This window comes from Corylus avellana, chromosome 1 (assembly GCF_965113065.1).
Source record: "Corylus avellana chromosome 1, dhCorAvel1.hap1.2, whole genome shotgun sequence".
Classification (NCBI taxonomy): domain Eukaryota; kingdom Viridiplantae; phylum Streptophyta; class Magnoliopsida; order Fagales; family Betulaceae; genus Corylus; species Corylus avellana.
The window spans coordinates 11,398,110-11,456,584 of NC_142490.1; the positions used below are offsets into that span (position 1 = coordinate 11,398,110).

General features: G+C 35.3%; 7 protein-coding genes and 1 pseudogene across 9 annotated transcripts; 3 read left to right on the forward strand and 5 right to left on the reverse strand.

The window, feature by feature from the left end:
• Positions 1–5,578: 5,578 nt before the first annotated feature.
• On the forward strand, positions 5,579–6,889 carry IPT3 (isopentenyltransferase 3). Its single transcript, XM_059583401.2, has 2 exons — positions 5,579–5,699; positions 5,793–6,889. The coding sequence occupies exon 2, from the start codon at positions 5,805–5,807 to the stop codon at positions 6,789–6,791; it is 987 nt and encodes a 328-aa protein (XP_059439384.1). The 5' UTR covers positions 5,579–5,699; positions 5,793–5,804; the 3' UTR covers positions 6,792–6,889.
• A 3,797-nt stretch (positions 6,890–10,686) lies between these two features.
• LOC132172954 (uncharacterized) lies at positions 10,687–11,357 on the reverse strand. Its single transcript, XM_059584520.2, has one exon. It carries the CDS (start codon positions 11,347–11,349, stop codon positions 10,894–10,896), a length of 456 nt encoding a protein of 151 aa, XP_059440503.1. The 5' UTR covers positions 11,350–11,357; the 3' UTR covers positions 10,687–10,893.
• A 2,399-nt stretch (positions 11,358–13,756) lies between these two features.
• On the reverse strand, positions 13,757–15,209 carry LOC132172952 (Ubiquitin carboxyl-terminal hydrolase family protein). The gene has a single exon (XM_059584516.2). The coding sequence runs from the start codon at positions 14,991–14,993 to the stop codon at positions 13,767–13,769; it is 1,227 nt and encodes a 408-aa protein (XP_059440499.2). The 5' UTR covers positions 14,994–15,209; the 3' UTR covers positions 13,757–13,766.
• A 14,758-nt stretch (positions 15,210–29,967) lies between these two features.
• LOC132172955 (CBS domain protein with a domain protein (DUF21)) lies at positions 29,968–36,334 on the forward strand. Of its 2 annotated transcripts, none has more exons than XM_059584522.2 (13): positions 29,968–30,321; positions 30,434–30,510; positions 30,971–31,054; positions 31,148–31,261; positions 32,531–32,614; positions 32,868–32,939; positions 33,384–33,451; positions 34,075–34,165; positions 34,301–34,374; positions 34,458–34,830; positions 35,108–35,154; positions 35,240–35,327; positions 35,951–36,334. In XM_059584522.2, exons 1-13 carry the CDS (start codon positions 30,090–30,092, stop codon positions 35,990–35,992), a joined length of 1,446 nt encoding a protein of 481 aa, XP_059440505.1. In that variant the 5' UTR covers positions 29,968–30,089; the 3' UTR covers positions 35,993–36,334. The 2 variants fall into 2 exon arrangements, with proteins under 2 accessions (XP_059440505.1, XP_059440506.1); XM_059584523.2 differs by having other exon boundaries at positions 29,969–30,321; positions 34,078–34,165.
• Positions 36,335–37,693: 1,359 nt separating this feature from the next.
• LOC132171297 (ELKS/Rab6-interacting/CAST family protein) lies at positions 37,694–44,048 on the forward strand. 2 transcript variants are annotated; one of them, XM_059582582.2, is made up of 9 exons: positions 37,694–37,755; positions 38,337–38,401; positions 38,847–38,988; positions 39,233–40,011; positions 41,147–41,320; positions 41,430–41,546; positions 42,417–42,596; positions 42,687–42,733; positions 43,506–44,048. In XM_059582582.2, exons 2-9 carry the CDS (start codon positions 38,354–38,356, stop codon positions 43,876–43,878), a joined length of 1,860 nt encoding a protein of 619 aa, XP_059438565.2. In that variant the 5' UTR covers positions 37,694–37,755; positions 38,337–38,353; the 3' UTR covers positions 43,879–44,048. The 2 variants fall into 2 exon arrangements, with proteins under 2 accessions (XP_059438565.2, XP_059438564.2); XM_059582581.2 differs by lacking the exon at positions 37,694–37,755 and adding an exon at positions 37,808–37,893.
• A 1,407-nt stretch (positions 44,049–45,455) lies between these two features.
• Positions 45,456–45,788, reverse strand: RTFL14 (ROTUNDIFOLIA like 14). The gene has a single exon (XM_088512396.1). It carries the CDS (start codon positions 45,726–45,728, stop codon positions 45,591–45,593), a length of 138 nt encoding a protein of 45 aa, XP_088368522.1. The 5' UTR covers positions 45,729–45,788; the 3' UTR covers positions 45,456–45,590.
• A 3,093-nt stretch (positions 45,789–48,881) lies between these two features.
• Positions 48,882–52,982, reverse strand: GPX5 (glutathione peroxidase 5). Its single transcript, XM_059582379.2, has 6 exons — positions 52,762–52,982; positions 52,583–52,659; positions 52,410–52,471; positions 51,880–51,998; positions 49,233–49,400; positions 48,882–49,158 (listed from the first exon to the last, which is right to left on the reverse strand). The coding sequence occupies exons 1-6, from the start codon at positions 52,813–52,815 to the stop codon at positions 49,126–49,128; spliced, it is 513 nt and encodes a 170-aa protein (XP_059438362.1). The 5' UTR covers positions 52,816–52,982; the 3' UTR covers positions 48,882–49,125.
• Positions 52,983–54,958: 1,976 nt separating this feature from the next.
• Positions 54,959–56,456, reverse strand: LOC148587939 (disease resistance protein At4g27190 pseudogene; annotated as a pseudogene).
• Between the last annotated feature and the right edge of the window lie 2,019 nt (positions 56,457–58,475).

Here is a 58,475-nt window from a genome sequence, read left to right on the forward strand (position 1 = left end):
AGTATCAACTTCCATGGATCCCATAATAATTTATGGTCAGTTAACACTCTAAATATAATTAACCCCTCCAAAAAGCAATTCAAGTGCTCATACACTAAAAGCCTCAATTTAATTTAGGAATTTAGATTCATACTAAAAATACCATAAAAAATATGAAAATATTACCTTGGAGAGAGCAAGCCGCTCGCTTGTGAGCTTGGGCTCGGCTCGTACTCGACTCGAATATTAAATGAAGTGTTTCGTGAACATGAATCTTGGCTTGAATATTAAACGAAGCTAGCTCGGCTCGACTCGATTAAGCTTGTGAGCAGTTCGTATGAAGCTCGAATTGGTAGTTATTCACATAATTCCCCGTATTAATATTAAAAATTGATGATTTTTTTTTTTTTTTCTAATAGCATCCTTTTATTATAAAAGGATGCATATCATCTCTCTTCGAAACCAAATGCTTTGTTGTATTGACTCGGACTCTATACTCCGCTAGCCAGACTAAGCAAATGCTCATATGTAAGCTGGTTTCTTGAGCTATTTAAGAATACTTGAAGTTTAAATTTATAATAAAAAAATAAAGGGAAAACTTCACTTACCCCCCTATACTTTCGCGGTTTTTGCAGACACCCCTCCATTGTTAAAAAACTCTCACTTTGATGTATCTAACTTTCGTTTCCTTCCACTTTGCCCATTTGTTAGGATTTTGTAGTTAAATCAAACGGTCAAATGAGTAAAAGTCCTTTATACTCCTAAATTTTTTTAAAAATTCCAAATTTACCCTTATTTATAAATAAAAAATTATTATTATAATTATTATATTAAAAAAATAAAAAATAAAGAAGTGACCCACTGGCGGGTTTTGTGACGCGCCGGTGGGTCACACTACGGGTGGGTTAGATCCACAGGTCAAGATTTTTTTTAAAAAAATTATTTTTTAATAAAAAATAAGGGCAAGATTGGAATTTCACACCACTCAGTTAGGATTTAACAGAAAATCCTAACGGAAGGAGCAAAGTGGAAGGAAACGAAGTTTGATACATCAAAGTGAGAGTTTTTGAACAATGGGGGGGTGTCTGCAAAAACCGCGAAAGTATAGGGGGGGTAAGTAAAGTTTCCCCAAAAATAAATTAATAAAATAAAATATAAGAGCCAACTCGTAAATTGGCTCGGCTCGACTTGACTTATTATGAGCTCGAGCTCGAGCTCGATTTTTTGGCTCGTCTTTAAGCTCGGGTCAAGCTTAAGCTCGAGTAAAATTTAAACAAGCCGAGCCCAAACAAATGAAGCTAGCTCAAACTCAGCTCGTTTACACCCCTACTTGAGCTGTGAGCAAATGGGGGAAAATTGCTCCCCTTTATAAAATGTAAAAGCTGGCTGCATGTGGGACATTTGTCCCACATGCACTCTACCTACTTGCTGTCAAGTAAGCTTGACACCTTAGCTGCCCAGGTGTTCAATGAGAAGGCAATGGAAGCATGCTGGGTAACATGTGTAACCTTAGGTGTCATGTGTAATCTAGTGGTTGATCAACTTTTGATATTTTTGTTATGGATGATTCTTTTGATTTACTGTTGAGGAATATACGGGACCGAATGGTTGAATGTTAGGTTTTTGATTTTCTTGTATGGGAACATTGGTATAAGCATTGTAATTGCAAGGTATAAATGTTTGAGGCATCCTATTGAATTCAATTTTAGATTTATGAGGATGGGGAGTTGTTAACGATTGTACTTGGGTACAAGAGTAATAAGATTTGATAAGATTAAATAGGTTATTGATTCTTGTTAAGCCTTAGATGAAAGTATAGATACATGACGGCATCTTAAACATTAGGTAATATATGTGGCAAAACTTTGAGGTTAAAGTTATATATGTATGACAATACTACTGATTGAGACAGTTAAGAAAAGAGATTATTAATCAGCATATACAATGGAATTTTAACTTAAGTGTTTGATGAAATTGAGTATGAGTAAATACTTGAAATTTCACCAGCTCTTTTTAGATCAATTCAAGTTTAGATGGTCATTAGAGAATACTTATGCTTGGTCAAAAGATTGTAATTGGATGACTGATGATAGTAAATGGGCATTGAAGGTTTTGAAGTATGGTAATAGTACCTTGGAAATATGGTCGGAGTTATTATTGGTATCAAAAAATTTTCTGAATTCTTGTGATGAAGGATAAATTTTTAAACATCTAGATTTTTTGGATCAAGAGAAATTATGGGATTATGATTATTGATGTAAAAAGTGTTGAAGTTGTTTGACTAATGTCCTTAATTGAAGTATAGCAACATAGTTGATGGCTTTTGAGAATGTCAAGTTCCAAAATACTTAAATTTTGTGATCTAAACGGAATAAGAATATTAATGAGATGAAGAGTTCCAATTGAATACAAGGTTCATTTACCAATATTGAGGTATAAGTATTATAAGACCATTTATGTGCTGATGACACCCAAAGGATTAAGGACACTTAAAGGAACACTCTTGCGCTAAGTTTAAGGTTTGGAATAGTGATTGATATACTCTTGAGTTATTGATGAGATTATTGAATACTAGCACATTATGTGTTTGTGATTTTGTAATGAGAAATTATAGTACTTTGGTGACGTTATGTTTTTGTGGTGATCTTATATTAGGAGAATTATTTTTTATTTTTTTTAATAAGAATAAGTTACAATTGCTCACAATCGCTCTACCTTTAGAACTTGGGGCGTTACATCAGAGAGCATAAAGTTATGATAAATCATAGCCAAAGCTATGATGTTACAATGTCATAGAGACAAACATAAAAATCTTACAATCAAGTCATATGACTTCAACATTTACTAACCCATGTCCAAACTTCAGTTGTAGAATAGATCTGCTCCAGGCAGACTCAATCTAATATTTCTTGAAGACCATCAAAACATGTCCATAAAATTATTTTATAAAATTGGATAACGTAAGTTTAAGAACGAAAATGAAAAATGGAAAGTTATTGAATTTTTGGTTTCTATTAAAGTTTTTTTGTTTTTTTTTTTGACATGTCCACACAAGGGAAGGGGGAGAGAGGGATTCGAACTAATGACATCCACTTCATTAGGCGTTATCTGCTTCATTCCGTATTAAAGTTAATAGGGAATAGGGAATGAAATTTTATGTTGGGGAGATGCATGGTAAGTTTTTTTTCAAGAGTATGTTAATATATATAAGACATTAATTTTTTTTTGAAGGAAATTTCCTTCACCATACCCTAATAAGTGCCAAGTGTCATCTCTCACATATTTTTTTAAAAAAAAATATTTTAACAGTCATTTGTTATCATTCCACTAATCTAGAAACCCAAACATTAATCTTTTAGAAACCTAAAAATGTTGATTGACACTTGTCCATAAGTTCGTCACTTATTAGAATAAGTCCAAGGAAATTTGTTCCATATATATATATATTTAAACATCACTCTAGCCCAAAAGTCTATGCTAATGAGCTTGAGTTCACTTAGGTATACTAATTACATTTTTTTTTTTTTTTTTCTCAATATGAGACTCAACACTCACAAAGTGCACTCTCAACAATCTCCCAATCTTTTCCACATCAATTCAACTCTTCCTCATTTGTGAATCTTTTTATATTTCAAGAGTGTCCATCATCAAAAGTTGCCCGAGGTCCACAGAGCGCAACTCTCAAAAAAAAAAATTCTAAAATTATGGATTCAAAATATAGCAAATAGAATTAGGCGTACTAAAATGTTTGGAAATGAATCTTGGTACAAATTCTAACAATTAACAAGTACATAGTCCTATAATTTAGGCACCGCCAACACTTAGAATCAAGATAAATAATATGTCTGAGAGATATGCTGTACATCATTTTCGTATCCTTCTTTCATCTTTATAATTTTCAAAATTATCACACATGAACTCATAAATTCAATGGTAGTTTTAAAAATTAGAAGGACGCGGAGAAGAAATGAATAATTTATGTATGTCCCATCAATTTGATGCCAAAGCTATACTCAAAATTGATTTTGTCAATTCCACTTGGAGAGGGAATCGGACATTCGTTAGAAAAAGTTGCCATTTATCTCTCACTTCAACTAAACATTCGGCTTTCGTTATAAGAATATTGTGTAGTGTTTTGGGGGAATATTTTTTTTCTTCTTTTATTTTTAAGGTTGTAGTACGGGCTTAAAAGAAAGAAAAAAAAGAAAAAAAAAAAAAAAAAGGTTCTAGTACGGAATTTGCAATCATCAGGGTACGATTAATAATGGTTTGAAAAAATATACTTTTTTTTTTTAAAAAAAAAAATTTGATTTTAAAAAGTTTTTTGTGCCTTTAATTATTTGTTACAATAGTTTTGATATTTTATAAATAAATAATTAAAAATAATAGCTTTTTTTGCTTTTTTTTTTTTTTTTTTTGGCAGTTGATTATCACGGTGGGCAAATGAGTCTTACACATGAACCTTACATATCTAGTGATAATTTTAAAAAGGGAAAAAATTCACTTTATCCCCCTGAAGTTTTAAGTATTTTTTAATTTAAACTCCAAAGTTTAAAAATTGACAATATACCTCCTTAATGTTTTAAAAATTTTTAATTTTAACCTTTCGTTACTAATTTGCGTTAAATTGGATGAATTTTTTTTTTAAAAAAAAAATGTATGAGGGTAATTATGTAATTTCATAGATTTCTGTTCAATTTGATGAAAATTAGTAACGGAATGCTTAAATTGAAATTTTTTGAAATATTATGAGGGTACATTACCAATTTTTAAACTTTGAGATTCAAAATAAAAAACTCCTAAAACTTTAGAAGGTAAAGTAGATTTTTTCCTTTAAAAAGTGAGAAGATAGGAGAATGTCAATAAAGAAAGCGAATCATTTCTTTACAATTTGTATTTATATTTGAGTTCACATCATCTTTAATATACAAAAGAATGAATATATTTGTAAATACTTTTTTCTATCTTTTCTTTTCAGAATGAAAATATTAACAAATAATGTAAAACACAAATCATTAGCAAAATACTTGCAACTATTTTTTTTTTTTTTTTTTTAAAAAAAAAAACACATAAACAAACATAGTTGTTTTAAAAAATCTCCATACAAATGTTTATGTTATCTTGAGCAATAGGCTGCGTGTAAAGGCATCTCACCACTGAGGACGCCAAAAAATATTATTGATGAAGGACAAAAATTGAAGGCAAATATATATATATATATATATATATATATATATATATATATATATAATAAAATTAATTAAGAGAAAGAAACCAATATTATTCTCCTCCAACAATTTGCATCTCTCTCCCCACATGTACAAAAATCAAACCCACTCAAAAAAAAAAAAAAAGAAAAAAAAAAAAACTTTTTTGTGCCCATTGCTTTCTTGAAAACATTGGCCTCCTTGTTTATGAAGAGAGTTATGGCTCCCAAAAACTATTTAACTACACTAGAGAAAAAGATAAAGGAAAGGAATTTCTTATCAACACCAACTATTAATTTTCTTTTCTTTTATTTTTTATTTTTTTATTTTTTTTCCCCCTATAAATCTCAGCCTTCTTCCCCTGCCTTTGTCCTGGTACAAGTGTACAACCTCTGAGGACATCATTTGACATATATTCATCTTCACATTTTATACAAATAAAGAAATTCCCAGATCCTAGTTTTCATGGATAAGCATTAATTTAAGCTTTCCCGTCTCGTATACACCAAGAAGGTGAAGCTTCTGTGTCCAAAACTTTGTATTGTTCTTATTCATCTCCTCTGTTTCTGCTTATATTTATTAATTTCGATTTTTCTTGAAATATAGGTTGGTTTAATCATGGGATTTTCCATGCTGATGTGCATGAAGACACGAGTTCCATTACTGGATTTTTCACCTTGTAAGCTGAACATGAACGATCTCTTCAATTCTCGTAGACACAGAGAAAAGATTGTCATTTTAATGGGAGCAACCGGAACAGGGAAGTCGAGGCTCTCAATTGATCTCGCCACCCGTTTTGCGGCAGAAATCATAAACTCCGACAAAATGCAAGCCTACGAGGGCCTTCCGATAGCCACCAACAAAGTCACCGAGGAAGAGCAACGTGGGGTGCCGCACCATTTGCTCGGGATTCTAAATCCCGACGCAGATTTCACGGCAACAGACTTCTGCGACAGGGCATCACTCGCCGTCGAGTCAATCCTCGGACGCGACCGCCTCCCCCTCATCGTCGGCGGCTCCAATTCGTACATTGAGGCATTAATCGACGACGACGATTACATGTTCCGGTCAAAGTACGAATGCTGCTTCCTCTGGGTGGACGTCTCAATGCCTGTGCTCCACTCATTCGTATCAAACAGAGTCGATCAAATGGTCGAAAATGGCTTGGTAGATGAGGTGAGAAAACTCTTCGATCCCGCCGCCGATTACTCAAGGGGGATACGAAGAGCAATTGGGGTTCCAGAATTCGACCAGTATTTCCGAACCGAACCATTTCTAGACAAACATCGCCGTTTAAGGTTACTCCATGAAGCAATAACTCAGATGAAGGAAAACACATGCAAATTAGCATGCCGCCAACTTGGGAAAATTCTCCGACTGAGAAATAAAAATGGGTGGAATATGCACCGGATTGACGCCACAGAGGTGTTTCAAAAGCACGGCGGCAAAGAAGCCGATGAGGCATGGATGGAGCATGTCGCCGGACCGAGCAATCAAATCGTCGAACACTTTCTTTACAATTTTGCCGCCAACGTCCCTGCAAATGTACCAGCTGGGATGAAGGTGAGGAGTGTAGGAACTGCAATTGCAGCCGCAACTTACTAGGTGCATAATAATAATAATAATAATAATAATTATTATTATTATTATTAATCTTGCTAATAATCCAGTGAAAAATAATAATATAATCGTACTTGGGTCACTTTCTGATGAAAATTTTGTAAACAATATCATATTCTGATTGTAATTCCAATGATATTAGAAATATGAATCAATTTTTTTGTGTGGAAGTTTTATTATGGTTTTTGTGTAATTATTTCAATATTTGGTGATGAATATTTGGATATTAGGTGGAATATGAAATGATTGAATTTCAGAGTAAATATGCCCCAACTTGATCCTCCAAGTATAAGTGTCTCTTCATCCAGCTGGTGAAAATAATGTAAAAACACCTTTACATCCCATCATCCATACACATCAAATTGGACAAAATCCAATCAATACAAAAGAAAAGGAGCATGCCTAACTTTGACATGCAAAATTTGTTGATGAATGTGTATGAGTAATGTTACTTTCACTTAGATGTGATATATTTTAAGTTAAAAAAAAAAAAAAAAAAAAAAAACATGTTAATCACTTAAAATACGTTACATCAATCAGTATGATTGAAATGAGTGTGAAGAGTAGTATTAATTATATCTTAATTGGACAAAGTTTTCATCAAAATTGTTCGAAAAAAAAAATTCTTCAATTAAATTTATTAAACAGACATGTACTGTATCACATCAATTGATATGATTGTAACGAGTGTGAAAATGTAGTGTGGAGACTAGTATTTACTCGTATAGTTGTACCTTAATTGGACAAAGTTTTCATCAAAATTGTTCAGGAGAAAATTCTCTAATCTAATTGATTAAACATACATCTACTTTATCACATCAGTCGATATGATTGAAACGAGTGTGAAAATGCAATGTGAAGAGTAGTATTACTCATATCTTAATTGGACAAAGTTTTCATCAAAATCGTTCGAAAAAAAAATTCTCCAATCTAATTTATTGAACAGACATCTACTTTATCACATCAATTGATATGATTGAAACGAGTGTGAAAATGTAGTGCGGAGATTAGTATTGCTCGTATATTTATATCTTAATTGGACAAAATTTTCATTTAAATTGTCCAGGATAAAATTCTCCAATCTAATTTATTAAACATACATCTACTTTATCACATTAGTCGATATGATTGAAACGAGTGTGAAAATGTAGTGTGAGAATAGTATTACTTGTATCTTAATTGGACAAAGTTTTCATCAAAATTGTTCGAGGAAAAAAAAAAAATCTCCAATCTAATTTATTAAACAGACATCTATTCTTCATTTTTTTAACAGAATCAACAGAGCAAGTGAGATATGTCTTTTTACTATGATACTTGTGATTTTCTAGTATTTTAAGGATAGTTACAAAATTAATAGATTGGATATTTTGATTAATTTCTTGTAAAGCAGCTCATAGCTAGAAACCTCTTTATTCTTTAGCTTTTCACCTAAATAATTAAATAATTAAATTATTTAAAAATTTCAAATAACTTAATTAAAAGAATATATTTGTATCACTAAAAATGGAGAGAAGAATCTGCTTTTCTTTTTTCTTTTTTTTTTTTAAAAAAAAAAACAAAAAAAGGTAGCCAGGTTCCGTTGTGACAAAAGGGTGGCTTTTCAAAGAGTGGGAAAGCAACGGGCAAAAATGCATGGTGGCGGCGATAATGAACTGCGCGCATGCGCATCTTCCGTACGGTCACAGTGCATTTGACTTGCGTAGTTTAGCCAATAATATTGTTTTATTTTCTTTTGGGCAAAGATTATTAATCGTTATCTTAGAGCTCTCCATTCATTACCACTGCTTACTCATTGCTTTCTTTTCACCAAGGTTATCACGAGGGAGGATGATCAGGATGAATGAGGATGAGTTCAATCTTTAATAAACACAACATAATCAATAAAGGGTCGTACAACTTAATCATTCTTAAATTATCAGTTGTTTCAAAAGTTTAAGCTAATCGAAAGAGGTAAATTTAATCATTTAATCAATACTTTAATACTCACTCTCATGTATGAGCTCGAACTTTATTTTAATAGGGGAGGATCAACACGTAAAATATTTGATTGAAATAGGGTGAATTGACGGAGTCAATGTTCGATTCCAAAACGTTTGGCTCTGATACCATGTTAAACTATCAGTTATCCCAAAAGCTTAAGCTTATGGGAAGAGGTAAATTTAATCATTTAATCAATACTTTAACAATAATAAACAATTTAATTATTTAATCAATACTTTAACAATAATAAATTCCGATACGTTTTGAACTAGAGGCGGTACAAGGAGGGGACTCGAATCACTAAAAGTTTCTCAATCTTTCTTAAGTCAAGGATAACACTGCCAAGAGGCACGAGAAGAAAAGGTAGTTGCGGATGCACCACATGTGTGCCAAAGCGGCATGTGGCGAGCGCGCGTAGAGACGAAGATGACCGAGAGGAGCGAAACTGGCCAGAGAAAGATGTTGTGGGGCGTGTGCACCAGAAAGAGGGACTGGACGTCCCAAGAAAATATAAAGATTAGCAAGAGGAAACAAAAAAAAAATATATATTTTACACCATCAAAACTTACTTATTTGAATCGAGGGCAATCAACTGCGTGCATTACATGCAATAGGAGCAATTCATTGCACTCGATCTCCATTTAGAATATAATTATGAAACTCTTTTCCTATAATTAAGGTGGGGTACCTTATGCACTAATCAAAAAGATGTAACACAATATTGAAATTTCTAAATTGAGATATAACAACACTTATTTTGTTTATGCTTCCATTGAGAGGTCACTTATATAATATGGACATAGAATTTATTGAATGTTGTAGTCAATGTTTAGTGGGTCATAGATAAGAATGGTATTCTTCAGTTTAATTGGTTTCTTTTATTTTATAAGTAGTTTAATTAATTTCTTGATCATATGATAATGTGTTATGGCCACACCACTATGCTAACAAGACTTTGGGCAGTTCAAGAGGATTGTGCATCCAATTAGGTTCAACAAAATGGTGGAATTTATTCCAAACTATGGAAAAGAGATTAGGGATAGGAATATCAAATATATTGGCTTGCCCCACTAGGAAACCATTGTCGTTTTCAACCCTAGTTATTTTTTATTTTTTAATTACTATATATTATTATAATATATCCCCTTTGATAAAACTGCCTAATGGAAATTCATGTGGATCCACAGGATAAAAAGGCAAAAAGCAAATCTTCTATTCCTCCAAATGCCTTTTAGACAAATGATTGTCTTGCACGCGCACCCATTATTTTATTCAAAAGAATATGTTTGTTAATGATTTTTAAAAGTATTCTTTGATGTGATATAAAGATTTTTTTTTTATTATTATTTTTTTTTAAAAAAAAAGTATTCTATTTTTTGTGGGTTTATTTTTAGGAAATTCTTCTTCTTCTTATTATTATTATTATCTTAGAGTAGGAGACAAGAAAGTTATGGGGCGGTGAGATGGAATGAATTTGTAGCGACTTGACACCGAATAATGGTATAAGTTTTTATACCCAAGTTGTAATATTAATCTTTTTTATTTTTTATTTTTTTTCTAATCAAGTTGTAATATTAGTCAATTGTTCTTCTTGCATATAAAAAGCAGGCATCGAATAAACCATAAGCTGACAGAAGTTACTCCAATCTTTAATTTTCGAACATATTTTTTGTGGGTGCCACTTGCATTTGCATGGAGTCCCCATGAGGAATCTACTGCAACAGGATAGAGAGATTAGGCAACCAAGTTGGCCGACTGTTTCTTTGGCATGTAATTCCCATGGAAAATAACACCCATTTCTTTTTTCTGGATATATGGAGAAAAGTTTTTCAAAAAAAAAAAAAAAAAAAAAGAGCCTTAATGAAATGGATAGGAAGGTGAAGATTTGAGTACATTCCCATGGCAACAAGATATGAGTTTATTATGAATGCTCAAAACTATTACAAGTACAGACAGAAACAGCTAAATAATTAAAACTAGGTAGTAGAAGCAGACAACTAAATATATAATTTAAACCCACACAACAAACATAGTAGACCAAATATTAAGTTTGGATATTTGATCGTTGCAACAAGCATGGCCTTGCATCACAATGTAAGTGCAGTGCTCAAGCTCTTAGTATCGTCCCCCCGCACGTGTAGGTAACGTTGCAAGCGTCACTGATCTCAAGGTTAATCTGGTGTACAGGTCTCATGAGGAAGTTTGCGAAGCTGGGCAAGAGATACATCATTTCACAAACGCACTGGCTGTCGACCTGGGTTGCCCAACGGCAACAGTTGTCTTCCTCAGGCGTGTCGTGGCGCCTATGCCTGCGCTTGTGTCCACGTTGCCTGTGATGGTGCCCCTCTTCATCATCGTCAGGGGAAGTAGGAGAGGGTGGTGGAGGAGGAGATACGGGCCTCAAGGGGAGCCGTGCGCATGCATAGTTAGCGAGTGAAAATTGTGACGCACAAAGCGGGCGGGGTGTCAGCACTGGCGCTCCCCTTAACTGGCACTCCGACCTCGGCAATAGTACCACGAGTGCTGCAAAGAGTGTTAATGTAACAATCTTGACTTTCTCCATTCGAGCTATTTCAGCTTGTCTTGACTATTACATACGGAGAAAAAGAGGGAGGAGAGTTTCAGGTGCTTCAGACTGGCTCTTGCCTCTGTTATATACTTGCGCATTCATGGGGCTCCTTCTCTGGTGGGATAACAGTAAAATATAGGTTTACCAAGAGAATGACGCTTTGTTTGCTGGTTAGGTTCTGAATGGTTTGAGTATGCTTCATTCCTTTTGTGTGATGGGGTTTGTTAGGTGACGTACAAGCTGGCTGCTATAATAGGAATTTGCACCACCTAAGCTCTTCCTACCTCTAAGAATATTGCACTCTTTTCATCAACTATTCCTATGGATGAAGGCAACGATATAAATCATTTTCTCCCCTAAAATGATCCTAACCTCATCAACAAATACAACAGCAATTCACAATCACAACTTGCCAAGAGCTGAAACTCTAGACCTGCAAAGGCAAAATATCATTACTGAACTAGTTCAAAAAATAAGAGTGCACAGAAATAATCATCTTGAGATAGAATTGAAGAACACAGACCAAATTATCAGTGCTCTAAAGAAGAGACATTTTACTGCAACAATTTCAAGATCTACCCCAGGGTACCACCACACATGCAGCTCAATTACACAATACTTTCAGTTGCTACTCTGAGCAAAATGAAATTTCATTAAGAATACCATTTACCATCTATCTATGCAATCAAAACATTTTTCCTTTAACCTTAACATATGCTATGTTGCTAAAATGCATTTCATGTGCAGTGCGGCTTCACTTCTAAAGATTACAAAAAAAATCAAACCACTACAGAATTCAAAAAAGGCTTTCACATAAATCAAAAGGCATGAATAGAAAATGTCTCGTGGGATTCTTTATTATTAAGAATTTCATTAGACACCTATGATACAGGCATAGGACTAGAATACAGTGACATGCTTTGGACCTTCTCAAATTGTGCAAAGAGATGGCTGCATATGTGTTAAAAATTGATAATTATCACAAATTTTGCACTTCTGGCATTGGGGGATATCATAATTATTTGAAAACCGACAAACATACATATCAAAGTTTTACAAGGTAGTGTGCAGGTGATTTAAACAATACCTTTAATTAACATGCCTAACCAGACCAACCTTCGTTGAAAGTTGTCGTTGGAAATGAAAAGACCAAGAAAAACCTTGCCCAAAAAAAGAAGGAAAAGAAAGTCTTTGATCTCCATTCCAAAATGTTCTCACTTATTCAGCTCCTTTAACATTCCTTCCCAGAAAACAATCATAGTAAAATGTCAGAACTTATCTCAATCTGAGAGTATAAAAATGTCAATTTCATCTCTCATCACACCTTCCTAAGCATGGCAAACACAAGCAAGGCTTCCATATTTCTTTACAAATGTACAGTGGTGTACTTAATGCATCAAAACTTTCTAAGTTTCTTAATATTATGATATTGTTCTCTGCAGAATCCTGGCAAACTTAAGACATAGAAATCGGAAAGTTCTTATACCGAATGTCAGAACATGATAAGGAGATAAAGATAAAAGTTCAAAACTCACACCTAATTTGATTTGCAACAGCATTAATGATCATGAGACAGCAGTCTGTAAAAGTTCATGACCCATGTCGTGTTATTATTATTTTTATTTGCTTGTCTTTTTTTAACTATTAAATTCTTCGTGAGTGTACACTAACATGCCAGAAATGATTAAGACCCTATTTGCAAAGCAATTTCATAATTAATTATAATGTTGTAACTCACTACTCAGCCCAGCAAGTTAATCTAAAACAAGTTCCAATGCTGAAATATACAATCAGAAAGCTAGGTAAATACAGTAGTTACACTTTCATGTGAACTTTCCCCCATAACAACAAAAATGGATAAAAGTAGAAAAAGAACCTGCAATAGCCATTGCTTTTATGATGCTTGGTCGTGCAATCCATGATTGCACCAACACAACAAACATTTGTCCACTCTTGAAGTGCAATTCTATTTTGCATCAAAGCCGCAACACTACAACTAACAAACTCCAATAAATGTAAAATTACAACTCCACAGATATGTTGGGAGGTCAGTTGAAAGATATTTTGACTCCCGTGCCTCAGTGAAGAGTTCTGTAGACTTCCTTCGTTGCTGAGAAACTATAAAGCATTACTAAATGCTGTTAATAGGTATCTTGTTGAAAGCAGCTCTCTACCATCGATATTTGAGAGAAGAGCACAACTTCTCCCCCATCCATAAATTCAGTGACATTGACAATCTCCAATTATCTTGGATGAAAATTCAATTTGTACACATGCAGGATACAACAATTCCTCACAAATGTACAATTTCTCAACAGAATATGCAGTTTAATCTCAACAATCAACTTAATATTTCAAGTCCCCTTTACCGGCAATTGCTGATCTCATTGCCACCCATGCCTTTCACGTAGTCATTCATCACACGCAGGCCTATCATACTCCCCACTCTTCACCGCCATCATTTCCCTGTGCTTCTTAACTTCTTCCCTATGAAACCTCAACCGCTCTGCTCTCTCTCGCCATCCCTCCTCCAACAAAGCAACAAATTTATCTTTTATCTCGAGGAGAGGATCCCAATCAATCAGTGCATCATCTTTATATGCTTCTCTCAGCATTGCCGTCTCTATCCCTCCTTTCAATGACAAATAGAATATCCCCGAATGCCTTGTGAACGCACTCGAGAATGCATTCGAGAACCTATACTCATCACTAAACTTCCCCAATATTGGTACAGGAACCCTCTTATGTAATGAAAGTGAAAGCAACTCGTGGAAAACTCCCACGGTTCTCTTCTCCATTTCCCTTGACGCCTGATCCAAATGTGACACATCCTCATACGGGGACACATAATCGAGCTCCATCCAATCCCTAATCCACTCCCTCATCTCCTTCCTCAGGAAAAACCCCACCGGAAGCTTAACATTAAAATTAGGCCTAACCCGAATCCCCGTCAACCTCGACTCTTCCTCCGCCCTTCTCTCAATAACTGATTTCGCAAACTCGTTGTTCCATGAAACCAGTTCCAAAAACGATTTCCCTTCTCCCGGACACCCGGATAGCCTAAAGTACTGCGGATACTTGGGCACCAAGTTAACCAGAAAATCATTCGGAAACCCAAATTCCCTCTTCACGTGTACTAATTTATCCACACTAAGAACCTTATCCTTAGACATCATCAACAGTTTACACAATTTCGATACTATCCAAGGTTCATGTTCAGCATAAATCCTTCTCTCTTCTTCGAGAAACTCTTTGAGCCGGTCCGAAACTCGGAGGAACGGGACCAGATTGGTTCTGGGTTTGATTCGGTCATAGTAAGAATCGAATAAACCCGGGTTTCCGGTAAGGAAAGTTTGGATTCGTACCTTGAGCCGCATTCTCTCGCGGCGTTTCTCGAGGTAACGGAGTGGGATCACTTGGCCTGGCTCGTTAAGGACCTCTTTGACGACTCGGTAACAGAGCTTGTACCGCTTGTCGTTCTCTATGGCTCCATCCAGTTTTCGGTCTTTCCGCCACACTACTTTGAGGCTTGAAATGGGTTTGATTTGGAGGTCCATAAAAGGGTTTGTATGGGATGTGGGTGCAGATTTAATGGTGTGATTTAAGTAGAAAGAGACGGTCTGAGCTTTCGAGAGCATACCTGAGAATCGAAGGACCAATCAAAGCCACCACGCACAGAGTGAGCTACTGAGGAAGCTTCAGAGAAGAAAACGAAAGAGAGATTGAGAATCGGGCTCGATTAGCTCCTTCTCTCTCTGGGTGTGTGGGCAAGGGGGGTGGACGGCAGTGGCGCGGTGGGGCTCCGTTGGTGGGGTGGTTTTCAGAGAGAGAGAGAGAGGCGGACATGGAGACGGTTTTTGTGTGGAGGGCAACTAGCTAAAAGGCATCTGTGCCGTTGATCTTAAAATCATACTATTTAATTTAAGGGCAATTTTGTAAACGACACTAATTTCAATACTAGGAAACCATCTTATTATTATTATTTTTAATGGAGCAGATTCATTTTAAATTTGAGAAGTATTTTTGTTTTTCGAAATGGAAAAAGACAAAAATATATTTCTTTGAACCGGAGATAATTTTAATTATATTTTTATTTTTTTAAAACTTGCATAACTTTTAAAATTAAGAGAAATAATTGGTGTTAATAATTTGCTCATATTTTTTTTATATTTTCTTCTAAATTTAATAGATCAAACATTAGTCTACAATTAACTTATATAGAGTTCACGTAAGTATACAAATTTAATGATTAATATATATATATATATATATATATATTTTGATTTATATAGAGTTCACGTAATTTCATAAATCTAATGATTAATATAAAAAAAAATTAAAAAAAAAAAAAAAAATTAATGACTCATCCCAAGTCATGCAGCTGAGGGTTGGGTGATAGCAGATAGCCATAGCTTGTTAGGAAACTCAATATTTATTACGGGACAATCTCAGTATGAGCATAATATTTTTGATGTTATTTTCATTTATAACATAATAATTCATTCTCATAATAAATCGTAATCCTTTCTATTTAAGCTAATAAATGTCGTCTACCAATTCCTAAAGATCTATAAAAACTGCCTAATGCATTTAAAAAATTAAAAGTTTATCCTCTCCAAATGATCATTTGGACGCCGGATTCCTTCTAAACGATCAATTATTATCTTTATCTGTTACAAATGGATAGTTTTAGAGTTAGTACTAAAATAAGAAAGTAAATAGTGTGTAATTTGGTAATTAAAAACAAGGGAAAAATATGAAAAGGCCTCTCAAACCGACAGTCCTTTGTGAGTTGGCCCCTTAATATTCAAAAGATACTAAAATAACCCAACAAAGTACCAAAATGTGTCGAAGTGGTCATTCCGTTAGTCATCCTCATCAGTTTGGATGAAAAATGCATCATGTGCCGTCCACGTGATTTTTTTTTTTTTTATTTCTTGGACTTACTAAAATGTCATTTTGGAAAAACATTCTTAAAAAAAGGCCCATCAACTCACATCGTTCGGCATCCTAAAATAATAAGCATACAATTACCAAAATGATGTCATTATGGTAATTGTATAATATTTTAAGTCTTCACGCCTCATCCTATCCTCACGTCTCACTCGTCTCTCCACCCTTTAGTCCGTCCTCACGCGTCATCGGTAAATCTCAAATCATGGGTTTTATATAGTGGAAAGAGATAAACCAGATTTCAGCTCCAATGCCATGCTGAGGAAATCCTTCTTTAACTGTTATCAGTCTGTTGGTTTTCCTGACAGAAGCATTAATTGTCGATATGTCTAGTGGCCGAATAGAGCGCAAATTTATAACCTAAATTGAGAGGGCTAATTATTAATGTGTCCACAGCTAAAATAGGAAGTCGTAAGAATTTTCTGTTCACTCTTTACCTCAGCACTGATGCCTTCCTTTGCAAGAATCTCAGCCGCCTGAACACAAAAGCATTACAATTATTCCTAAATGGAGGGGGACACAAACACATAGAGATCTTGACTAGAACCCATGAAGTGTACAGATAAAAACTTAGATGAAGGCTGTTATCGTTATAGAACCCATGGCTTGAGATTTACAGGTGAAGCGTGAGGACTGACTAACGGGTGGAGAAGACGAGTGAGGCGTGAGGATAGGGTGAGGCGTGAAGACTTAGGGCATTTTAGTAAGTTTAAGTCAAAAAATAATCATGTGGACGGCACGTGCATTTTCCATCCAAACTGACGGTGCTGATTAACGGAGTGACCACTTTGACACATTTTGGTACTTTGTTGGGCTACTTGAGTACCTTTTGAACATTGGAAGGCAAACTCACAAACGGCTGTCAGTTTGGGGAGCTTTTTATATTTTTCTCTAAAAACAATATTTCATATAAAAAAGAAGAAGAAAGGTTATTATTTATTTTTTTGCATGCCAAATTATGTTATGTTAATCCATGATTTTTTTTTGAAAGAATAAATCTTCTTCTATATAGAAATTTTAATCTAGAGCAAAATGCTCTAAACATAAAGAGCTAAAAGCTCTGATACTACAATGTGGAAAATGTTACTATGTATCTCCTCCATCCAGAATTTGTCCACTTGTCCATTGTTAGCAGATTTAGCCAAATCATTTGCTGCACCATTGGCTCATCTCTTGACATGTTTTGCCTTCCACTTGCGAAATCCATGAAGGACTATTAAAATATATGTTGTGCAAATTTATTTAACTCGCAAGTGTACGAATTAATTGTAGTTAATGGATTGCAAGTACGAGGTTGATTCCATAGAGATTGTATTCTTGAAATAGCAATTTATATTTAAACTAATTAAATCTTAACCTAGTTCCAAAAAGATTTTGATTTTAGTTTTGAAAATTAAAAGACTAAACATAAACTAACTAAACTAATTAAATCAATAGATAAAGGCACTAAGGATGCGGAATCTACACTCACCAAATCATAACAACATATTTTATATTAATCAATATTAATCCGAAGTTATCACAATTTAAATCTTATGTATGTTTTACTATGCTTCAAAAATTAATCAAAACCATCACATGTATCCATTCATTGATCAAATCACAAAAGGAATCAAAATTTAATTAAAACACCAGATGTATCTGTAGAACAAATCACAAGGGATATCCAATTTTTACGAGTTAAAAACCAAGCAATCAATTATGTGAAATTATCTTAAATCATCAAGTGTATCCTTGAATCACAACAAGATATCCAAGAATCATGCCACATATTGAAAAGAAGTAAAACAATTGAAATAATAAACCAATAAAATCAGAATAATAAAAACTTACAATAAAGCGATGTTGTTCTACATCGGTGAGGCTTCATCTCCGACCTTTGTTGAGAATTTCGCTCCAAATGACTATGAAACTAAAACCTAAGCCTAAACCTAAGGAAAAACTAAACTAAAAGAAAAGATGTAGATTACATTCTGTCTCCAAATTTTATCCCAAAACTCGTCTTTGGAATTCTATATCTTTTCTTGAATACAAAGAGGTCTATTTATAGGCTTAGAAAAATCCTAGAAGCCCTATTAAACCTAGATAATTCGGAAGTCTGTCTCTTAGTCAAAATAGAAGTCTGAAATCGGAATAGGATTCGTCCAAATTTGTGTCATTTTATTGTGGGGCTATTTTGGCATAGTAACCGTCCAAATTAGGAAAATCCTACTTTACAACAAACTGTAGTATTTTGAGTTAGCTTTCCAATACCACTTGAATCACTTCAATCTGATATTTGAGTGAAAAGTTATGGTAAAAATACTGAGACATGTGCATAATCTGAATTTAAATCCAATTCAAAATCTTATCTAATCTGAAATTTAATCCAATCTTATGATTAATCCGACTAAACCTTTTTCTTGGATTTGGTTAAACTTAACCACATCATCTAGGTCTTCTCAAAGTATGTTTTCTTCCAAACTTTGCATTTTTTCCTTGAAAGCTGTAGTTCTTCTTCAACGACCTACAAAATACTAAAAACACAAAACTAACACAAAACATTAAATAACGACACAACTAAAGGATTAACTAATGTAAATAAAGGGGACAAAATATGCAATATTTGGCACTTATCAAACACCTCAAACTTACATTTTGCTAGTCCCATAGTAAAACAAAATGAAAGTAAGAAACATAAATCCTCTTTCATGGGAGAGACGATTGCATTTAACATATGCAACAAGTTTTTTAAACCTCTAGGCATTCCTAGTGGACGAGTGAAGTCTTTTGAGGGCTTAACAGGAATGATACCCACAAACATTGCAGCATTATGTTGTTAATAAGAAAGAAGTTTCACATAAACTGATAAGTGCTAAATATTGTATATTTGGGCCCCTTAACTTATGTTTGTTAATCTCTTAGCTGTGTTAATTTCTGATGTTTTTGGTTAGTTTTGGTGTTTTAGTGATTTGCAGGTTGTTAAGAGAGAAATACGGCTTTAAGGTGATATTTGCAACTCATTCCATTAATTCTGGGGCTTAAGACACTTCATGGAGCATTGGCAGCAAATTGGGATCGAGCGATGATTCGCACCCGACGAATCCCACTAAAAAGGCCATATCTAGAGTTCTATAGCTCGGATTGAGGTGATCTTGGTATCATTGGAAAGATAACTCAAAGATCTACAAAGTCATGTTTCACAAGAGTGGGCTAATTCTGACTGAAAGTGCGCTCGAGCGCACTCGGCCTACCTGACAGCGCTGAAACCCTAAAATTAGCTTATAAATATCATTTTTTTTCATTGTAAACGTACAGAGACGCGCCGGGGGCGCCGTTCTTGGTCGTTTTTCGTGTTTTCTGGGTTTTTGTAGCTTGGAACTCGATTTCTTTTGTAAGTTTTTTTAATTTTAATGAAGTAATTTAGTTAAAAATTACTTCAACTAATTTTTAACTAAGGTTAAACTAAGGTTAAAAATGAAGCCTCACCATTGATTAGTTTTATGTTTTCATGTTTTGTTCATACAATTTTGACCTTAATGTAATTTATGTTCGTTTCAATTCAATTATGTGACAAAACTGTGTTTGATTGTGCCGAAGTTGGATATTCATTGTGTTCCATCTGACGGATACTGTACATCTTTTGATTTACTTTGGATATCCATTGTCTTTTGTACAAAACATGGATACATTGGATCTTTTGAACTAAATTGGATATGAATTGTTATTTGTAAAATGGATGGATTCATTGAATCTTTCAATAGGAACAATAGAACATGCATAGGTTTTAATTGTTTGTCGGATGTATGAACAAACACATGAGAATATATGCTTTAATTTAGTGAGGTGGATTCTGAAAACCTTAGTGCCCTTTTTATCTTTTAATTATTTCATTTTGTTTTTGTTTTTGTTTTCAATTTCAAATGCACAACAAACTTCGGAACTAGGTTAAAATAGGATTAGTTTAGATAATAATTAGTTTTCATGACACAATTCCATGTGGATCGACCTCGCACTTGCACACACGCTATATTGCACATGACTCGTGCGCTTGCGAGTACAATTAAATTTGTACAACATAAACCATGGCTTTTATTCATGAGCAAACTAAAAAAAACAAACACCATCATCAAAATCAAAAGGAAATCTAGAATCAAATCACTCATAAATGGACAATTAAGACCTTATATGTTCTGAAAAGTGTAAAGTGTAATTAGCATACAATCATGAAGCTTTCAGTTTAAACTCAAGACAAGTTCCATAAAATTTGTAAGAATCGGTAACAAATGAAACAACTAAGGCAAGATATGCATTTTTTTTTTTTTTTACAGGCTCTGCAATGTCAACTCCCTCAAGCTTTCTAATTGACCCATGTAACAAGTGTTAGGCCAATGACTCCTAGGCCAGGTGGCTTTAGGGCACTAGATGTAAGACATCCCTAAGGGCTTATTAACTTAAGTAAAAAAAGCTACAAAGTCAGATTAGTCATATCATAAATCAACACTGAACTTTACACATTTTGATGAGAACACTCAATGCTTAATGAGGCAAGAAGTCCGGTTACTTAGCGGAAAACTCAACATGATCTTTCTTTTCTTTTTCCTTATCTTTTTTTTTTCTCTCTCTCTCTCTCTCTCTCTCTCTCTCTCTGTTTTTATTTATTTATTTTATTTTATTTTTATATCTTGCAAGCTAATGGTTATTCATTAATAGTTCATCCAACAAATCTCAAAGAGAACAAGCTTAAGCTCAAACATCATACCTCACAGAAAATATGATAATGTGCTCATAAAAATTTATCTCAAAACAAGTGAAATGTCTTTTACTAAAAAATAAGTCAAAGGACTTAGACTCCTAATGATATAATGATGATGTTCAACCCTTTAAGTAAGCTAATGAAATGCAAATCACAGTTACAGTTTAACTCAAACTTGACAACAATATACACAATTTTTTTTTTTCAAATTTTTTAACGCAAAATGATAAATAAAAATAAACAAATAAGAACAAAAATAAACAGACAAAGTGTTTTTCCATACCCCCAAACTTAAATTACACATTGCCTTCAATGTGTAGTATAGAAATACATTACTGGAAGTAAGGAAACATCAAGGTGTGAAAAAGGGGCAGGGCATCCTCCATACTCAAACACCAAAACACCTGTCATCAAAACTAACAGCAATTTTTTTTTTTTTTTTTTTTTTTTTTTTTTTTTTTTTTATAAAAACAAAACTCAAAAGATTAATTACTGTTAGAAACAAAAACAAATAAAAATAACATGTAATGAAAAAGGAAAGAAAGAATTTGTGGAGTGAAGTGCAGAAAATAAACTGGAGGAGAAAACTTTACAATGTTTTCCCCAATCATACGGATGTCCAACCAATCCCTTCCACTCCTTCTTCAAAACTTGATACCCCTCTGGAATGATATTTCGACATCTTATGTAGAATTGCTTATTTCGAAGGATATTCTTAGGAAAATGGTTCCTAGATTTGTGTGTTTGTGTGCACATGTCCTTAAGTATCTTGACATAAGATGGCTCTTTGAGACATTCAGGCGATGGAGCTTTGGATTCTTGATGTGTCTTAAGAGGGACAGTGATGCAAGCATGAGCTTCAGTACTCACTTCCATGTCACTGGGCAGATCAGGATTTGTTGGGGGCTCACTTTTCTCATGGTGCTCAACTTGCTCAGGGTGCTCAACTTCTTCTTCTTTTTCTTTCTCCTCAATGTTATCAACAATTTTCTCACTCTCAAGTGTGGTGGTGACTTGAGCATGCTCAACTTGCTCTGAGTGCTCCTCTTTGTTATCCACAATTTCCTCATCTTTAAGAAGATAATTTCTTATAGCGTTTTCCTCTATTTCAAAGTTGGAGATAGCTTGGACATGATCATAATAAGAATTTTCGGACTCATCATCATCAATCATGAAGTGTCCTTTACCCATCAGCTGACCTTGAAGCTCTTCTTTCTCATTGTTATCCTCTATGCTCTCATTGTCCCAATATTGAGTCATTGGGTCAAGTTGATATTCAGATGGGTGTTCATTCTCACTCTGGCCAATCCATTCTTCCATCACTGCGGTAGCTTGAGTGTTGGCTTCTTTGATCTCTTGATTGGATTGTCACAGTTCTTGTAGGGTTTGTTTGGTGAAACCTTTTAGCTCTTGTATAGCTTGGGAGTTGGACTGGTCTACTTTTTCTATTAATGTTTTCATCATGTCTTCTAGTGATGATTATGGTGTAGGCTGTGGCACTTGAGTGGTGGACTGATAAACAAGAGGTTGAGTTTGATGATCGAACTGCATATAGTCTGAGTGGTGCACTTCATCAAATTGGTGAGCGTAATTTCCTATAGCCTGAGTTGACCATGAGAAATTAGATTGGTTGCTCCAGTCCGGGTTGTAATAATTAGAATTTGAATTCAACCCTGGACTAGAGAAACTGGTGTTCATTTGTTCATATGAAAAATTAGAAGCTTATCCCCGTGATGGACAATCATTATAATGATTATAAGGATTGGAGCAGTATGACTATGGCTTATGTGGGTAAAAATTTTGAGGGCAATTGGTAGGAGCTAGTGTCATATAACTAGGAAAGGCATTAAAATTATTAAAATGAAAATTCATGCTTCCCTCTCACTTTTTAGCATGCAAATATCCCATATAAAACATTAACCATTTTTTAAAAAATAAAATAAACTAAAAAGCGACTAACTAACTAAAAAAAACTAAAATTTAAAAACTCAAAAAAATGACCAAAAATAAATTTTTGACAAAAATTTACGGAATTGCTGCAGTTGCAGCATTTGCTGTGAGTGCGCTCCAGCGTAATGTAGTTGCGCTCGATCGCACTTGCGTTTAGTACAAATGAAGATGCGACAGGTGATGAGTGCAGGTGTGCTTGACTTGTTGTCTTGGCCCCGAGTGCGCTCGATCGTAGTAGGGCTGCAATTGATCGCACTTAGCAGGGGCGTGCAGAAGATGCTGCGGCAGAGCAATAAAACAAGCCAAAAAAACAAAAACAAACAAAAAACAAACAAAAGAAATATTTTTTTATTTTATTTTATATATATATAATAGGAATAAAACAAAACAAATTGCAGAAAAAATAAAATCCTAATTATAACTAGTAGAAGAAGAATAAAACTAATTTAGAAATAAATTGGTTTAAAAAATTGAACAATTCCCTGGCAACAGTGCCAAAAACTTGTGCAAATTTATTTAACTCGCAAGTGTACGAATCGATTGTAGTTAATGGATTGCAAGTGCGAGGTCGATCCCAGAGAGAATTGTATTATTGAAAGAGCAATTTATATTTAAACTAATTAAATCTTAACCTAGTTCCAAAAGGGTTTTGATTTTGGTTTTAAAAATTAAAAGACTAAACATAAACTAAATAAACTAAGTAAATCAATAGATAAAGGTACTAAAGATGCGGAATCTACACTCACCAAATCATAACAACATATTTTATATTCATCAATATTAATCCGAAGTTCTCACAATTTAAATCTTATGTATGTTTTGTTTTACTATGCTTCAAAGAATTAATCAAAACTATCTCTTGTATCCATTCATTAACCAAATTACAAAGGGAATCCAAATTTAATTGCAGCACCAAATGTATCCGTAGAACAAATCACAAGGGATATCCAATTTTTATGAGTTAAAAACCAAGCAATCAATTATGTGAAATTATCCTAAATCATCAAGTGTATCATTGAATCACAACAAGATATCCAAGAATCATGTCACATATTAAAAATAAGTAAAACAATTGAAATAATAAACCAATAAAATCGGAATAATAAAACTTACAATAAAGCGATGTTGTTCTTCATCGGTGAGGATTCATCCATAACCTTAGTTGAGAATTTAGCTCTACATGACTATGAAACTAAAACCTAAACCTAAACCTAAAGAAAAACTAAACTAAAAGAAAAGCTGTGGATTACATTCTGTCTCCAAAATTGTATCCTAAAACTCGTTTCTGAAATTCTATATCTTTTCTTGAATGCAAAGAGGTCTATTTATAGGCTTAGGGAAGTCCTAGAGACCCTATTAAACATAAATAATTTGGAGGTTTGTCTCCCAGTCAAAATAGAAGTCTGAAATCGAAATAGGATTTGTCAAGATTTGTGTCCTTTTATTGTGGGGCGATTTTGGCATAGTAACCGTCTGAATTAGGAAAATCCTACTTTACAGTGAACTGTAGTATTTTGAGTTAGCTTTCCAATGCTGCTTGAATCACTTCAATCTGATATTTGAGTAGAAAGTTATGGTCAAAATATTGAGACATGTGCAGAATCTGAATTTGAATCCAATCCAAAATCTTATCAAATCTGAAATTTAATCAAATATGATCTTTAATCCGATTTAACATTTTTCTTGGATTTGGTTAAACTTAACCACATCATCTAGGTCTTCTCAAAGTATGTTTTTTTTTTTTCAAACTTTGCATTTTTTCCTTTAAAACTGTAGTTTTTCTTCAACGACCTACAAAATACTAAAAACACAAAACTAACATAAAACATTAAATAACGACACAACTAAATGATTAACTAATATAAATAAAGGGGTCCAAATATGCACTATTTGGTACTTATCAATATCCTCAATGATCTGCCCATACCTGCAATGTGTGGAGGCCTGACCATTTATAGCTTGGACTACAATATGAAAATCCACCTCTAGAATGATTTCTTGCATCCCCAAGTCCCTGCAAAACTCTGCAGCTATTAAGGCTCCTATGGCTTCGGCAACCACCGGTTCCAGGCATGCCTTCACTGTTCGGCTAAGTGCAACACTCACCATTCCTTCAAAGTCTCGGATAATGACTCAAAATCCACAATGTCTATGTTCTGTCTTCAAAGCAATATCCTAATTCACCTTAAAAGATCCATTGGAAGGCTTGCGCCATTGCACCCGTTCCTCTACTGTATGAGTTTCACCATTGGTCTTTCTGCATGCAATCTCCCTAAATTGTTGCAGACACACGCCCACCTCTTGGACTATCGTATTCGGATGTACAAACACCCCTCCATGTATCACTTTGTTGTGCCTTGTCCACAGCCCCCACGTGCAATCACAACAAAAAGTTCTAGATCCTCAGTGGTGCATCTTTGAGCCATGGTCTCAACAAGTTCCAGAAAATCTGCTCTCTCACTTGTACTCTTTTGAATAATTTGTTGCACACACCCCATGCGTCGCACGCTGCCACACACTCCCATAACACATGCATCACCGTTTCTTTATGTCTACAACAGATTACACAAATGTCCTCTTCTACATAACAATCCCTCTTTTAGTAGATCCATGGCCGAGAGAAGATTTTCTTAAGCCAAAGATGGTCCACTTCCAAGTTTAGCTTGTAGGATAGTGCCATTGGGCCGGGGTAGTATTTTTCCTTTATGATCGAAGCTGCCAAGCCTTCCGGATCTTGTATTAATCTCCAATGTTGCTTAGCCAAAAGAGCTTTGTTGAAGCGTGTGAGGTCATGGAAACCCATCCCTCCTTGAGTCTAGGACTTCTCTATCTTTTTCCAACTCATCCAATGTATCTTCTTCTCATTCTCCTTGTGCCCTCACCAAAATTTTTGCATGAGCCCATTTAAATCCTTACATAACGCCTTAGGTAGAAGAAAAATGCTCATTCTATAAGTTGGGATTGCCTGTATGACTGCTTTCAGGAGAATTTCCTTTCTCGCTTGAAAGATAAAATTCACTTTCCAAACAATTATTCTTTTCCGCACCCTATCTAACAAAGACTGGAATTCCCTATTTCGTGACCTACCCACCAAAGCTGGTAGTCCCAATACTTGTCATATCTCTGCGCCGTAGGAAGACCCGACAGTTGAATGATAATCTCTCTAGCTGCCATACTTGTGTTTCTGGTAAAAAATATAGAGGTTTTGTCTTTATTAAGTTTTTGCCCCGACGCCCGTTCGTAATCTTCTAGGATCTTAGTCAAATTGTTCTAGTCCTGGGGTGTTGCCTTACAACAAAAGATTGTCGTCTGCAAAGAAAAGATGGCTCAATCTCGGTCCCTTCAAAGAAGTTGGAACCCCTCTTATCAAACCTTCTTGTTTCGCCTGCTTAAGATGGGAACTAAGAGCTTCTGCACATAAAATAAAAAGATACGAGGAAAGGGGATCCCCTTGCCAAATCCCCATTGTGGGTTTAATGCATTCCTCCGGAACTCCATTAATAATAATAGAGTATGTAACCAGAGAAATACATTTCATAACCAGAGTTATCCACCTCTCATGGAGCCCCATTTTTCTCATCACCTCTTCAAGAAAAACACACTCCACCCTATCGTAGGCCTTGCTCATGTCTAATTTCAAAGCCATGTAGCCCACCTTCCCCCATGTGCGAGAATGCATAGAATGCAACATCTTATAAGCCGCTAGCACATTGTCTGAAATCAATCTACCTGGGACAAAAGCGCTTTGATTCATAGAAAGTACAAGAGGCAATATCTTTTTCAGACGGTTAGCCAATATCTTTGAAATAATTTTATATAAAGCATTGCAAAGACTTATTGGTCTAAATTCTGTTACTCTTGTCGGGTTTTTAATCTTGGGAATTGACGCAATATGGGTAAAATTTACTTTTTCATCTAATCGACCCGATAAAAAGAACTTGGATACAAAATCACATTCATCGGGCCCAATAGAAGCCCAGTTGTCAACAAATAAATAGACTGGGGGCCCATCCGGTCTTGGAGATTTTAAGGGAGCCATTTGAGAGATTGCTTGGCTCACCTCCTCATCAGAAAATTCTTTTATCAGCTCCATATTCATTTCCACATTCACGCTGCATTGTAGTCCTCTCATAAAATTAGGAATGCCCGATGGTGAGGACGTTGAAAATAGCTGTTGGAAATAACATGTAAACCCCTCTCCCATGGTCTTTGTTGTACTGCACAGTGTCCCATTTTTGTTCATGATAGACATGATCTGGTTGGCTTTCCTGCGTTGGTTCACGCTGGCATGAAAGTATTTAGAGTTTTGGTCCTCCTTTTCCAGCCATTGTTCCTTCGCCCTCTACTGCCATTTCAAATCTTCCTCTTCCAGCAAGTCGTTAACCTCCATTTGCAGCCCACATATCAGCTCCAAATCCGTATGTCCCTTACCTGCTTGGAGATCCTGAAGAGCCAAAGTTTTCTGCCTTATCAAGTCCTCTTTATTTCTTTTTTCCTTGCTCAAGTCTCGGTCAATCATCTGCTTACTCTTATCGAGTTTACAACTAAGTTCCTTCCATTCATCTCCAGAAGTATGTTTTATTCTCCAAACCTGTTTTAGCCTTTGTCTGTTTACAATCTTCTTGCCACAACATGCCTCGTAAAAAAACCTATAAGTCCGTCGACGATTCCTTGCCATCCAGTCTTTCACCCCAACGTGAACTGGGGCATGATCCGAAACTCAAGTTGCCAAAACTTCCATAAAAGAGAAAGAATAAATCTCCTGCCACTGAGTATTAGTCGTAGCACGATCTAGTCTTTCTTTTGTGTATTGTGCTCCCTCCCTCATATTACACTACGTAAATTTAGGTCCCGAAAAACCCAAATCATTTAAGTTGCAAAACTTCGGGGTGTCTAAAAATCATTCATCTGCCATCGTGGTCTCCTAATTGATCCATACTTCTCCGCATCCACAAGAATTTCGTTAAAATCCCCAACACATAACCACGCACTAGGGGAATAAAGTCTGAGATGGTGCAAAAGGTTCAATGATTAGATAGCGGAGAACAACATAATGAACATTGTACAAAGCTAGGAGCCTAGAGCAACAAAAAATTTAAAAGCATTTCCATATTTCAAATTCAAACATACACTAGAGCTCTAAATACTCATAAAATAATACACACATTTCATATCATTTAAGTTTATAATGGCCCAAGGAATTTTATCCTCTCCATATTTCATTCCCAAGTAGTCAAGACATGTACAAGGGTGTGGATTTGAATTTCCGTAATAAAGAATTTTCACATATGCTTGATTAATATTAGCCGCCTTGGATTCCCGTTGATGCCCTGGTGGGCTAGGTCAAGTTATGGCTCAGTTGGACTTGAGAGAGCACTTACAATTCCCACCGTCTAGGCCCCTCCTATGCGGCTTTCAACGGGTAGGTGCTACTATGGTCACTCCCAAGTAGGATAGCCACAATTGCAACCTACTCTTTTTAATTAGCAAAAAAAAAAAAGAAAAAAAAAGTGTATATTCAACTTACTCTTTGATTATAATTATAATTTCTAACATGTTGCTTTTAATCTTGTTATTTGGCATCATTTTTTTTTTTTTTTTTTTTGAATTGGGTTTCAAATATGCATTCCACAAAACTTAGGCTTCGTTCGGTTCACTGATTGGGTATTCTGTTACGAAAAGGAATAGTTATTATTATGAATAGACGAAAGTGGAATGGAATAGTTATTCATATTTCTTAGTTTGGTAACAATGTACGTATTCTAATTAGAGTTGAACCAAAATTAAAAAAAAAAAAAAAAAAAAACTAAAAAACTAAAAAACCTAGAATGGTAGGGGTGGCAGGTTCTCCAGTAATTTTTGACACCCGTGCCAATAATAGTAAGACTAGTCAACTGAAGAGAGACAATGTGAGACTAGACGTTAGGGTATGTACTCACACACCCCGGAAGGAGCTAGGGGTTAGGCGAGATCATTCAAGTCACTTCAATAATAAATATTTTGTTCTGATTTGAGTTAATAGGTCAATAGAAATCCTTTCTGATCTACGATCATCCTCCTAAAATTTGCTATTTTATTTGGCTTGCAAGACAGGACAAGTTGCTCACCAAAGAGTGGGTTGTGCCACTACCCCATAGAAGACGCACTCATATTTCAAATATAAAGGAGTGAAAGTTCCCAAAATCAACGAGTTGATTATACCTTCTTTGAACTGTACGAGCACATCCTTTGTCACCCCCACTATGCTTACGGCTCTATACCCCAGCCCAACTTGTTCGGACTCCCAATCTTCCCTTCTATTCCTCAATATGCGGAGTTTTTTTTTTTTTTAGAAAATATAGTCAATTCATCTAAGAATAGCTATTCCATTCAATTTCTTTTAGAGGAATATGTATTCCTCTTTGTAAGGGAATAGCTTAGGAATAAATCCTACCAAATACAAGAATTGCTATTTTATAAGAATAATCATTCTATTATAAGGGTATATTCCATGAATCAAACAAGCCTCGATTTTTATGTGCGTGAGAGAGAAAAAGAGAAAGGAACATAGAAAAAGAGAGTTGGGTTGGTTTCAAAGAGTATTATTTTCATAAATTTTTTTTGTTTGAATTCTAAAATTTAAAGCCCTTAAAATACTTGAAATTACTTGATATGATCCAAATCTTTAACTGTCTAAAGATGAAAACTCAAATACCAATTTTTTTTTTTTTTTTTCTTTAACAAGGCTGTTTTTCTCTTATTTATGAGTATAGGACTATGGTCACTTGCACATTAATATCATTTTTTTTTTAATATGAATTAATGGTGGATAAATTGGCAATGAATTGAGATGGTACAAGAGGCACTACTTCCACTTGGGTCCAAACTTCCGCTTGGGTCCAAAAAAAAACATATGAGAAAGCGACCCCTTTTGTGTCACACATTCATAAATCCTCATTACGACCTTTTGACGAACGTATCAGATGTTTCCCTAAACTCCACCGCATTTAACATTTCCCTTTGCTCACTCACTCACACAACACAACAGAAACGGTCACATTCTCTTCTCCTTAGGTTGTCTGGTCTCCTCTCTTCTCCGTGACCACCGAACGGGAAGATGCTCTGGCTGCACGCGCTAGCCCTGGCTCCGACCATCAGCGTCGTCGTTTTACAGGCCGAGGACATCCAATTCGGGACGCTCTGGTGGTTTGTCTACATCGGGGTGTCGTGCCTGCTCGTGCTCTTCGCTGGAATCATGTCCGGCCTCACCTTGGGCCTCATGTCGTTGGGCCTCGTTGAGCTCGAGATCCTCCAGCGCAGCGGCACCTCCGCCGAGAAGAAGCAAGCAGGTTCGTGGAGTGCAATCACAAAAAAAAAAAAAAAAACTCTTTTGCGTTTTCAGAGCTCGAAAATTGTTCGGTTTTGCTAATTCTTGGTTGTTTGGTTTTCTCACGATTGCAGCGGTTATTTTGCCCGTGGTGCAAAAGCAGCACCAGCTGTTGGTTACTTTGCTTCTGTGTAATGCTTGTGCTATGGAGGTAATTTAAAGAATTTTGTAAATTTTTGCTGTTTTGATAAAGACTAGCTGTGCCTTGTGGGAGAGAGAGCTAACCCAGATAAGACTAGGAAAGAAATTTGTGTTATTTGTAATAAAAATGCTATTTTGATTATTGGGTTGTGATTAAGACATAGAGGTAGGCTGACAAGAAGTGGTAATTGAAGCAGCTAAATGGCATGCGTTATATAGGATGAAATTGAATTTGAGGTAGCTTTATGCTTTAGCTAAATGGCATGCATTATAAAATGAAATTGAATTTGAGGTGGCTGTATACTTTATGGTGTATATTTACAATTGGTGTATACTTTATGGTTTATATTTACAATTGAACCCAATTAGTACTAACCGTGAGAGATTCAAATGTGAGTGACTATTGTTGGTGCTTTGCATGTTAGATAGCATTCCGGTGATTTTGCCCTCTCGGTTTTTGCTCTTTGCAGGCCCTTCCTATATACCTGGATAAAATTTTTCATCCCTTTGTGGCTGTTTTGCTGTCCGTAACTTTTGTTCTGGCTTTTGGAGAGGTACAGTGTATTTTCTATGATTGGTAATGCTTCAAGTTGCAACTACTATAGCCGCAACCGGGAGTGACTTTTTAACTTACCTTATTGAATCAGATTATTCCACAAGCAATATGCTCAAGATATGGACTTTCTGTGGGTGCGAATTTTGTCTGGCTTGTGCGCATTCTGATGATCATCTGTTATCCAATTGCTTACCCTATTGGAAAGGTAATGTTTAGAGTAGACAGCTGGATTTAATTTTCTCACCAGAAACTTCTACATCACACGACTATAGATCCCTGGCCAAAAGAAGAAGAAGAAGAAATAAATAGAAGTACTTTGTAAGCATAGAAAAGATCACCATGGTTCCTTATGTTTCTATGTAGTAAAATACCACAATTGCTGCATAATTGTTTTTGGTGTCCTTAGCATTAGGATGGCAATAGCCTTTAGGTCAAATGGCACTTCCACCTCCCATAACTACGGGGTGTCGGTGAGGACTTGGGTTTAAGTCATGGAGTGCATGAATTACTTGCTAATCAAGGGAAAAAGAAGAAGAATTTATTGCATTAGGACGGAGATAACTTTTTTCAGGTTACAAATTTACATAATATAAAATGTTTTCCAATCTGGACAAAAACTTCTTAAAAAGAAAAACATGATAAGGAGAGAATTCCTTTGATGTTTCAGTTTTAGATATTGCTACAGCTCATAAACTCTCAAACTTTTTAATTTGAATCGCTGAATTCATCACTGTTCTTCTCATCAGCTCCATCATATTTCACCATTTGTGAATAAGCTTACAGTGGTTAGGCTGAAAGGGTAGAAGTTGATACGTTTTTCTTTATGCTCCACGAGTTTTGGTGAGCTACTAGAACGTGGGAACCACATATGCTTTGTCAAGTGGAGGGAATGAGAGACCACCCTCATAAACATGTCTCTCTTCTTACGACTGTCAAAGTTCACTGAACTTGAGAAAGATGTTCAACAATATGGCAGCTGCTCTGATGTATAAGTACTTGGACATGATTAAGCATTTAATGCTTGGTATCTAGTAAAAAACAATGACTGCTATACGCATAGGTCTCACCTAGAAAGATGGTATGTGGCAAAGAATGGAAATGGATATGAAATGAACCTCTTCATTTTTCTTTCTTTCATATCATATGAGAGTCTACAAGGAAGCTTAAATTAAGCGCTTTAGATGTTAGTTGGTATTTACTACATTCGATCTTAGTTGTTGGACCCATTAAGTGGCGAGGCCCAACTCGGTGGACTGTAACACCTGAATGCTCTGTGTGTGTGTGTGTCCACCTCCCAATGCACATGAGCACACCTTTTCTCCTTAGTGGATTTGTGTTTTAGAATTACATTGTACACTTCCTACAATGTTTCATATTTTTGTGGTTCTTGAGTTTGGCTAGGTGCAAAATTTGAACTTCTTTTTCACAATGTTTACTGCATTTTGAGCATAGATTAAATTTAAACTGGTTTCAGGTTCTGGATGCTGTACTTGGTCATAATGACGCTCTGTTTAGACGAGCTCAATTGAAAGCCCTTGTCTCTATCCATAGCCAGGAGGTAACCTACTCATATTGGAAGTCTGTATGATATGTTTCTACTTTATTTACCCAGATTTTTTGGTAACAGTTTTCATCACTGAATAGAAGCGATATCATGATTCAACTAACTTACCAGAAAGCATGGTAGAACTAGCTCATGAGTTTGCGCCCATGACTTTGTATTTAAATTTGTACAGGTGTGCAGAAATTGCAACAACTAAGATTTCAATTCTCTTGATTTTTCATTTTAACTTGCTATTTTTTAATTTTAGGCTGGTAAGGGGGGTGAACTCACACACGATGAGACAACCATCATCAGTGGAGCACTAGATTTGACTGAAAAGGTAACTAGTGCTATCAAAAAATCATTCTAAAGGCTTCAAATGTTTTCTCTACTTGCATATTTGTCTGTAGTAAAAATTTCCATTGCTCAGTAATCTTATTTTGCTGTAAGTGAAAGCTTATGGCCTCTGCCTTGGACACCTACTTTATATAAAGGGAATACTTTATATTATCCACCATATTGGTTCCCTACTCTTATACTATCAGCATAATGTTTTGTTCTTTTTTATTTTTAATGCATAATCTTAGTATTACCTGCTGAGTTGTTGGTATTTCTTCAAAAGAATTTTCTGATGCTCCTGCTCCAAAATATTTTAGATTGAATACAATTTTCAAACTTGTGACTGTAATTAACTATGAGATAACTATAAATTTTTTCTGTGCTTATTACCTTGCCTTTTGTTCTGTAAAATGATCATAATACTGAAGTTCCCTGGGATACACAGACTGCTGAGGAGGCTATGACACCAATTGAATCAACATTTTCCTTGGATGTCAATTCGAAATTGGACTGGTCAGTTTGCATCGGCTTGATCTTTCTCCAAACTTCTTGTTCAATTTGGTTGTGAAATAGTGATGACAGAAAGTCTAACCTTCCTTCTATTTTGCATCTGGATGGCAACTATATTAGTTGTTAGGAGTTATTGTTGGTCATAACAAAATTGAGTGAAAATATATATTTGCATCAGATAATGGTCAGCCTGTATGAGTATGTATTCTGTATTTATATTGTGTTAAAATGGAGTTGGTCATTCTTATGCAAGAAAAAGGGTTTATCCGGTTTTCTAAGTTAATAGTGCAGCTTGAGATGGGAAAGGCAATTTGGTAATGGACATTGCCAAGGACATGATGTGCTAGCAATGATTAATGAGAGCCATGGTTATATATAGTTAAGGCCTAAAAACCTTATTCTAATCTGGAGGACAATTCCTGGACACTTATTGTCTGTCTCTGCTGCCTATTTGAGCACAATTGTAATGGGAAACAAGATGGACTTCTTGGAGCACCTGCCACCGATGGAAATATCCATTCTGTTTTATTCCCTGTTAATAAGGACAGTTTCATATCTTAAGTTTCACATATCCACTTTAAAGATCGGAAGTAAACTCATAAAAAATGTTTATTACTTTTCTTAAGCAGGGAAGCAATTGGGAAAATTCTTGCACGAGGTCATAGCCGTGTCCCCGTCTATTCTGGAAACCCAAAAAACATTATCGGTCTCTTACTGGTGGGCATGAAAACCTATGGCATATTTGTCTTTTTCTTTTAAAAAAATGTGAAAAATTATTTTTTATATTGGTAGCCAGCTGATTTGTGGAATTGGTTATTCCCTTTTGTAAATATTCCTTTGTTTGGGGTTTAGGTGAAAAGTCTTCTCACGGTACGAGCAGAAACAGAAACTCCAGTCAGCGCCGTTTCCATTCGGAGAATTCCTAGGTGGCGCCCTTTCGTACCCAGTATCTCTTACTTTCTTTTTCTTGATGCAAAACTATATGAATTCTCATGCATTGCTGTCCCAGGGTTCCATCAGATATGCCTCTGTATGATATCCTCAATGAGTTTCAAAAGGGAAGCAGTCATATGGCAGCTGTAGTGAAGGTTAAAGGAAAAGACAAGAACCTTAAAACTAAAGGTGAAGGGGAGAAATTTGAGGAAGGCAAAGTTGCCAATGGGAATTCTCAACTGACTACCCCCTTGCTAACTGGTAATGAGGATAAATCGGAAAGTGTTGCCATTGACATTGATAAACCTCCAAGATCTATAACAAACAAGCAAAATGTTCAACATTATGGTGCTGCCAAAAACAGCTTCCACCATTTATCTGAGGATATTGAGGACGGAGAAGTCATTGGTATCATCACCCTGGAGGATGTTTTTGAAGAGCTTCTGCAAGTAAGCTCTGCTTCCACCACTTAGATCTGAAAATCTCTATTGATTTGATGGACCTTTGGCTAAGTAGCATCCCAGGTTCACAGAAAAGTGTACCTTGTGGATGCTTCTACAACCTGATCCAATCTTCTGACAAAAATACAATACGATGATCCTTGAGTGGGTTGTTCACAATTTAATATTAGATGTTTCAAAAAGAAGTGACTATATTGTTTCACTTTGCAATTTGTTTCTTCCATAATTTATGGAAACTATTTTTTATTTATTTTTATTTTTGCAGGAGGAAATTGTAGATGAGACAGATGTGTATATTGATGTACATAAAAGGTATGATGTCATTTGATTTTGCGGGGTTTATTATTTTTAGTCATGATTCATTAAGTTAATGTGAAATTTATAATGACTTTTGCAGGATACGTGTGGCTGCTGCAGCCGCTGCGGCTGTATCATCTGTGTCACGTCCTCCATCATATCGGAAGTTGACTGGTCAAAAGCCAGCAGTGAGTTAAACATCATTTATCTGTTAATTTTACATTTTCATGAGTATTGTTCGATCATTAGCATGGGAAGATAAACTAGAACCATAAAGTGGGGTAGGATTTGGACATGATTCAAAAACATATTTGGAATATCAATGTGAACTTCTCCCAAAAAAAAAAAAAAAAAAAGGTGGGGCACAGAAACAAACCTATTTGGTGTTCTGCATTCTGGGAACACTTGTTTTTAGCCATATCTTACATGAAAAATTATTTTGGTAGCCATAAAATTTCGTTTTCTTCCCCATTAACAAAAAACTTATCAACTATGTATTTCTTGGAATTCTTGTTTTTGACCAGATCTCTCAACAGGATGCAGGACTCCAACTTTTTTTCTTTAGCTTTTAATGTGCCTGGCCCACATCTCATGATTCTTACCTTCATATATCTTTGTGGTAGTCTGAAAAAGTAATTCAGAGAAAAGTTGGATAAAATAACTTCGTTTATACACATTAGCCAATAGCAGGATTCCAAACTGCCTTACAAGTGGAAAGCCCGGGTTGACAAGCCATGCACCATCTGTTTAGTGCATTGAGCTAATCTGAGATTTATGTGATTTATCTGATTATATATTGGTTATCGTTCAGGGAGGTCAAGGTAGGCAAGGACAAACCCCAAAGAAACAATGAAGTTTTCAGGGAATCCAGGGGGGAGCCTCTTCTGGGCATTAAGAGATGAATTAAGAGTTCTGCTTGGGAAAATTGGCCATGAAGTTGTAGGCTTTTATTTCTGTAGGACACCTGCTAGTGTGGATTGCAAATTGTATAGTTTTTAGGGTTTTTATCTTTTCTGTGTCATATATGTGCATACTGAGTTTTGGTACTTTAGTATGTGAAAATTTGGAGAAATAAATCATTAGTTACCATTTTCATTTACCATTTAAGAAAGTTTAGCAGGCTTCTGTATAAAACCATATTATTCAGTTTTTGGGTTACCAAATTTAGGATTTCTATGCAACTTAACTTGTTCAATCTATTGTTTAATTATGGGATTCCATGAGTGGAGTTACTTTTATATCATGGATGTGATTAAAGCCCACAATAATCAATTTTTGGGAATGGATTTGGCTCAAGTCCCAATATATATATATATTTTTTAAATTCAACTTTTTTAAATTTTTATTTTTTATATTACATCAATAATTTTTTATTACTATTCAAACAAAAAAAATCATTATAAAATATTTATTTATTTATTTATTTTCACTTTTTCATACAAAAAATTCAAAACTTCTATTTATATTATATCACATAAATCACTTACAAGCAAAAAATCATTTAATATATCCATTGCCAAACGGAGCCTTAGGGGATTGGTTCCTTTCTGGTTTCTACTCCATCGACCCTTAGGTTTTTAGGAACACTTTTTAGGGTTTTTTTTTTTAAAAAAAAAATTATTTTTTTATTTCACTTTTATATTACATTACAATAATAATAATAAAACCTCTATTTTTTTTTCTTCCATCCAACCCTATATTGTAGATTTTGAGCAATTATTAGTCCACAATGTTTTCTTCATTTCCGAAGACCATAAAAGGAATGAATGTGACTTTTTACCTTCCAGCAACTTTAAAAAGCACCCAAATTTCTTGATATCGGTGATTTATCAAATATCAAGTTTTTATACTGAAGATAACGTAATCGAAAGATATCGACTGTGTTTTCAAGTGGTAGCTCAATCGGTTTTATAAAACGAAAGTTATTAGTTTGAATCTACTCTCCTCATTTCCTTGTGTGGACATGTTAAAAAAATAAAAATAAAAATATCAATTGTGTTATTACCTTAAATTATCAATTATTTTAAATTTCAAATTTTATAAAAAAAATAATACATTTATTTATTTATTTGATAACCTATAAAAATGATGACACTTTTAAATTCATAAAAAATAAAATCATTTATTTAATCAATATTTTATCACCATTTATCTCTCTCTCTCTCTCTCTCTTTTTAATCTTTAAAGTTGTAACTTAACATCATGAAAGCAAAATATAATGTAACAAGTTAAGGAAATGATTAATCTTATCTATATTATCATTTCAAAATGCCGAGTTAAACTGTAATTAGAGTTTTCAAAAATCACTTATAAAAGTTCGATCTTATCTCATAAAATAAAATACCTATAAATTATTTTATAATCAATTTCTTTTTATTTTTAATAAGTTTTATAATCAATTTATTTTTACTTGATAATTATGTCTTCAAAGTGGAACAACTTTACCCTAGGAATTTGTTTTAACTCTAATTTTACCAAAAGTAAAAAGTAATGACAAAATGCGCAGTAGCATTTAGAAAGTACCATGAAATTTCCAAGATATTACGTACGCATCTCCACCGTGCAACAATTACTCAAATGACGCCTATACCCCCTGCCGATTTCTTAGCTACAAAGGTCTCCTTTTTTCTCATTTTTCATTTATATATATATATATATATATATATATATATAATCGAAGACTGCAATTGCATTACAAATACCTTACCAATCCTTTCTTCGTCTCTCTCTTTTTCTGTGTCTCTGAGTGAAAAGGTGAAATTGAAAACCCTAAATCATTTGTTTTTTTCTGGGCGTCCAAGCAGAGCATTTTGGTTTCTTTCTTAGCTTGTCCGTCCTTGAGGAACATGAAATCTGTGTTCACTTGAGTGGTGGTGGTAGTTATTCATTTTTCGCACCAAAATTAGTTAAGAATTGAATAAAGAAAAACAATTGTTTTTTGTTTGCTATGTTTTTTTCTCGAGAACAAAACAGGGGATAAGTGGTTTTTTATTTTTTATTTTCATGTTTTTTTGCGTTAGTATGAATTAATTCGTGGGTGTTGAGTTAGACCACTCTGTTTTTTTTTTTTTTTTTTTTTTTTTTTTTTTGTCGTTGTTCATTTTGTTGATTATTAGTAATTTGGTGTTTACGGTATGGGATTCTCAATTAAATGCAAGAATTTGTTTTTGTTTTGTTTTTTTTTGATTTGTTTGCAGATTGGAAGTCCTTAGAAATGGGTTTCAACTTTGTTTACCGATGCTTGCAGGAGGTATTTCCAAAGGTATTACTCTCACTACATTGAAGCATTTGGTATATCAATTAAATAAACAATTTAAGGTTTCACTTTTTTTTTTGGGTTATCTATACCAATTTGTTCCTGGCGTAAAATTTCGTGGACGTTGAAGTTTTTGATTAAATAGAATGAGATATCATCAATTAAATTCGTTTGTGGATGAGTGAAAAAGAGTGGCTTGGGAAATTTCTTTGAACCTTTTTTTTTTCCTGATCTTTTAATGACCTTGGAAGCTTTAAATTCTAAGTATTTACTTATTTTTTTATTTGATGATGAAAGATTTTGCGATTGTTCTTCACATAGATTGTCTTGTGATCAACTGTAATTTCCCCTATGGTTATACGGGATATTTTTCCTGTCTAATCTAATTTTTCTACATTTTTTTTCTTCCAATTTCTGACTGAAGACATGTTTTGCATCTCATTCTGCATAGGTTGATTCTCGCTTGCTGAGGGCTGTTGCTATTGAACATCCCAAGGATGCTGATCAAGCTGTGGATGTTGTTCTTAAGGAGATCATCCCTTATTTGTCCGGTCAGTCCACCAGTCCTACTATTTTTACCGAGGATAATGAAGGTATGGTCTACTGTTATTGAAAGTCACATCCCTTTACAATTTCTGGAATTATGATTCAGTTGATTGTTGTAATTGTTTATTTTTCACAATTCTTAATTCATCTTGTGTTACGTCTGCCAATAGATTGCAGTTGGGTTTTCTCTCTTACTTTCCTTACTTTCTTAATTTGGTTAAAAAATGGTTGCCATTAGATTTGGTGAATTGATTTGATCAATTTATTATATATTACATTCTGAACGTGCAGTTGAATCTGAGGAGCAGATGGACTTGTTGAGCCAGCAGCAGGTCATTGAAAAACCAGACGTGGGACCTTCTTCAGAACCACTTCCAATAGATGGTGAGGCTGCCAAGGAGACAGATCATACAGGCAGTGTCCTTCATGCTGATACAACACCTCTGGTTGAGGCGCTGAATGAATCTTTGGTTTCAGATTTCTATGATGCGAATGACGGTAATGATCAATCATGTGTATATACAGAAAACGAGGAAGTGATTTTATTGGGGAAGGCTCAAGAAAACAGTGCCAAAGTGGGGTTGAATCAGATTGTCCCTGCGACATCAAATGATCAGAAGCAAATTTGTGAAAATACCAAAAGTGAAGAATTGATTTCTTGGGGAACTTCTAAAGTTGGGCCAGAGCTGACCCCCCCTGCCATGACAACCTCTTCAGTAAATGGATGGCAAGAAGATCTGGAAAATGATTGGAAAGATTTTGACTTTCCTATGGCTGATAACTTTGATGCGGACCATGCGGTTATTCATGGAGAAAGCCACAATGCAGAATCGTGTTCTGATAGCACTGAGGTGAGAAATGTTGTGGCTCAATTGGTTCTCCTATCTATTGAAGGGCATACTCCAGTGGCTGGTGGCTCTTCAGATATTACTTTGAAGCAAGACTCTTCTGTTAGCGAAATGAGTGATCTTGAAGATGAGCCTAAAAGGGACACCATGGTTACCCATTCTGGCAAAGTATGTAAAATTGATCTTCTTGAAGAGATTATTGAAGATGCCAAGAATAACAAGGTACTATTAGATTTACTGCATTCTAAGCCTGTGAATTTTAAATACTGGCTGAAGCCTTTGACTTAAGTAAAATTCCAACTGTACTGTTTGTCATGACTCATGAGCAGTACATCAAATCTAATTATAGTTAAACTTGATTCAATAAATGGTAGCTAGTAAATGTTGCTTCCTGATATTCTTTATGTGCAGTTTGTTTTTACATTGAAGCTTGCAAGATGTATTGATTAATCTGTTTGAAAGTCGGTTGATATTGGATTTTTGTTGCTTTTCAACGCAGTAATATCATTTTCAATGCTTCTCTGCATTTCTGTATAAGCAGTTGGAGGAGAGTCCTGTAAATTTTCTCTCTCCTGATTGGCAGCCAGTTGTATAATACTCTGCATATGGCTATATTCCAATCGGTTTGTTTGCCTAGTTAAATTCAAATTCCTTGAGGTGATGAAGATACTTGATGTTGTAGCACCTTGCTGTAGGGTTATATATAGCCAAACCTTCACCAATGCAAATCATAAACTGGATTGTAGCTCATGTACCCTTCTCTACTTTGAGAAGTGATGAAGATTTTTAATTCTTAGATTAGTGATACATACACAGGTAGATGATAAAGCAGATAAAGAATAGAAGTGAGGATCTGAGGAGATTTATTAGATAAAAATTAAGTATAAACTATTGCCTTTGCTTATCTCCTCACAGAATAGGAGAGAAGGCTATTTTGGTGGTTGAATGTTCAAAATCTGTGATTTGTGTTCATTTGTAAGGGTCGTTGGACTTCCACGAAAAATTTGACTACAACCATGTTTTTCTTTTTGGTGGTTACATTTAGTGAAATGTGTTGCAATCTTACCTTGAAATATTGAATAGGGAATGATGCATAATGTGACTGTTGACCTTCGGGTGTACTTTGACCAAGAGTATGATTCTGGTTTGGTGATCTTTCAGCTTGTTTTGAACAAGCTGGGTTTGGATGATTTTGGGTGCCGCAAAGTCATCTATACAGAATGCTAGCTCTATTTAATGCATCCAGATATTTTGAGTAACATATAAGTATATAAGTGAAAAACATTTCTTCCCTTCTGCCCCCTGTATGTTATAGATATTTAAATTGAAAATAACTAATTTCATTTCAATGGTGCAGAAAACCTTATTTTTGGCTATGGAGAGAGTGATCAACATGATGAGAGAAGTGGAACTTCAGGAGAAAGCTGCTGAACAAGCTAAAGAGGAAGCTTCTAGGGGAGAGTTGAATATTCTGATCAAGGTGGAAGAAATGAAACAGATGTTGGCACATGCAAAGGAAGCAAATAACATGGTTGTGAAATACTAGATAAAATATAGAATTTAGAACTACAGATTTTCTGAATTGGTCTGTTTTTCAGTTAATAATGATAAAAGCTGAGCCTAAATCTGTACTTTTGCAGCATGCGGGAGAAGTGTATGGAGAGAAGGCAATTTTAGCAACTGAAGTGAGGGAGCTTCAGTCTCGCCTGCTCAGCGTGTCTGATGAAAGGGATAAATCCCTTGCAATTCTTGATGAGGTATTTAACATTTCGTTATATTTCACAGCCAATACTGTTCCTTGTTCTACAACTAGTTAATGCTCACTAATGTAATTGATGTTTACTTACTCATGCATTTATTTGTTTGACTCTGAGTATTATTGCCTGCTTTTCATTTCTTTAGTAAGAGGGTGGAAAAGGGTGAGGAGATAGACACACAGATAGAAAATTCTAGCACCCTTTTCTGATTTTTCCTGAAAGGGTGAGGCTTGATATAAGATTCATCTCACTTTCCCTTTCCCCTACCCTGTACCAAAGGATGTTAATCCTCCTTTTTCCTTGCTTCATTTTCTATCATTGCCACTGTGTCTGATTCTTAAACCTTCACGAGGTTTATTTTACCTAAATATGTTATATGACATATTAATCCACGCTGCTGAAGGTTTCTTCTAAAAGTCAGAAACAGCCAAGAAATGCAAGAAAGGGTTTGTTTGGCAAAACTTTTTAAAGGGTGCTTTTTGCTTTTTGGTTGTGATGTGACTGATATAAATGTGAAAGTAGTTTTTAGTGTTTTGAATTGTTTGTTAATGCTTTTGCTTTTTTGCTAAAAAGCGAAAAGCTACCCTAATAAGTGTTGCCAAACGAGCCCGTTAGCTTTACATTGTATCCTTGACCTAACTCAATGTAATTGATTTTGGTTTCAACTCTCCAAACTAAGGTTCATGTAACCCTATGTGTATGTGTATGTGTGTGTGTGTGTGTGTGTGTGTAATTTCAGTAATACTACCCATGGATGATGATAATTCTATGTAAAAGTGTCTGAAGGGAAATGTAATCACATTGAAGATTTTGTTTCTTTTGGATCCCCCCACCCCCCCCCCCCCCCTCTCTCTCTCTCTCTCTCTCCAGATGCACCAAATTCTAGAAGCACGACTAGCCATAGCAGAAGAGTTGAGGAAAGCAGCCGAGCAGGAAAGGCTAGAAAAAGAAGAGTCTGCACGAAATGCTTTTGCTGAACAAGAAGCTATTATGGAGAAGGTAATTCAGGAGTCAAAGATGCTAGAACAGGAGGCAGAGGAGAATTCCAAGGTAGCAAACTTTTTCTACTCACCATGGACCTCTTCAAGTAAATAGGAATGACAATAATTTATGACTTAATCAAATTGTGCTTTATTGCAGTTACGGGAGTTTCTGATGGACCGAGGTCGCACTGTTGATATTTTGCAGTAAGTTTGTCTCTGTTTCTTTTAGATGAATCTGTGCCTCACTGTTCAGACACTCAACAGTGGTTCTCCATCCCTATCCAAAGTGATTGACGTGCTAAATATTTTGAACATTAATAAATACTCTCTCCCTCCCCCCAGAAAAACTGGTGTGTGTGAACATGCGCACACATGCAGAACATGGCAGTTGTAATGATGCATTCAATGTTGCTTGGGATATTCCAAGTCTGTGATACATTGTTGAAGTCGTATATATGACACACTTGGTTGTTGTAGGAAAGTTACATTTCTTTAAAATTTAGTGCTTTGCTTTTGTTATTTCACATGTTAGTCAGCATCCTTAATATGGGGTCAGATTAGTGGTTGCATTGAGCACATAATTTTTTTTATTATGTTTTTATTTTTAAAAATCTCCACTCTTTATTCTTCTCACTGAATTCTTGTCCTTTTTCTTTGGCAGTGAATCTTTTTCCTCTGCATTGTTTGAACTTAATTTAATGCTAGTATCTACTTAGTTGAACCCTGAATGCAGAACATGTTATTTTGCATTTTTACTTTTCCGGTTTCTGATTTCCCATTTTTGTTTTTAAATGGAAACATTTGTTGAGACACACATTCTTGTTTGAGTAAAGCCTCATTTGTTGAGACACAAATTCTTGTTTGAGTAAAGCCTCATAATTGCAGTATCCCTTGCTGCGAATAAACATATATGTATCAAGGTTTTTGTATGTATCTGTTAAGCTCTTTATTTATGTAGTTATTTCTCTTTGTGCAGAGGAGAAATTTCTGTTATTTGTCAGGACGTGAGGCTGTTGAAAGAGAAGTTTGATGACCGTGTCCCATTAAGCAAATCCGTTTCTTCGAGCCAGACTAGTTGCATCTTAGCTACTACTTCTGGATCATCCTTGAAAAGCATGGCATCTGATTTGGTTCCTGGGCGCAGCTTAGCTTCTTCAGGCTCATCCCTCACTAGTGCGGTACCTGAGCAAGGGGAGTCATCTGAGACCCCAAAGAAGACGAGTCCAACATCCTCTGTTCACAGCCCATCAATGGGAAGCGGAGATAAAGAGGAAGCAGCCAGAGCTGTTAAAGCGCTTTTGGATGAAGGGTGGGATTTCTTTGACCAAGATGCAGAATTGGACAACTGAGGTGCATCATATATTGTCAATACAAACAAAATAAAACTCATGAGCCTTCTTTACAAGTTTTATTTGTAGTGGTCAGCTGTCTACCTTTTTTCAATTTCGTTTCCCAATTAGGATTTTCATCTTAGTACCTTGGATTATATATAGTATATTGGTGGCTGATTACTACTTCCTGATTTTGTTTGTACAGTGCAAATGAAAAAAAAAAAAAAAAAAAAGAAGCAATAAATGGAAAATTCTATCAGTCTTAAGATCTCCATACCTGTTTATATGGTTCCTTTTAATGTAGCCACAAATGCATGCTAAGACTGCATGCACAATACAAGTAGTTTTGGTAGTGAAAGCTGATGTTTTTCTACATGAAATATAAATGAATGTTTGATTTTTAGATATTTCAAGACCAAATGGAACGGTGTATATGATGTCACATTATTTGGACATTTAAACGCATAAACCATGAAAATTGAGAGAATTCTATTTTAAGTTTAGGCAAGTTTTAAGTACTGATAATCGATTCTTTCACGACCCTTTTTTAAGTGGCAGTGTAGGAACCCCGTTTCTATTACCTACTAGAATCCGAGCAGCCTTTGACATGGTGCTGCAACACTAAATTTCTATGGTCCAGAAATGGTGGATTCAATCATGTGTTGCTGTCGAATTCTTAGCCTGTGTTGTCCCATTCAGACTCGACGTGTTAGAATATATGATATGCCCCACACTGCCCTACTTCAATAAAGTCCTTATCTTTGCCAAGTGAAAAGTCACATTTGATTTTATGGATTGTATATTGAGCTCATCAGTAATTGGGTATCGCTCCCTACTATTTTAAAGAAAATGAATGGGTTTCTCCTAAAGGCCTGTTTGGTCCAGATGCGATTTAATGGACCAGTAAATTCATTTACACGACCAAGCAAAAACTGTGCCAATTTCTTCTAAGAAGTCTCTCTTGCTTAAACTCTCATATCTCATGGCTTAAAACCCGAATCAGTCAAATTGATAAGATGCTTTATCAACTAATGGATCAACTAAACAAATTGCCAGGCCCTAAACTCTCATATCTCATGGCTTAAAACCCGAATCAGTCAAATTGATAAGATGCTTTATCAACTAATGGATCAACTAAACAAATTGCCAGGCCCCAAAAGGAGAGGATGCGTAGAAGAAAAAAACAAAAAAAAAATTTGCTTTGCCCAAGTCAAAGACTTTCTTCAATCAGATCAAAATTGAAGTTGATGAAACTTGTGTAGGAACTGCGACCTATGTTGTGGTAATTGGTACAAGAAGACCCATTTAGGCAATAGCAGAGTTGACTGCAATATTCCATCTTTAATACACCCATTGACTGCTAAAAGATAGCTAGATTTGGCAGAGATACTGATAGGGATAAGATTAGGGTGACTATGTTTAGTAATTGAGTTGGAATTTGGGGTTAATTAGGATTAGAATTTATTTGAAATTTTATCATTTTAGGTGTTCTCCCGCCTTAAATAGAGTTTTGTGGTCTCTCCTACCTGCAAGTTAGTGGTCACCGGATTAAACGTTATAGCCTTTGAAAGTGAAGATGCAGAAAGTCTAAAACATAGTAAATGTGCTCTATACATTAACAAAAACAAAACAAAGACATGTTACAGATTCGGCTTTGTTCCTATAGTACACTTGTATCATACATATATCTCTCTGCCTTCTAACCAAAAAAACAGCAACTCTCTCTAGGTTCAGTCATCCCAACAAAGGAGAGTGACTGTACATCTCCATATGATGTAAAGCCGAGCTCGCTGCTGTCGAATTTGCCTCGAACACCTCGCCCACGGCCGGAACTTCAAACTTCTTGTGGAGAATGTGTTAGCTGCCATGTCTAATGCTGCAAGGTGGAAGAAGAGGTTGAATGTTGGTGGGTGAAGTTTGCTGAATTAAGTTGTAGTGTGGTTTGAATGGGGGCAATGGAGGTTGGGGGTTATATAGGGGGAGCAGTGGAAGATATGAGAGAATCAAATATGTGGTGAGTGACAGATGTTGGTCCCTGGTTGGGGCAATGGTCTAAGTAAGATGACAAAGCAGAGGTATTAGCTTGTCTCCACATGATGGGGACTTACCATCAACTCTTGCTTATGGAGGGTCACCCCTGTCTAGCATGGATGCAATGGACGCATGCAAGTTTCCTTCAATAATTATAACCATATCCATTTTTTTTTTCCTCTTCTTATTATTCCTATTTTTGCAAATCCTACACCTAATGTAGTTGGTGCATGCCTCTAAGTTCTAAGATATTTATATTAAGGCGTCGGCATCTCCGAGGGAGAGCGTGTGAGAAGGAGGTCGATCGCATACTGTGTAGGTCAAGAAGAAGCTTAAATTCGAAAAATAGTTTAAATCATTTTATGGAAATTAAAGAATGTTTTCTTAGTCAATCTAAATGTTTTCAGTTTGACTACGATTTTTAGTCGTATCAAACGCCGGAAAATAGGGAAAATGTTTCCCATAAAATATTTTATGTCGAAACAAACAGAGCTTAAGATTTAAAAATAAGCTGAGACTACTTTTTTTTTTTTCCCTGATTATAATTTTATTTACATAAGTTATTATTGCGTGTAATTTCTTTTTCACATGATCATGAGCTTATTATTACTGGCTTTTAAATCATCACATAAATCATCAATTATTATTATTATTATTATTATTATTATTATTTTGAGGTAAACAACTAATTATATTAGATTACAAAAAGGGTAGTTCATAAAAGGTATAAATTTTTAATACTATGGTTCTCGTGAGGTTGTAACAACATTAATTTTAATGTGACGTGGATAGTAGATGTCAAAGTGGATTAAATAGTAGGATATTAATTAATAATATTATCACAAAACTTGGGTGTTTCATTGATGGGAAGCTATCATTTATAAAAGAAGAGAAATGATGGGTTAGAAGTGAATGAGGACCATCATCTAAACTAGCCAAAAACCCCAACCTGGATGTTCCATCAGATTAGCTGGCTCATTCATGTTGACCGTATTGAGGTGTTGCTACAATCAATCTAGTTGGGCTTATGGATTGGGGCAATTGTACCCTCACAAAACTCCATTATCACGTGCATAATGTCGTGGTAAGTTTGTCCACGTCAATCCGACACGCCGGCCGGCCACTTATGATTGCCGGCAGTGACAAACCAGTTCAATGTCATTTCCATGCAACTTCATGGCCCCACCGGTCCTCATCCGTCTTTCACCCAACACCGATGGTTGACCCCTCGGTGCTATAAGGCTGAGACATGTTGACCCCAGTCTGAGGCACCCCTTTTCAAGTTACTTGGTTTTGCAGAGAGGAACGTGTGCTCCGGCTCTCTCTCTCTCTCTCTCTCTCCATGGACCACTACGTATGAGAGATTCTATTTCAGGGGCCGGCCTGCCCACGTGCCGAACCGTTTCCTATTGGTGAGTACAATTACCGTGAGATTGACGGTAACTTAAATAACAATTAAGGATCAGATGAGAGATTGTGATCTCGTCATCATAGAAGGCTGCATGCCGTACACGTGGTGTGATGATGATTAGGGATCAGAGAATAATTCATATGATACCCAGATGAGAGGCGTTGGCAACATTATACGTACGTACATGAGTACAAAAAATGGAAGTGGGAATATATATATATATATATATATATATATATATATATATATATATAGATTTGATGCCATTAGCATATAATCATCGGGGCACTTCTCTCGCCAGACGTTAGAGTGGTATTTCTCTTCGACGCTCTGGTTCAATTGATCTCAATGCAATCTTTTCTGTTGTAGCATTCAAGTTCTTTTGTTGTTATCGCTGCAAGTAACTCTCCAAACAATTCATTTTTTGATCTTAATACAATCTTTTCTGTTATTACATTCAAGTTCTTTTACTGTCACTGCAAGTGACTCTCCAAGCAACTCATTCATTGGACAACTTAAGAAATTGTTAATGACTCCTTTCTTGACCTTCGGGCCAATAACTTATTAAATTGGGCAAATTCGTTGACCTATTTCTATGTTTTTAAAGTTCTTTTTCGAGCACTGTATTAACTAAATTGGGGATGTTTGTTAGCTCCCACCCCCTCCTCATGTACTTTATTTAATGTCAATGTAATTTTATCTCAATTACTCATTTGTTTAAAAAAAAAAAAAAAATTAAAAATTTTTTTTTTTAAAAAAAAACATACATAATTATTGACCAAACAACCATTCTCTTCCACCAACAGATTTGGTCTCCTCCTCCTGAGAGACTTCCCTCCCCCTTCGAGACTCGAGAGCCCTTCATCTTTCCTCCATGAGAGTTTCAAAAAGGAGGAGATTCTCCTCCTCCCTCCCCTTACTTCCCTACTCTACCCCTCTTCTATTTCTTTCTTTCATTTTCTTTTCTTTTTTCCTTCTTCCCTTCTTCCCTTCTCTCTTTTTTCATTGTCATTGAGCCCACCACTCTCAGTCCACTGCCACTGCCACTGCCACTGCCACCGACACCAACCCCAACCTCTCCTCCGCTCCCAGCCTTACTCCCGCCATCCCCTCCCTCGCGCGTGTGCTTTCTACGCATGACAAAGGCCTTGGGACTCGATCTCTATGCCCCTCACCTAACCCGTCCGCCCATCCCCACCTTGTTTTTTTTTTCTTCTCCATGCACCTACCACACACAAGCCTCCCCCTCCCCCTCCCCCTCCCCCACACGCCCTTGCTCCTCCATGTCAAAGTTCCACTTACTTGCCACCACAAATCTCACCTCCTTTGGCTCAACCGCAGGGTTCATCTTCCCACCATTGGCTGTGAAACCACCTATTGTGGTAGCCCTTATCTTCATGCACACTAAGATTCCTTTGGATTGGATTTTGGCCTATTTCCAATGTCCTAATGTATCCACATGCATTGGACTGGTTAGGCAGGAATGATTGTAGGAAGCCTTACTTTTGCTACTTTTTGTATTTATCCTTTGATGCAATGGAAATCTCATCTTGCCAAAAAACAAAAAAACAAAAAACCATACATAATGATTCGCACTTCTATTAAAATGCTATTTAAGCCATACAAAAACTTAGCACTTGGCAATTACAATAAACACTTGACATAGAGGAAATAACGCGTCAAAAAGAAAATACAGATATCAAGACAAAAAAATATTTAACAATAATCAACAGCAGAGAATAGTGGCGCCAATATACATACACCATTTTATTGGTGTCTATAATTAAACATCTTCATACGATCACAACAGACTTCTGAAAGTTTCAAGCAATTCCCAATGCTTTTTTGATGTCAGCCTGTGTCAAACATAACAATGAATTGGTAGAGAATGAGCATACTTGAGAGAGAGAGAGAGAGAGAGAGAGAGTACCTCAATGGACAGAGGAGCAGTGGTTGTGCCATAGCGTTCGATGACATTCCCTTCCTTATCCACCAGGAACTTGGTGAAATTCCACTTTATCCTAGAGCCCATAAATCCAGTTTTACGTGCTTTTAAGAACTTGTAGAGAGGCGCTGTATCTGGTCCATTGCAACGAATCTATATAGAAAATAGAGTAGAGATCTATTGTTAACAAGTGAATTCAAGGTACATCACAGATTGCAGCTATCTCACTTGGCAAGCAATAAGCATGGGTGAACAGCCATCATGGATGGTACAATCATAAAGGATGAATATAAGCAATTTCATAAATGAAAGGTAAAACATGTAGTTCTCATGTCATGCCAACTTCTACTACTCTCTCCATGAAGCAGAAAAACCATTTTTGGAACCATTGCATTAGTCTCTGAATCTGGCTTTAAGAGTCTGATCGTACAGTCCAGTGTCATTAATTTGCTTTGGACCCAAAAAACTGAACTTGGCATCTAGTCTTTTACCCTCTGGAATTAGGAACGAGAATGGAAAGAAAAATTGTTAAAAGTAACCGAGCAAGGAAGAGAATTTGTTAAGTAGCTTCATGACTTCTATTCTGTTTAGTGGTTGCTTCCAATGCCCAATAAAGCTTGATTGTCAACTTCTCAGAAACCTCGACGTATGTAATACATTCCCAAGATTCCCAAAATCATCTCCAATGCTTCACCAAATAAAAGAAATCCAAATTAATCCGATATATTTCAAAATATTTGACAAATCCCAAACATAGAATTGTAGACTAATCCCTAACAACTTCTGAACTTCCAACATGAAGGAATGAACTTATATTCTTAGCAAGCAGCTCTTTTCTCATTCTCACATCTATATTTGGTTTGTACCAGATTATGTTCCATATCTATAGAGTAATGCGCCAGATAGGAATCATTCAAATCTCAACAGTTCCTAAATCTGTGCACTAAAAGCATATAGCTGTACTTCCCATTCTGAATTCAGATGATACCGAAACCAGCTCAATTCTTCCAATTTGTGTAAACCATTAGTTATGGCAGCAGACAGTAATAATCATATTATGGTTGGAAAGACTTCAGAAAACTTATCCCCCGGGCACAGTCTTTCATAATCAATGCTAACCGAATGAAGAGCAACGTGTAACAAAATGATTACACCAATAGAAGACAAGGCAATCCACCCTGTCATGTATGGACCCAACATCACAATATGGTGAGCCATGTAGCTGCCAGGCAGGTAACCAACATTTGTCTTCAAGTACATCACCTGATCACTTTGAAAAGAACCAAAATGAAAAAACAGAAGGGTTTCTGAAAAAATAATCAGATAAAACTGTTCCATTGGTTGAAAGCTTCAAGGCTGGCAAGGTGTGCCGATTTTCATTTTGATACAAAGTGGAGATACAGCCCCCCACCTCATCAGCACAGGATGTAGGTTTTACCCCTGAAGTCAGGGCATTAAGCTGGCCCAACCATTACTGGGCCTCCTCCTACTTATCAGTGCTCAAGGCCAAAGGTAATTACACAAAATGGAAGAATTGAGCTGGTTTCGGTATCATCTGAATTCAGAATGGGAGGGACAGCTATATGCTTTTAGTGCACAGATTTAGGAACTGTTGAGATTTGAATGATTCCTATCTGGGGCATTACTCTAGATATGGAACATAATCTGGTACAAACCAAATATAGATGTGAGAATGAGGAAAGAGCTGCTTGCTAAGAATATAAGTTCATTCCTTGATGTGGGAAGTTCAGAAGTTGTTAGGGATTAGTCTACAATTCTATGTTTGGGATTTGTCAAATATTTTGACAAATCTTTGGCACAAATCTTTCTCCCAAAAAAAATGTCCCTTTGGCATAAATCAAAACAAATGAGTGATGCCATCCATCTCAAGCAACGGATACCAATCGACATATGTAACAATCATGCTGTCACAAAAGAACTCTTTGAGGTAACATGTGCCTCCTCCAAAACAGAACTTGCAGAGAAAACTGACTCGGGAAAGCTTCTAGCATGCAAAAGCAACTACTGCAACTATGGAACCTAATCTCAACATTCCAATTGCTGGGTAGTGCGTATAAGGAGGCAGAAAGTGGTCTAGCAACCGCTTCTCTCTTTCTTAACTCTAAAAGATCAACCTTAAAAAAAGGACATTTTCAAGGGCTCTAAACCATAAAGAAGTGGATATAGGCATACAATCTCATTTATGCTTGATACAAATAATTTTACCAATTCTCTGTATTGATTGGGAAAGGAAGTTTCCATTTTACTGCCCAAGTAATAATTAATTAATTATCACTCAAGCTCTCTCTTTCAGTTCTTAATTAAACTCACTCTCTTTCAAGAATTACAGAGTAAAGCTAAAACCTTGATAAATTCACATGAACTTTTAAATTCATCTTGCAACATTTGACAAAGAAGAGAATTAGCTTCTAGCTCAGTTTTTTTTGGAAGTTCCAAAAAATTGCTTTCTTACAGAGAACATATTTTTCTGAAATGTGACACCAAAAAGCTATAATTATACTTCAATTTGCAATCCACACCTAAAGCAGCCAGTGTGTATTTGTGTGCTCGCACATGTGCGATACTGATATCTATTCAGAAACGCACATGATATATATATATATCCAATTACCTTTTGAAATATTGGATATTCAGCTTTGTATCTTGTGCATGCAAATTGTTGGGCGTCCTCGCTTGTCCCAGGCTCTTGTTTTAAAAACTGATTGCATGGAAATGCCAAGATCTCCAAACCTGCAATCACCCAAGACAATCAACAGCAAACAAAGTCAATATAAACTAATAAAAACGATCTACAGGTGGTCTAATGCATGAATCCGATCACCTTAACAAGCCATAACAAAAACTATGTATGAGAGTTGTGATGTGATAACACAATAGTTTCCCTTAGCAATGCCAAAAAATAAAATTAAGGCATTTTTACAGCAATATTTTGATGTTGCTATTAATTAACAAGCAAAATCTGACATGGATCTTTGACAAAAAACGAAACTAAAGCAGAATACTTCATGGGATTCTCATAATTTCTCATAAAAATAGGAAAAATCAGCAAAATCGATTACGGGTGGATCACAAAGCTATTTACATACATTCGTAGGCATATATAGATATCAGATAAAAAAAATTAATATAATGAACACAAACCTTTGTCCTTGTATTTGTTGTAAAGCTCAGTCAACTGGGTGTAGTTCGTATCTGTAAATCCACTGTTCATTCAAAATCAACCAACCCATATAAAATTAGTTAACTGAATTCAGACCCAAATCATAAAAAAAAAACAAAATCCCAAAGAAGCAAATTAAGGAAAGGTGAAGAACCATTTGGAAGCAACGTTGACCACAAGAAGGACCTTCCCTTTATAAATGCTGAGTTCCACGTCCTTACCCTTCGCGTCCTGCAAAATTTTCCATCCAAAAAAGATCCCAGTTGCAAAAAGTTCAAAAAGGAAGGCGATGTGATGGGGTTTTTGAGATTGGATTGAAGACAAAATCATTACCTTGACAGTGAAATCATGGATGGATTTCTCCTTGACTGACTGAGAAGCACCCATTTTCTCTGTGGCAAAAAGGGTAACCTTTTTCTTCTTCTTCTTCTTCTGTTGAGTTACTATTTTGGGCTCCGATTTATTGGTGTTTCCTTTTGGAGTTTTGAGCAGCAAGAAGAGGAGTACGGCTGAGGATTAAGTTGAGGAGCTTGATTTGCTCCGTGGCTCTAAAATTTTTCAAATTTTTAGTCTTTTCACCGATCATTAAAAAACCAACAAAAATCCATTGTTGTCGTCTACCTTAATCAAAACAAAATACAAATAGGTAATTAAAAACAAATGTATTTTGACCCTCTGGCCTATTCCAGCAAAAATAAAAATAAAAATATTAATTCTCATTAAAATATCCATTAAAACCCCACTGAAGAATGCTATATATTATAGACATAGTGGTCATGAAAGATTACTCTAGTATTTTGTCGTGAATAAAGAATGGTAAAGAATCCTTTAGAATGTGATTAGCTAATTATCTTCAACCTCGAGTGATGAAGTATTTGAAAGTTTCCGGCCCACTAAGTTTTGCTTCCTATTTTGCAATAATCATTAATAATAAGCCTTTGTTGAAACCACTTTCTTTTTTTTTTTTTTTTTTTTTTACATGTTTAGACATTTAACTTCCGTTTTATGAGGCGTGGTTTATAGCCGATTGAACTATCACTTGAAGACAAAAATTGATATTCTTTTCTTTTCTTGTTTAACCCAAGGAGGAGCGAGACATAATAAATCTTTCCTGAATTTTAATGCAGCATTAATTTTTATCAAAGAAATTTCTCAATTCTAATATAACATAATAAATCTCGAAAAATATAAATTCCAAAAAAAAAAAAATTACGTTAGACTCTGAATTATCACATATTTTGAGACGACTCCCATAAATTTCAAAAACTTTCAATTTAACCTCATGAACTTTTAATTTGATACAATTGACTCCCTTACTCAGCCGTTAACCCCTAACAGAAATGACTAAAAAGATTAAATTACTCTTCAATTTTTTTTAAAATTTTTAATTTGAAATTAAGGATAAATTTAGAATTTTATTAAAAAAATATTAAGGGTATAAAGGTCATTTTATTACTTTTAACGTTTAAAAATTAACAAATAGAATACATTGTATTAAATTAAAAGTTTAAGAGGTGAAATTAAGAGTTTTTAAAATTTATGAGAATTTTCTAAAAGTACGCAATAATTTTTTTTTTTTTTTTAAAAAAAAGAAAACGATGGTCCCCACCCGGGTGCCAGAACTAACATGTTAAGTTGGGTGGGCCGACATTAAATCATGCAACCCACGTTACAAGTACTCTTCACGCATTTGCAGCAACCAACAACCTTATTAATTTCAATCACGCCTCAAAGAGAGAGTCCTCTTAATTCTTTTAATACACAGATATTATTGGAACAAATGAAAAAACAAACCAAGAGTTTTGAATCTTATAATTTGGCTTTATTATTGTTATAATTTGCATTTGCAGAAGAGATGACAGAATAGATATATACAGAGCTGGCATGCCAATATGCCATTCTTTTGAGAAGAGTACTACATATTTTAAATTTTTTTTTTAAAAGTTAGTTCTCAAATGATGTGTCACAAAGATTTATTATTTTGGAAAATGTGTTATCAACTCATAGGATGATGACACATCATTTGAGAAACAATTTTTAAGAAAAAAATTTGGGATGTTTAGCATTTCCTTTCTTCTGAAGATCTGTACCTTGCAACGCAAACATCAATGGCCCAGAATAAATAGCTGATGCCTTTGAACAAGCCGCAGAACCCAGATTAAAAAATGGGTCGATACCTAAACAACCCTTTAGAATTTTCTTTAAATTTAAGATTTTTAAATTCATAAATCTCAGTCGTTCATTTTATCTAAACATTTAAAATAAGTCATTTAATGAGGAAGTTACCCTCAAGGAATTTAATAAGCCATGTTTCATCTTCATTAAATGCTGAAACATAGCTTATTTTAGACGCTTAGATGAGATGAACGGCTGATATTTATAAATTTGAGAATCTCAAATTTAAAAGGAATTTTAGAGGATTTTAATCCAATGTGATTAATATATATTTAACATTCCAGGGGAATTGCCAAGACCAACAAACAATTCCAGGTGAGGAATTTATTGGCTTCTGGTGTTCGGACTCCACTCATCAAGATGTCTGAAGCCTCTTATCTTTATTCTGCAAAGCTTCTTCATCAACCTGTTGCTCAAGCATACACTTTATAAAATAAGCACTTGAACACAAATAGAAACGCTTACATATACAACAATTCTCACAAAACAACCCAAACAATAAATAATTATAGACACTTAGAGCCCCCCCAAAAAAAACAATATTGAACAGTACCTCAATCACATAGAACTCTGATTTGGATAAAAGAACCCAGGTTCGAAACTATCTTGAATTGGATGAAAGTAAGGTTGTAGGCTAGATTTGGTTGACAGAATGGCACACCAATTCTCTAATATGAGTGAGAGAAAGGTCAAGCACATAAAGTCTACTAAGTCCTCCCTGTGGGGGTAACTATTCAAGATAGGAGCAACCCCCTAAAAGAAGAGCACAAAGTTGACCAAATCGAAGTAGAGAAAAAGGCAATGAGCGGATGCAGATTTCACTCATATTCAGGACCCTGAGTGCTTCAAATCCTTGCAAAAATTTCTCAGGAACTCTATTGAGGGGACGATTACCTTGTAGTAGCAAAGTGGAGGCCTCTGAACATTGTACCACACAATCTGGCAGCCTTATTATCTTGTTATTTATAAACGAAACTCTTTTAAGAGAATATAATAACTTGACAACTGAAATCTCACTGAAGCTAATCCCATAATGAACAAGGGTTTTACATCCATCCTCAGATGACGAAGCAATCCATATAGCAACATCATGAACAACGTCATGCATTTTTACAGTGTCTTCACAAGCACCATCTTGCAACAAACAAGAATCCTTCAAATTTTTAATTAAATGAATTACACAATTGAATGAATCCCCATAGTTTTCTTGCTCATCCAGCAAACCTTCAGCTAACCAGCACCGTGCGAGTTCACTTATCGCAATTGAGAAGTCCTCTGAAAACAAAGAGCAATACAAGAAACAATATTTTCTATTTTTACCTTCTAACAAGTCATAACTCCACTTCAATGACTTATAGATCTTATCTGCAATATCTTCGTAATTCATTTAAGGCATATTTCCACAGTTCGACCTTTGTCTTTTCTCTCATAGCAGCTCCTATAGTGACAAGGGCCAAAGGCAATCCGCAACATTCTCTAGCAATTGCTTTTGCAAATGGTCTAATGTGTTCCAAATTAGTCAAATTCCCTGCATTTCTACTAAACAATTGCCAAGATTCTTCATCATTTAAAAGAGCCACTTTAACTTGAACATCAGTCATCATGTGCCTTCAAGCATCCAAAAATTGAGTTGTCAATATGATGGTAGAACCCTTATGATCTTCAGGCTGTGGGACACCCAAATCGTCCAAATCATCGGACAATAAAGTCATAATTTTGGCTAAAGTCTTTGATGATGTTGTTTGATCTTGAGTTGTTGGTCCAGGAATGTGCTCCACTGCTCTGGGCATTGAATGATTGACAGCCACAGCACCACAATGTGAACTCCCAGCTTCTATGAGTAAATGCACCATTTCAATTTAGTCCCTCGTTTCTAAATCCCAAATTAAAATCCTTTTTTTTTTTTTTTTTTCGCAAATATAATTTAACCACTTCCTTGTGTTTTTGTCCAATTTAGTAATGCTCGTTATTCCATGTCAACATTTTTGCCACCTCACTTCTAGTTGTGGCAACATGCAGTCACCCCAAGCATAGGGGTTGGCCCGCGCAAGCCACCCCAAACAGTGGGAGCAAGCGATTGGGATGGTCATCTCCTCCCATGCGAGGTGGAGGGGGGCATTTTTATTTTTTATTTTTTAGATTTAACTTTTTTAATAAAATAAAATATTATTTTTTAAAAAAAGTATGTGGCCAAAACGCTACATCAACATTAACGAGCGTTACTAAATTGAATGAGAAACTCATAGTAGTTAATTGAAACTTGCAAAAAACTTAAAAATTCGAATTTACAAACTAAGTACATTGAAATGAAGCTCTTGAGGGATTAGGGATGTAATCGAGCTGAGTCAAGCTTGGCCCCTTTGAGCTTGGCTTGAGCTTGAGTCTTCCTACTCGAGCTTGGCTCAATAGTTTTTGTATGGGTTCGAGCTCGGCTCGAACTCGGCAGAGAAATGCAAAACAAGTTTAATTTTTTTAAGCAATTTTGACCCTGTTGAACAAGTCAACAAACAATTTTTTTTTTTTTTTCTCAAATCCTAAGCAAATCTTAGCCTAAAACAAGCCAATACAAGCATCCAACCAAAGTCCCCTCAAAGCAAAAAATCTTCTTCCTTTTCAGTTAACAATAGTAAAAAGGAATGTGGGAGAGAGAAAACATGCTCATCCGATTCTCAAGCTTTCTCTAGAAGCTTTTCTTGGAGTTATTTGTTGAGTTTTAATGCTTGGTTAGTTGGTTTTGCTCCGTTAGCAACAATCATAAAAAAATCTCAACCCTACATTTCAATAGCTTTCCTTAACAACCGTTGGATCAGTAATCCAGCAGAAAGTTATATATATAACGTGTACGTATAATATATTTAAACTCTAAAAAAATGTCTATTATATATACTGACTAGAAAAAATAAATATATGGTATGGCATGTTCTTAAAAATATGTTCAAGCTTTGTTTATTTAATAAACAAACTGATCCTAACTCGAATTAACTCGAGTTGAGTCTGAGCATTTTCATGAGTATCTCTGCTCGCTTACAGCCCTATAAGCCCTATAAGAAGTAAATATAATATTTCCCTTTATTTTATTTTATTTTTATTTTTTGGCTTTGCTTATAAATGATTTTAGCTTTCATCAAACTAAAAACTATAAACATCAAGAAAAATGCTAGGTTTACTAACAAATTTTACAAAAAAAAACTTTTCTCTTCCTCCTTTTTTCTAAGCAACCAAATACAATATCAGATCCGAACAAAAGCTCACTAGAAATCAAGCAAAATATCAAGGTGCCGATCAAGTACCTCTTGATATGAGGGGGAACTGCGGCGATGAGCCCATTTTTACATTTGCTTATAAAGTTATTTTTTGTTGTTTGGGGCCATATCTCTGTCTCGCATTCTCAATCTAATCTTCTTGTCTTCCTAAAGACAAACAAAAAATAGTTCACCAACTAGTCACTCCTTAATTTCTATTTCTCTCTCTCTTTTATTACTAAAGACAAAGAATAAAGAATGAGACTAGAGGAGAGTAGAGGAATTCTTCTTTCATATTTCACTTACGAAAAAACACCTTACAAAGCCTAATAAATATAGGCATACAGAGACAACAAAAACTCATCTAAGTTGATGCTTCTGTTGAAAAACTGAAAAGACACATCAGTTGAGAAAACTAAAGGAACTTTATGACTTCTACACTTAAGAAAACTAAACCTTCTTACGCTTGATTTGTTGAGTTTCCAACATCCCCCCTCAAATCAAAATCATCCTCATGCCAAGCTTGTCTCTTAGCCTCATGAAAATTGCACCTGATAATGGCTTAGTAAATATATTTGCTATTTGTTCAGTGGTGTGGCAATACTGGCACTGATTCACATGATATCTAAA

What these genes read in the sequence shown, in the direction of transcription:
- IPT3 (XM_059583401.2), top strand. Translation starts at nt 5,805, where the DNA reads ATGGGATTTTCCATGCTGATGTGCATGAAGACACGAGTTCCATTACTG.
- LOC132172954 (XM_059584520.2), bottom strand. Translation starts at nt 11,349, where the DNA reads ATGGAGAAAGTCAAGATTGTTACATTAACACTCTTTGCAGCACTCGTG.
- LOC132172952 (XM_059584516.2), bottom strand. Translation starts at nt 14,993, where the DNA reads ATGCTCTCGAAAGCTCAGACCGTCTCTTTCTACTTAAATCACACCATT.
- LOC132172955 (XM_059584522.2), top strand. Translation starts at nt 30,090, where the DNA reads ATGCTCTGGCTGCACGCGCTAGCCCTGGCTCCGACCATCAGCGTCGTC. An exon ending in ACATTATCGGTCTCTTACTG is followed by an intron (nt 34,166 to 34,300) that starts GTGGGCATGAAA and finishes TTTGGGGTTTAG; the next exon opens with GTGAAAAGTCTTCTCACGGT. An exon ending in TCCATTCGGAGAATTCCTAG is followed by an intron (nt 34,375 to 34,457) that starts GTGGCGCCCTTT and finishes TTGCTGTCCCAG; the next exon opens with GGTTCCATCAGATATGCCTC.
- LOC132171297 (XM_059582582.2), top strand. Translation starts at nt 38,354, where the DNA reads ATGGGTTTCAACTTTGTTTACCGATGCTTGCAGGAGGTATTTCCAAAG. An exon ending in CCCTTGCAATTCTTGATGAG is followed by an intron (nt 41,547 to 42,416) that starts GTATTTAACATT and finishes CTCTCTCTCCAG; the next exon opens with ATGCACCAAATTCTAGAAGC. An exon ending in CGCACTGTTGATATTTTGCA is followed by an intron (nt 42,734 to 43,505) that starts GTAAGTTTGTCT and finishes CTCTTTGTGCAG; the next exon opens with AGGAGAAATTTCTGTTATTT.
- RTFL14 (XM_088512396.1), bottom strand. Translation starts at nt 45,728, where the DNA reads ATGGCAGCTAACACATTCTCCACAAGAAGTTTGAAGTTCCGGCCGTGG.
- GPX5 (XM_059582379.2), bottom strand. Translation starts at nt 52,815, where the DNA reads ATGGGTGCTTCTCAGTCAGTCAAGGAGAAATCCATCCATGATTTCACT. An exon ending in GTCAACGTTGCTTCCAAATG is followed by an intron (nt 52,472 to 52,582) that starts GTTCTTCACCTT and finishes TTGAATGAACAG; the next exon opens with TGGATTTACAGATACGAACT. An exon ending in CAACAAATACAAGGACAAAG is followed by an intron (nt 51,999 to 52,409) that starts GTTTGTGTTCAT and finishes GGGTGATTGCAG; the next exon opens with GTTTGGAGATCTTGGCATTT.